The sequence below is a fragment of the Chionomys nivalis genome, chromosome 23, assembly GCF_950005125.1.
Source record: "Chionomys nivalis chromosome 23, mChiNiv1.1, whole genome shotgun sequence".
NCBI classification, from domain to species: domain Eukaryota; kingdom Metazoa; phylum Chordata; class Mammalia; order Rodentia; family Cricetidae; genus Chionomys; species Chionomys nivalis.
Window position 1 is genome coordinate 6403683 of NC_080108.1, and position 51407 is coordinate 6455089.

At 46.1% G+C, this 51407-nt stretch overlaps 1 protein-coding gene across 1 annotated transcript; it reads right to left on the minus strand.

Annotated features, from left to right (window-relative positions):
- Positions 1-284: 284 nt before the first annotated feature.
- Ccdc83 (coiled-coil domain containing 83) lies at positions 285-31868 on the minus strand. The gene is made up of 10 exons (XM_057756567.1): positions 31774-31868; positions 25600-25684; positions 22886-23048; positions 19425-19592; positions 17546-17637; positions 14151-14219; positions 4917-5038; positions 3827-3906; positions 3121-3305; positions 285-446 (listed from the first exon to the last, which is right to left on the minus strand). The coding sequence occupies exons 1-10, from the start codon at positions 31866-31868 to the stop codon at positions 285-287; spliced, it is 1221 nt and encodes a 406-aa protein (XP_057612550.1).
- Positions 31869-51407: the final 19539 nt, after the last annotated feature.

The window sequence follows — 51407 nt, forward strand, 5'->3', positions numbered from 1 at the left end:
ACCCACTGCATATTGAGACCATGGGTGAATCTGTGAACTTTCAAATGAGAAGGACTTGAACCCTCGGCCTTCTAAGTGTTTCAGTGCAGAAAGCTGTGTGCTTCCTGTCACGCATGCTGGGCAGGTAAATCAATAGCCCGGAACCTGGGTTTTAAAGGTAATGACGGAACATTAGAAACACCGGCTTTGAAGATGGACCCCTGTGGGGGAAGCGAGCCGCTTGGGCACTTTAATCCACAGAGAATGGGTATGGAAAGGTGGTTCCCACCATGCAGCTTTCAGGTCTAGAGCAACGTCTTCACCATCTTGTGCGTGATGTGGCTCTCGGGACTCTGGATGTCATCGTACGACTTGAGCGGACTCTCCTTCTCTTGGAAGTGGATGGGCATCCTCTTGCCCTCTACACTCAGGAGCTTCAAAGCCACGGGGCCCAAGTTCACAAACTCCTGGGGGAGAGACACAGACGAGAGGTCACTGGCAGTGAAGCCTGATGAAGAGACTTTGCTTTCCCTGGGTGGCCCTGCTGACGGTGTGAATATGAAAGCCCCTGCGAAAGTTTAAAAGTCTAACTTGTAAGTTTATACTCCCCGTGAGTCACAGTAGACAGACCTCCCGGCGAGCGGGAGGGAAGGCTGGTGCTCTCAAAGGGAGCTGGGTTGGGTCTGAATCTGGCTAGTGAAAATGTTTCCCCTCCGGGCTGCTTTGTTGGTGAAGGAGTACCAGCAGACTTCTGTATGATTCAAAAATGGAGCAGGGTGGAGATTCTGCAGGTGTTGCTTGGACTAGATAATGTAGCACCAAGGAACTTGCCCGGGAATTCGGATCTTTCCACAGGTGCTTCGGCTAGTGTCCAACGTAGCCCCTTTTGCCAAAATACAGATTCTCAAGATGTCAGTCACCAAGAAGAACTGGAAAGTTCCTCTCTATGAAATCCTCTAGCCAGATCCAAACAGCTCAGGCCCTACGTGGGAAGACTGCTAAGCCATGATTCACGTGTTGTGTTCCTTCACCACACACATCAGCAAATCTTTCTAGAATGCTCCCCGTGCCCATGGAGTGTTGGGGTGCCATGATAAACACCAGTGAGGGACAGGATAGTGTAGCTCCTCCTACATGGTAATTGTTGATTCTTTTTCTATAATCCCATAAGCACTTGCACCTTTGAGCCTTTATGTCCCAGTTGTCTGGAAATTCCCAAGTGTAAGGGACCTGGAGTGTTGCAGGGCGTTTAGTATTTGTGTGAGTTTGGTGAGTTTGAGGTGGGGGGGGAGGCAGTGTTTTCAAAACGCCAGTCGTTGAATGTAGTTTTCAAACCACAGCAAAACAGAGGGACGTCACCCTGGGCACCGCAGCTCCTCCATCACAGCTCACAGGAATCCATTTCATCAAACTGGGGGCACACGGCCCTGTAGCCTGCTGTCCACACTGCCAGGCATCAGCATGACGCAGCAGGGGTCAGGGTTACAGGCTGTGAGTGGTGGTGCTTGGGACTCAAGCCACGAGCCTCTGCACACTTAGCAAGCAGGCTACCTTTGAGCCATATTGTCACCCCCCGAGACTTATTTTTCAAACGGTCCCTTGAGGGGATACAGCTCAGTGGTGGGGCACTTGGGTAGCTTGTGAGAGGCTTTGGGTTCAGACCTCAATACTACAAAAAAAGAGATGGGGTAAAATTGGAGTTGTTTTTCCTCATATTTGACTCTTAAACCTACCAGAATCGGAAATACAGTAAAACTTCAAAAAATTCTGGAAATTCCCATCACTCAGGAGGCAAAGGCAGACAGGTAGCCATGAGTTTGAGACCAGTCTGGCAGGAACCTCTCAAATTTGAGACTAGTCTGGGCTACATAGGGAAATTCTATCTTAAGTAAATACTCATTTGATGGCAGTTGGGATAAACTATTAGTTAATATGGTGACTGACTTCATTTCTTCCGCTTTCTTTTGGGCCCTTCATCTTCTACCAGACTTTAAAATGTAGAACTTTTACGGTTTTGGCAGTGCCAGAAAGGGGAAGAGAAATGTACAAATGAGAACTTTCTAGATTGCAGATCCGCTCCTCCAGACATCCGCTAGTGGTATATATTTTACAAAGATGGTTGGATAGATCACGTATCCCACAGCTTTGTTGGGAGCCTTCTGTTTGTACACAATCTTCCACCGAGATGGGGGAGCTGTATTCTTCCCTCTTGGTGAGTGTGACCAGTGGAGTGTGACTCAAGTGGTAGTGTGTGACCTCCAAACATTAGAGCTCCTCTCTCTTGTCACGGGGATCCTTGCTCTAAGAAGTTAGACACCGTACCTTAACAGAGTGACACTCAAGGCCCCTCTGGAGAGGCTCACAAGAGAAACTGAGGCCCAGAGGCAGTCATCCTCATCTTGCTATACGGCATGTCCTGCTTTTGCGGAGGCTCTTCTGCCCCCATCCAAGCTTCAGACGGAGGTGGCCCTAGCTAGCTTACAACTGCCCAACTGAGAACCCAGTGGAACCATTGCTCAACTTCCAGCTAATGGAGGCCTGAAAAGGAATTGCCAAGTACTATTTCAGCTGTGTGGTGGTGGCCCAGGCCTTTAATCCCAGGACTTGGAAGAGGCAGGCAGATCTCTGAGCTTGAGGCCAGCCTAGTCTACAAAGTGAGTTCCAGGTCAGCCAGGGCTGTTACACAGAGAACCCCTGTCTTGAACTTCCACCCACCCAAAGTATTGTTTTAAACTGCTAGGGCTAATGGCTACTCCGTTACAGAGCAACAGCCCCCTTACACTTCCTCTTGGTAATGGAGGTCTATAAGGGAACCGCTGAGCTAACTGGCTCAAAGAGGGAGTAAAAGTATCCCACAAGACATCCATGGCAAGCCGCTCTTACTAGAATCACAAAGTGAATTTTCAGTGTTTGCATCCTAGGTCTCCTTCTGCCAGCATGGTGGTCATTGCCATTCTCGTCAGAACTGTGCAGAACTCGCGATGCTCAGTCGGGCGGTGGTGGCGCACGCCTTTAATCCCAGCACTTGGGAGGCAGAGGCAGGCGGATCTCTGTGAGTTCGAGACCAGCCTGGTCTACAAGAGTTAGTTCCAGGACAGGCTCCAAAGCCACAGAGAAACCCAAAGAACTCGCGATGCTCACCTTGAAGTCCTGCTCGTCCTCGTGCAGTAAATAGTGGGTGACGGAGTCTTCCGTCTCGGCGGAGGAGCCGCCCTCTCGCTCTGTGTTCCTGACCTGGACGACCGGACTGCTAGCCTTGTGACTCCCCAGCAAGAGGCTCAGCGCTTCTCCACTCTCTGTTTCAGCGGGCGATTTCAAATTCTCCTCTGAGATTAAAGCAAGGGAATAAGTAGGTAGCGTTTGAGCAGATTACAAATATGATGCCATCGTTGGTTACATTTTTTTTGAAAGAACTCTGAACTTAGAAATCTAAAACTTAGGGAGAGAGGAATGACTTAGCTTAATGAAAACCATGAGAGACAAGCCTTCATGACGCCCCAAGTTCAATCACTAGGGCTGCCACCACCAAACCCAAAATGCTTTTAGAGAAATCAGTATGGAATAAATAAATAAATGATAATAAAATGAAAGTAATATAAATTATATAAAAATAAGAGGTGGCCCCATTTTAGGAAACGATTCTATAGCCTGATAGCTAAAACATTAACCACATAGTCTTTTGGGAACTAATGGGTATACTGACACCCCAGCCCTCCATGTGGGGTGCAGAGCTCCTGTGTGTGGGGTGCAGAGGTTCTCCGTGTGGGGTGCAGAGCTCCCGCGTGTGGGGCGCCTGCTCGGGCTGCTGTGTTGAGGCGAGGAAAACGTCATCACGAGGAAATTGTACCGTTGTCTGTCTCTGGCAACATCAAAGACGCATCTTCAAGTGGCACTTGCTGCCCAGCGGCTTGAGTGAGATACAGTTTCCTAAAAGAACCAATAGCAAGACTGTCGGCCAATGGCTGCCGTGATACCATCACCAGCATCTATTTCTCTCTGCGGAGACGAAGCATAAGGCACGCTTTGGGAGCATAAGGCTTGCTGGACCGATAAACTACTATAGTATCCTAAGGTGGTGATTTCTAGTGAGAAGCCAGATGAGTGGTGGCTCAGAAAAAGGCACCCCTTGAATTACCCTTGGAGACAAGGGAGGTTTCCTGAGGAGAAATCTGCATGGAGTCTTGTAGAACCAGAAGTCCACCGTGGGAAGAGAACGAAGGGAGGGTGAGAATGATATCCGTTGAGTACCAATGGATTTTCAGTAAGAAGACCAGTGAGAAATGCTGGGGCATATAAGAAATGCTGGGCGAGTCTAAGGTCCTGGGTTCAGTGGTCGGGAACGGGGAGAGAGGGGGAGGTAAAGCATGTCAGTTATTTAAAGTACATGCATGGTGCAGCCTATACTACTGTTAGGTTAATGCTAATGAATTCTTTATTTGTATTTTACATGTGAGAGATTTTGCCTGCATGCATTGGATTCCCCTGGCACTGGAGTTACAGATGGTTGTGAGCCACCATGTGGTTGCTGGGACTTGAAGCCCTGTCCTCTGGAAGAGCAGCCTGTGCTCTTAACCACTGGGCCATCTCTCCAGCCATGGTTCCCTTCCATTTGCCTCCTGTCATTTAGGAAGCACTGGAGAACTAAATCTTTCTTTGTTAAACAGAGCATGTTACTCTGTAGCCCAGGCTGGCCTAGAATTATGTAACCCAGGCTGGCCTTGGATTTATGGTAATCCTCTTGTGTTAGCCTCCTGGGTGCTGGGATTACAGGTAACACTGGCTAAATTATCTTAAAAACCCCACCAACTTTTTATAGGTATAAAGTCTACAAAACCCTTTCTAGAAATGTTCATGACTTTGCCCTGGGTATTCTGAGAGCACCAAATGCCAGCTGCTGTGGCCCTAGGGTGAGCATCTCACCAGGGCGAGCATCTTACCTGGGTATTTTGAGGTCCACAAGTCTACAGTTAAAGAGCTGGTCGATAAGCACCAGATTTTCCTCTTCTAGTTGATGAATACAGCGTTCCAGTTTTTCGACTTCCTTCCTGTGAATCGAAATCTGTTTGCAGAAGAGGGGATGGGGTGTTGGTACTTACTGGCTTCATTCAGTGACACAGATTTGACTCTGGAAAGGACACGGGCCTGAGGGAAGAGCTCGCATTCATGATTTATACTGGGTTCTCCTGGTCCTTCTGTGGTTAAGGGAAAGAGTGGGGCGGTTCTCTAGGCCATAAGCAGACCTGGTGGGTAGTTACTACAGAGCAGAACCTGCCCTTTACGCCCTCCATAAGCATGGCTGAACTTGAATATGAGCTAGAGGCAGAGCTAGGAAGACAAAATTCATTTAGCAATATGATGCATTGGTTAGTGAGCGGGACTTTCTCTAACAGCGATTATAAATAAGACAATGAAAACACGCTGAAATAAGTGATATATATGGTGGTATTTTTTAAAAATGCCTAAAAAGTCCTTTCTATTGACCTCTCTATTAGGATTATGGTCTCTTTGGTGCCAGTTCTGAGAAATGTGTATATATGAAATATTTGCCAATTCATTTGTTGTACTAAAACCCTTACATGTACCAGCAAACATATTACAAATGATCAAGATACGAAATTCTGCAATGGGATCTCTTAGCCTTGTGGGCAATGGTGCCGACTGAAGATGGGGTGCTAGAAACCTGGATGGAAGCGGGGAAGCCAGCTCCTCTGGGATGGGGAAGACACAGATGTCGGGATAACGAGAAACTGACAGGAAGGATAACATCTGACCCACATCGTGAGGATGGAGCGGGGCTTAATGTAGATGCAAGTCGTGTCTCCTGGGGAGCAGGAACCAAGTCTACCAGGGCACAATTAAGGGAGGAGTGGGGGACCGAATGAGCAAGTAAGAAAGAGACAAACACTGCCCAAGAATCTGTTTTTCAAATATGAACAGAATTTGCCAGTTTGGTTGATGGAGTTCCCGTAAGTGTTTGGGACCTTCTGCCTAGGAAGGCTGGCAGCCATGCGCATGCTCCATGCTCCGGCTTTAGAAGCTGCGTTCCTTTGTTTCCTACGCTGTGACGTAAAGATCTGGCTCGACCTCAGAGGAACCGATGAAATCACCAGTGACTCTCCATTCATTCGGTAGATCCAGAGGCTGGTGAAAGGTGGACTGGTCTCCTGTAAGCCTCTTCTGGGCTTGGTAGCCAAAAAGTGTCTGCCATATGGACGGGCAGGCATGTAGCTTTAGGTAAGTGGAAGGCCCTACACAGCTTGAATGTCATCGAAGAAGGGGCGGAGGCTGAGGATCCTGCCTGGACTGCTTAGGAGATACTGTGAATCCGAGAAGAAGAACGGCCAGCTTATGTATCGCAGCCTGTACCGGAAGGCGGAGAGGAATATGTTCAAAACCAAGAACGCTCCCATGGAACACATCTGCAGGCCAAAGGCTGGTCGGGCCCACAAGAAGCTCTTGCAGACCCAAGAGCAGGTCTGAGATCGAGGAAATGTTTCCGGGCCAAGAAAAGCAAAAGACGAAGACATGAAGCTCTGTCTCTGGTCCACATAGTGCCCCGACTTTGCCTTGTTAACTCATCACACAGATCAGTCATTAGCATAAGCAACCCTTTACCAATACAAAGAAAAATGTCAGAAAAAAAGGCTCATTCGAGAGAAGAACTCCCACAGGTTACTTGGCTGGGCCCTGAAGTCACTTCTCTGCCACCCTAGCAGTGTGAGTTTTATTATACAGGCACCAACATCTGCAGATACTTGTGGAAGCAATCAGGGCATGGGAGTTAGAACTAAATATAAAATCAAGAGTGGTTGACTGGTGGGAATCACAGAGAAACCGAGTGGAAACAAACAAAAAGCGCAGAAGCTGAAACTCGCTCCTTCGGGCCAGGAGAAGCTGGCTTCTGCTTTGTCACCGAGAGTCAGCGAGAGCTGGGAATCTTGAAGCATCTGTATTTATGAAATATGTGGGTTCTGATCTGGGCAAGCTTCTGAGATGTCCTGGCGAGTTTTATGTCAACTTGACGCAAGCTCGAGTCATCAAAAAGAAGAAAGAGCCTAAACTGAGAAAACGCCTTCCTACGATCAGACTGCAAGCCTGTGGTGCATTTTCTTAATCAGTGATTAATGTGGGTAGAACCACTCCTGGGCTGGGGGTCCTGGCTTCTATAAGAAAACAAGAAGAGCGAGCTATGAGGAGCAAGCCAGTAAGCAGCACTCCATGGCCTCTGCATCAGCTCCTGCCTCCTCCAGGTTCCTGTCCTGATGTCCTTTGACAATGAACAGCAATGTGGAAGTGTAAGCCAAACCAACCCGTCCCTCACAGACTTGCTTTGGTTGTGGGGTTTCATCATAGCCACCATAACACTAAGTAGGACAGAAATTGGTACTGGGATCTTAGGGTACTGCTGTGACAGCCCTGACCATGTTGTTTGGGGAAGGACTGTGGAAGGACTTGGGGACTCTGAGCTGGAAAGTCGTTGAATGTTCAGAGCTTGCTGAGCTGTTCTAAGGGAGCCTGGAAGATAAGAACGCTGAGCACAATGCGGGCGATGGACGCCTGGCTTGTGAAGTTCGGGAGGGAAATGTACCAGCCATTTAAAGACTCTCCTGCAGCTGTTGTGTATGCTGAGAATCTGGGCTCTGGTCAGCTGGAGTTGAAGAATCAGTTGTGATTAGCAAGAGACCAGAACCATAAAGTTAAAAGCCTTTGCTTTACTGGGACAGTTGATGCTGGTCAGCTGGAGTTATGAATTTAGTGGTGATTGAGACCAGGATCATTGAGATGAAATCTGGGAAGCCAGCACAATATAGGACACAAAGGTGACCAAGACTCAACCCTCCCCCCAAAGACAGCTTCTAACCCAGTCAACACGCCGCCACCGCTTTTTATCACGGCTCAGACTGCTGGCGGCTTAGAGTTGGGAAGGAAGACAAATGGTACTTACTGTCTCAAACATTTAAGTTCAAAGTAAGCTGGTGGTCGGTGTTTAGGGTCTTAGATGTTCAGAGCTGATTAACTTGATTACAAGTTCAAATGCCTTAAGTAAAGGTTTGTTTTTAAAGGATGAGAAGGACATTGTAGAGGCTGTACACGGAGGAAGATATAGAACATTGGGAAGATGCCTGGCCGTGGGCTGGACATGCATGGGAGGCAGCACACAGTTCTCCAGCGCTTTTCAGTTGGTACCAAGATAGCTTTGCAGGGGTTTAGGATAGTTTATGACATCACTTCCCTCTTCAGAGTATGCAGTGATGTTCACATCTATTGCTAACTCCCTGGGCTTTTGAAATACTAGGGAAACGAATAATCACATTAATTCTCAGATTTCTGGGGTAAGAAACATGAAAGGGTAGAAGAGGCGGAAAACCGCGCTTCCCCAGATACCTAAGAAGTGTAGAGATCAGGACAGACAGTTCAAACTATTTAAACCAGGGATCCAGGGGCCTGATTCAAATGTCTACACTTGACCTTTTCTTCCTCAAGGTCTGTGTGAACCCTATGCCCCTTTGAGATCGTGAGCCTCTGACTCCCTTTGTCTTGTTTCTTTGTGTTAGGGTGGTTAATCATTTGGGAATTTCAATTGTCTTCATTTTCCTAGTAAGTACATGGAATGAAAACGCAGAACAGAAACACTGCACCAAGATGCCCTGCACCCTTCTGATGCATCTGTGCTCTGACTTTTTTTTACAGAGAGAGAATGAAGTGGGAAATTCTCAGAGGTCCCATCCCTAGCAATGCTTTTCAAGTCCTTATTAGCCTTCTCCAAAGAAATAAATCACCTTAATTGCTCTGTTTCTGGCAACTCTTGAATGCAGTGATGAACTTATAATAAGAAATAGTTTTCATTAATTTTTGAGTAAACTTAATCATGTCAAAATTAATATTTATCATAATGGAGAAATTAAACCTATTGGATTTCCTTGAAATGCTTTGCCCTTTATTTCTAAGCTCTGTGATTCAATTAAACTTGGCGTTTTCCCTTTTATTTCTGGTGAATTATAAGAAGAAACATGGAATGAACCCAAATATAGTGTGAGGGTTCAGCAGAAAGAGTCAGGTCATCAATACAGCCTTTTTTTATCAGCCAGATAAGAAATTTTTTAAAAAGTCATTTCCCTTAAATCTAAGATCTGTGACATCGTATGAAATCAAGAGTTGAATAGTTATTATAATATCATGCTGTTGTATTTCACAAAAGTATAATAAACATTCCCAAACACTCTATAATTATTAACCCACTTGAGTTGTAAATTATTGATACCTTGCTTTTTTTTTTTAGTTTTTTATTTTTGAGATAAGGTCTCATATAGAGATCTGGCCTTGAACTTGCTATATAAGCAAGAATGATCTTTAACTTCTAGATCCTCCTACTTCCATCTCAAAGTCTTTTTTAAAATGGGAAATTCATTGTAATTATTTGGGAGTAATAGTATAACCTCATATTAACATGACTTTACATAGGTAACTTGGCTGCTGTTGTCAGGGTGGCCCTGACATTACAAGCCTCTGCTCCTAGCTCCTCCAGAGGCTGAGGTAGGGAGATGCAAATTGAAGCGATATGTAGACTACAGAACAAGTTCAAGGGTAGCCTGGGCAATGTTGAGAAACCTTGTCTCAAACATAAAAAGGGCTGGGGCGCAGTTCGGTGGGAGTGCTTGCCTAGCATGCACAAGGCTGTGGGTTCAGTCTCCAACACTGCATAAAAAAAATAAATAAAAGGAAAAGGGGTTAAGGTGGAGCTAAGTGGTCAGATCCTTGCCCAGTGCACACAGGTCCTCAGTTCAGTCCCTAGTGCCCTCTCACACACAGCACATCTAGTCCACAGCATCACAGAAACGGTCTGCCATTTGTCTCCTAGTGCTCTAGAACCGCGAACTACTCAGACGGGACACCCGGGAAGGGAGAAGAGACAAAACCTTAAAAGTCACGTTTCTATTAGTGTTTCTGGACAGTGAGGAACAAGGAGAAACTGGAATGAGGAATTTACCATCCCACAGTAGGAATGTCAAGTCGAGTGCCTTTCCAGCTCCACGACTGTCTTCACAGGCAACTGAAGATGGAGGCTCAGAGCTCGGGACCCACGCGGGGCCCACACCAGGTAATGAGAAAGATGTGTGTCAGAGAAGCACAGTGGCTAACGTGCCAGCACGTGTTCAGTTCCCAGCACCCACACGAAGGCTCCTAACTACTTGTAACTTCAATCCCATGGGATCTGCTGCCCTCTTCTGGCCTATCTATAAGCGTCAGGCACACATGTCATCCACATTAAAAAAAAAAAATTAAAATAGATTTATTTTTTAAATAGTGAGTTTTGTTTCATATATAACATGTAAGCACAGGATGGATAACTGGCTATGTCTAAATGTAAAGAGAGTTTTTAGGAGCAGGAGAGTGCTTGAACTAGAGACACCTAGAGTATTGGTCAGAATTCAGAAACACTCGGGCCTGTTAATAAAGTGTCCAGTGACTCTATGACCGCGAGGAAGAGTCCCATATGGTTAATAGTTACTTTTGCTGTTGCTCTGAGACCTGAGGAAAGCAACTTTAAGAAGGAAAAGGGCTGATTTGGGTTATTGCTTGAAGAAACGAGTGGCTCGTGTAAAGGTCACCTGGCCAGGAAAGCATGGTCGCAGGTGCTGGAAGCAGCTGGTGACGTTCAGCTCGCTTCCAGTAGAGGCCCCAGCCATGAAACTGTGCTGCCCACATTCAAGATGGATCTTCCCACCTCACTTAGTCCAGTCTAGAAACTAACTCCTGGATGCCCAGGCTTGTGCTGCTAGATGATTCTAGATCATGCCACGGTTACTGTATTAGCCATCATGGTTCCAAGCCTGTCAACATGATACACAATGTGTGCCCAGCCTACGACTCCGGAAGATCATCTATCGCATCCCTTTGAACATCCGAACTCATTGCCAAAGGACAGAGTCTGGGTTACGTTTCAGAAGAAAGACTCTGAGTTTGTGTGGAGGAGAAAGGGGGAAGAGTCTGGCTTAAGGGAAGCAAAACCTGGTAAGGCATCCCTGCCGGATGGGGTGTGGTTGCTGAGGGCCTGGAGGAGGGCGTTGCAGAGAAGCGATTGGTCAGGATTTGTGGGACGAGGAGGCCTTCTGGAAGTGGATACTGAAAAACACATTCGGGACTTCCAAAGTTCTGATTTGGGTGATGGCATAACCGTGGGGTCCTTCACGGGGACAGACGCAGCGAGGGACCAGAAGCAGTTTTCAGGGAAACAGGCAGCTGTTGTCAATTCAAGAGTCGGAGATGCCTGTGGTGAGCGTACCCGGAGTCGCAGCTGGCTGATGAGTGCGTGGGTTTGGAGCCTGGAAATGACGTCATTTCTAATCGGCCTGCCTTTTAAGCCTGAAACACAATTATCCTCGGGCGAGTCTTCCCTGGAGTTTGGGGAAGCCAGCGTTTCCTGTTTCTGTCTGTCTTGGTATGCTAGCTTGTGCTGTGAAGTGTACAGTTCAGTAAATTCCTGAGGATAACTGAGACGTAAATATCACAGCCCTTGAAATTCTGGGAATAGGGTTTGTTTTGTTTTGTTTCCTTTAATCTAGTTGAGTGGAGACTAGAATTCAAAGTTCAAAAACGTTCTCCACCTGAACTTCATTATCGCCCCCGGTGCTGGTTTACTGCTCCCCGGTACTGCCGCCTTTGGTTTGTTCTCAGCAACCAGGGATTTCTTCTACTGCTTCGCTGGTGACTCCGTCTGCTTTATCTTTCTAGAATTCATGTTTCTGGGATACTGTGCCTCTTACATTGGTGATGTGTCTCTCCCTGACCTGAGAGAATGTTTTATATTTGATTATTTTGGTCTTGAAGGATCCTGTTTTATAAATAAGATGGCCCTCAGATTTTTTCGATCACATATATAAAAGCCCCTTTTCAATTCTGAAATTCCCTCAGACATCTTTTAGGGACAGCTTTTATTACTAGTTCTTGCTTCTGCTCTCCTTGGTTTCGCCTGGTTTTTCTCTTCCACTGCCCAGTTCTTAGTGATCCTTCAGTCATATTAAGAAGGTCTAAGGCAGCGGTTCTCGGCCTGTGGATTGCGACCGCTTCGAGGCTTGCCTGAGACCATCTGAAAACACATTCCCCATGGCCTTAGGAACTGAGACACTGCTTTTTTATCCATCTCAGGTGGGTCTGCCTGCCTGAATATCCTCCAGTCCCTGGATCTATATTAAAGGGTTGTAGCCTCAGGAAGGTTGAGAACCATTGGTCTAAGGGAGGTGGCGTTTTCTCCACCACTGCATGAACAGGATTGTTTTCATCCCAAGTTTCTCCTCACAAAGAGAGAGTAGATTCAAGGCTGAAAATAAAGGCAAGCTAGGGCAGGAGGACTATTGTGGATTGAGAAGTCAGGAGTAGCATATTTAGATTGTGTCCTCATGAATGTCACAATTGGAAACATAGAATCTTTGCATATAAACGCCTCATATCTGTGCTAGAAACTGTGCATCGTTAAGTATTTTAGCTCTGTTGTTTACATCTGTCTTTCATTGCTTTACTCATCAACAAGATAAAATACATTGAAAAATTAAGACGAAAAGAAACTGTATCAGGTGATTTCAGTGTTCTTGGGGGAGAGCCTGCAGGACAACTGCTTTGTTCTGTGGGAAGGAAATGGCACCGAGTCCCAGGGATGCTGGCGCTTCTTGTTCTCTGCTCCCTTTCCTCTCTCTACCACCTGCAGCTCTTAAGACTTCCCAACTTCTCCTACTTCCCAAACAGACTGAGCTTTGCACTTCCCACGGAGCACACTCACAACATCTGCACCAAATGTTAGCTGCCGCTTAACAGCTTACTTTCATGCCCGTGTGTGTGTGTGTGTGTGTGTGTGTGTTTGTGTAAATCTCACCTGCTAGTTCACTACACCTGGTGTCTCTGCAGATGGATTCTTTATGGTATCTCTGCAATTTTATTGCAGAGGTACCTTAAGAGAAGCAAGAGACATCTTGAGCCACAATATAATTCAGTTTTGTATAACTGCTTCTAAACTAAAAGTGTAGATGAGTCTGTTTATGACTCACCCCCTCAATGAGTAAGCATATCTATATTCATAGACTTTCCTTAGCATTCATTCATTTAATAGCTATTTTTGATAAGCAAAGGTTATTTTTCAAGTACGGTAGACATAGAGTTAAAAAGGTATAGCCTGCTCTGTGTATTAGGGACACAGGTCATGAATAGAGTTTCAGTGTGTTTTAGCACGAATTCAGCAATGCAAGAAAACCCTGGGGAAACTGGAGCTCTCAGGATGTCCTGGGAACAATATGAAATGACTCACAAGGAAATTGGTCATCAAAGTCTGCATCTAAAGGAAGAGTTAGGTTTCCAGGCAGTGAAGGGACAGATGTCCTAGAGATTGGGACAGAGTGACTTGCATGTACAACGTGAGGAGAATGGGGCAGTTCCAAATAACAAGGACTCCTCACATCAAAGCAGTGTCAGTGTAGAGCCTGCTGTAGAAGTCCTTACTGACTGTCAGCACGCAGCAAACTGCCACACAGCCTGGCCCAGGGAGCAGGTCCCCACTCAGCAGACAGGTTGGAGAGGGACAGGTCCTTCAAGGACATCTTGATCACAGGTAAATGGGTTTGCGTTGGACCACAACACAATGTCCTACATATCAGAGCCCCTGGTATAGGGAAAAGACCAGAGCACCTCCTCCAGGGCTGAAGGGCAGAGGGAACCACTGGGGTCTAAGTGCGAGCTGGCCACCGGCTTACCAAAGGTAATGTAAACCATTCTGCCCTGTGCATCAGGTCAAGGGGAGGAAAGGAGATCTCAAAGGCTGGACACACTTCCGAAGGATGATGTGTTACCCAGGGGTGACTTAAACTAGGAGCCGGGATAATCCTTTAGCTTTGCCCACAACCCAGCAGGAGGCAGGCTCACAAGAAACACTAACCTGGATTTAGGACACAGTGAAGCTGTGGGTGTACAGTGTTGATTAAGTCTCCAAATTATTGCTGGTTATTATTGAGATTGTTTATGACATTTGTTGAGTAACAACATAATAGGATTAGGGTTTACTTGGACATTCCTTTATGCCAGTAAAAAGTCCATGCTTGTCTTAATGACTTCAACCTTATAATTAAAGGTCATTGCCAGTTCAAGAAAAAAAAATAGGGAGAATTATTTAGACGCGTTCTACTTACTTCCTTTTTTAGCCAGTCATTCTCCCAGATCTCTAGATAGTTGCTCTTGTCAATGAACCTCACAGCATTCTACAAGGAAAGTTTGCATGAAAGAAGAGTTGTCATAGGTGACACACAACGTCAGCTCTGGTGGGACAGGGTTTGTCTCCACCTTCATTCTAATTTCGTCTTGAACCACATCCCCAGCCTGATATTCACAGTCCTACCCACAGGACTGTTATAGCAGATGACAGTGTTTCTTGGTGAGATGGTTTCATCTAAATATCATGTTTCAAATCCAACACTCAGCTACTAAAGGACAAACGCTCTTTTTTAAATATATTAATTTTTAACTTTTTAAAGATTTATTTATTCTATGATTTTAGGTGTATGAGTGTTTCGCCTTCATGCATGAATGTGTGCCAGGTGCCTTCTGGTGCCCACAGAGGTCAGAAGAGGGCACCAGATACCGAAGTCACAGGTAGCTTCAAGATGTCATGAGGTTTCTGGGAATCGAACCTGGGTCCTCTGGGAGACCAACAAGTGCACCCAACCATGGAGCCAACTCTCTAACCTAAGATGAAACTTTTTAAAAGGAGAAACACAAAAAGAACAGAGCAAAAACGAAACAAGAGAAACGGGCTGGAGAAAGAGCACATTTGGCAAGTGTGTGCAATACAGGCATGAAGGTCTGGGTTCAGTTCTCAGCACTCAAGACAAAATCGTCAGATGGTTTTGCAAGATGGCTCAGTGGGTAAAAGCACAAACTGCATCGTCCTCAGAACCAGCAGTGGGATAGAGCCGAATCCCAAAGGTTGTCTTTTGACTTCTACATGGGTGCCATGGCATGTATGCACTCATAACACACATAACGTAAAAACAAGCAAACAAACACACTTGGACATGGCGGTGTGCTGGGGAGACAGACAAGTGAAGGACCCTGGGGCCCACTGGCCACACTGCCCAACATCATCAGTGAGCTGTAGGCCAGCGAAAGCGTGGTGGAAGCTGCTAAGGAACACCACCCTGGGCTGGGCTTTGATTCCACGTGTGTATATGCGCACACATAAATAAGGAAAAAAGTCCTAGGTTGTAAACATGGACAGAAATAATAGTATGTTAAAGATAAATTGATTTGTTAAGTCTTTAAAAAGTAGAAGATTTTCTTTTTTTTTTTTTTTTTTTGGTTTTTTCGAGACAGGGTTTCTCTGTGGTTTTGGAGCCTGTCCTGGAACTAGCTCTGTAGACCAGGCTGGTCTCGAACTCACAGAGATCCGCCTGCCTCTGCCTCCCAAGTGCTGGGATTAAAGGCGTGCGCCACCACCGCCCGGCTAGAAGATTTTCAATGAAAGATCATATTTATTAAATTCAGAGACAATATATACTTCCTAGCAATGTTTATATTCAAGCTAAAAACAATACCTTACATTTATACTAGCCTAAGATATCATTAAATTTTTAGATTATTTTATGTGTGCAGATGTTTTGTCTATGTGGGTATGTGTACCATGTGTGTGCCTGGTGCCCAAGGAGGTCAGAAGAGGGCACAGGATCCCTTGGAATTGGGGTTGTGTATGGTTGTGAGCTACCATGTGGGTGCTGGGAATCAAACCCAGGTCCCCTGTAAGAGCAACGAGTGTTTTTAACAGTCCATCCATTTCTCTAGACCCTTCTGGGTTTTTCCCCCCTCTAAAATATCATCTGAACAGAATCTGAAGGAGGTCCTGACTGAGATTAGCTGGCTTGTTGCTTAATTCACTAACAGTGGGGCAGTGTTTTCTAACTTTGGCTATATATCAGAACCTAATTAAAACTGGAAAATCCACAAGCCAGGACAATATTTCAGAGCAATTGTATTAGCATTTCTGTGGGTAGGACCAAGTCCCCATGGGGTGAACACATGAATTGCTTGTCTAGTTAAGGCTGCACAACACGGAACACAGGAAGGCGCAGAAGCCAGTGACTAGGCTGAAAAGTCACCGAAGCCCTCGGGTGACTGAGCCATGCTCTGAAAGAGCTCTGAACTGAGTCTGGATCCTTCCATGTGTTCTGTGCGGGTCCCTGTTCTCTACGGCACCATCCTGATAGCAAGTCTCTACAGCTTTAAGGATTGCTGGGGGATTTAGATGTCAGATGAAAGCTTGGGGCCATCCTCGAGATGAGCATTTGATACAAGTATGCTCTGTTTTATTTTGTCATGTGATGTCCACATAGGCATTTTAAGTCACTTAAACTGTAGTCAGAACACTTCAAGATGGATTTCACCATTTCATCAGAACAGACCAACCACTGATCGGTTCCCCATAACCCCTGTCTCTGTAAATCTGCGGCTGTCAGGCAGACAGAATGACACGGAAAAGCAGGGAGACCAGCGGGGATTCATGAGCGTCGCAGCTGAACTGCTGACAGGACTTCTGAAAACATCAGAGGCTTCGGATTCTGAAGAGAGGGTGGGGTTTAAACAGGAATTCCTTTTACTGATCTAGGAAATAGTTGAAAAACAAGGAACACTGTGTGTGTGTGTGTGTGTGTGTATGTGTTGGGGGGAAGTTAGACATTCTCTGGAAAACACAGTCACGAGAAGACAGATGCTTGGAAATTTCATCTTGAAACATGATTTGTAGCCCAACTTCTTTCTTTTGTGAGACACCCCCCCCCCCCATAACCCCAGTTGTCAAAGAACTTGGTCTGTAGAACCAGACTGGCTTCGAACTCAAAGATTCATCTGTTCCTCCCTCCTTTACCGGGACTAAAGACGTGACACCGTGCCCAACTTTATAGTCAAAATTTTTAAAAGACCAATGTAGAGTGTACTTTCCCAGGTTCAGATGTGTAAAGAATCACTTTTAGACAAGTTATATTTCCCTCAAAACATGTATTCTTAGTATTTCACTATAACCATATGCTACTTTTAACATAACTGACCAGTGAGTCACTTGCTCCTACCTAAATAAGCTTGTTTCACCCTTACACGGGTGTCTACTCTATGCATTAGAAGACAGAGGTCTGGGGAAATGGAGTAATGGATCCTGTCCTGCCGTTCCTAAGTGCTGGGACAGCACAGCTAACTGCCAACTGTGCGAACCAAGGCTTTTCTTTGTTTGGTGGAGGTGATGGTGTTTTCATGTTTGTACTGTTGTGAGTCAAACCCCGGGCTGTGCACACACAAGGCAAGTGCTCCATCGCCAGGCTGCACCCTAATCCCCATGCTTTCCTTCTGAGTCAGGGTCTGGCTGTTTAGATCATGGTCCTCCTGCCTCGGCCTTCAGCATGCTGGGCTTACAAGCATGTACCACCATGACCTCAAGCAGGTGTGTACCTCCCATGACCCTCAAACAGGCGTATATGCCATGGTTTTCGGTGATAAACCACATGAATGAGAAGGTTTGTTTTGTTCTAAGAGAACTAGCACTTACCTGTGTGGCCCATTCCTTCCTCTGGTCCAGCTGTATCAGAGTTTCTGCGATTATTCGCTTTCTGGCATCTTCTAGAGTGATTTTATACTGTTCTTTAAAAAGAGATTGCAAGCTTTAGTGGGGCAGACTGGAGCGAAAACTGTGGTGTTCAGAGATTTTACTTTCCACGACCCCCCTCCCTCTCCACACACATCTCACCCCAACCCCAAATTCCCACGAATGGATTTTTCCTGAAACATTTACTTGCTCTGATTGGAACACATGCTCCAACAATTTGCTAACACCTTAGTCTGAATTGTCTAAGGTCGCCAAGGTTTGTATTTCAAAGGATTCCCTGTGCAGAGGGGGAGCTTGAAACAGCAACTTGTACAGCCTCTGTCCCTTGGGTCACCCGGGATTGGATGATGCTAACTTCACAGAAGGCACAGAGACTTAATCATCTGGCTGAGTCTCGTGGTGTACATCCGACTCTAACTAGATTACCAGTGTTCTGGGCATGTGGTTCCCTGTGCGAGGAAGACACAGTGAGGAGCAGGAGGGGGCTGAAGGCTGAAGGCCTGTGCTGAGCATCCTACAGGGCAGGGGCGGAGGGGGGGCAGGGGCAGGGGCGGAGGTGGGCAGGGGCAGGACTCCTATCCTCTGGGCTGTTCTCTCTCTCTCTCTCTCTCTCCCTCTCCCTCTCCCTCTCCCTCCCTCCCTCCCTTTCCTTTTTTTTTTTTTTAAATAAAAGATTTGTTTGTGACCAGGTCTACATGTTACAGCACACGTGTGGAAGTCAGAGGATAGCTCTGGGAGTCAGGGGACCAGGTCTACATGTGTCAGCATGCCTGTGGAGATCGGTACCCTCCCACCTTGTTTTTGAAGCCGGGTCTCTTGTTCTCCCACTATGCATAAGAGGCAATTCTCCTGTCTCAGCCTCTCTCCCAGGAAGAATGCTAGGATTAGAACTTCAGCTGTAATCTAGTTTTCATGCTTAGCATCGGAAGGACATCGTAAAACCTGGAATTGGATAACATAGTCGTTCTTTGCTATGAATTATCCAAAGTGGATAACCGAATATATTCTGAAGGTCAAGTTCCATTGCCGTATTAATGCTGAAAAAGCAACACTAACATGTTATCTTGTTTAAACTCCAAATAGCATCCTATGGATTGCTTTTCCTTAAAAACAGAGTGGAGAGTTCAGCCCAAGGGCTACGGTGAAAACCTTGTGGCTGCCTTTTGTGGTTCAGTTGATACTTTCTGTAGTGGCTACCCTTACTAACCACTCCCTGTTGAAGGCAGGGGTGTGCAGGAGTGTCCTTGGAGGAGTTTGAGACACCACAGGTAGGTTCTTGAGAGACTGTGTTTGTGCTTCAAGACATATTGTCCAAGAAGCTAACCCCAAGCCAGGCTGATGCTGGTTGGCCAACACTACGCCTTCCTGTTGTCTCTGACTCTCTTTATTTCCTTGTCCACCGCCTATGGGAGTCTGGGGTGTGATCATTTACTCGTTTGACTGATCCTATCTCAATCTCACGTCCAACCCTGGTCCTCATCGGCAGTCAAGGCCGATTCTCCTGTCCTGGGAGTGTTTGTCTAGGGTCTCTGAAAGACTGCCGTCCCTGTTTCCTGCAATACTGCATCTCTAGTCCTTTGATGCAGGGACACAGAGTCCATTGAAACTGCTAACTTTTCCTTTAGCCCTTGGTCCTCACTCAGTACCCACCCACCCCTGCAGCACCCAACTCAAGCGCCATCTCCGGTTTCTGCGGGCTCACAGCTGGATTTTCTGTTTTGATAATGAACTTATCAAATGCACTTGGGGAGCACCCTGACTTTCCGTCTGCTAAACACGGGTCTTCTATTGGATTTGAACAAACTCAGTCGTCGCGACTGACCTGACATTTTCTCGGCGTTTTCTTTGACCGTGTTGATGTCGTTCTGTAAGGAAGCGATGAGCTGAGCGTGCTGTGCGCTTCCTACGTTCTTGTACTCCTCCCAATACTCCTTCTCACCAAGCTTCTCAAGAAACAGTTTCTCTGCATCATTTATTTGTATGCGCATCTCTGTTGGAAAGTAAAGCAAGGCACATGCCATTTCCGTCATCCCTGGAACCGGTACACAGCACAGTCTGTGTCCACAAAGTTAGGGGCTGATGCGAAAATGCAATCAGAAATACTATTTGTGCAACTTCGGGATAGCTAAATGATCAAAATGATTAGATATCCTTTATGACAAATCTAAGTAAAATTAAACTTCCAGCTCTAAAGGGGATGCGTGGTTTAGGACTATGTAAACGAATAATTATATATGCCTAGGAACCACAAACTTAAATCTACGCCTGTTTCATAAGGATCCCTGTTCGTTCACATCTTCACATCTTATGATGGCTTTGTGAAATGAGTTTAATTTTCTATTTTGTGCTGTATGGGTATTTGCCTGCATGTATGCCTGGTACCCAAGGAGGCCAGATGGCATCAGACCCTGTAGTTATGGATGGTTGTGGGCCGCCATGTGGGTGCTGGGAACTGAATCTGGGTTCTCTGAGAAACACAGGCAGTGCTCTTAACTGCCGAGCCAACTCTCTGCCCCCCCAACCTACAATTTCATGTGTAGAGTGGCGATTTCCAGTCATCGATGCCTCTGGGCAAAAATGATTTCAGGTCCTTTGCAGAGTATGACCCTGAACTTCTAATCCCCTGCCCCGAGTAGATTACAGGAATCCACCATGCTCAACTTTGACAGTCACTTTTATCAGTCAACTGTCTGATTCAGTCATCGAAATTTCAGTTTTTAGCTTTTCTTTTGGGAAATGCTAGCATCCGGCAGTCAGAGACACATCTTCTCCCATTCTCTCACACCGTAAGACTGTGGAGTGAAAGATGAGGCCTCCGATTAAACACGCACAAACACTGAACGAGTCAAACATAATCTTCTGGTCCTGCCCAGATATGCCTGCTAGCGTGATGCTTTATTCAGTTCGGAGGCCCGAGTATAATACTGTGAGGGTCTGTATGTAGAACGTAGTGCCCAGAGCCACGCAGAGTGAACCTCACAATGACTTAGCTTGCTCCTCACACTACCCAATTGGAAAGTCTCTTGAAGGCAACACTGTCCTAATCACCCCTGCAAATCCGGTCTTCTTACACCTGGCAGTCAGCTGATATGATCATAAGTCACCAAAATGGTGCCTGTTAATGTCACTGAACAGCTATGAAAACCAGATGGGCAATTGTCCTCCCATTTGACAGACTGCTTCTGTCTGAATCCCTGCTACATTGACTCTTAAGGGGAGGATTGGTAGGTGCTATTGAAGCTTTACAGAGAGATGAATATACCAGTTGGCTCACTTTGACTCCCGTTTCTTTCTAGTAACACACACACACACACACACATACACACACACACACACACACACAAGCATATACACAGAGATTTTTTTTTTCAAAGGGAAACCTGAGACCTGGTAGGCAAGAGGTCCTGGATACAGCCAGGCAGCCTTTGCCCTTTCTGTGGCTTGCGGCCATGAGGCACGCCCAGCTCAAGCTGGGTTTTCATCCTCTTGAACGCGGTCTAGTTAAGAGCTGGGGGGCAAAGGCTCCTGCAGTGCTTCCCAGATCTTCCTATGCACCCACCATCCCCAGGAACTCGTAAACAATTCAGGTTCTGCCATCCAAGTACTAACCGGGTCCAGCTCTGCTTAGCTTCCAAGATCAGACTCGACTGGGTGCATCCAGGGTGGGACGGCCGTAGTTCTCCACTGCTGATAGCTTCTGGCAGGGGCGGGCAAAGACTCGGTTTTCTTTAAGGGCTAGCCCCTGGGAGTTTGACCATGCTCTAGTGAGTATAGGGGCAACACAGGTTGAACTTGTTTTTCTTTCCTTTGTCTTCTGTTTTAGGAGGGAAAGTCACAAGGGTGTGTGGAGTGACAAACCTGGGAGGACCGGGAAATGAGTGTGACTGGGGTGCATGATGTGAAATTCCCAAAGAATCAATAAAAATATTATGTTGGAAAAAAATGCAGGCGATGATTCAGCAGGCCTGGGCAGGGCCTGAGAGTCTTCGATTCTAAGAAGTTCCATCATGAGCTACTGAGCCTGTTCCACCTCAAAACAAGGTTCTTGCAAGGGACTGCCTGGCGTGCCGGTGGCTGTCACAGACGATCTTCATGAGACAGCTGCTGTGTCCCCTTCCCTCTCTCCCTTCGTCTCTGTGGCATTCCCTCTTTGGAAGCCCCACACGTCTGGCCTCCTCCCTGTAACTAGTACGTCATCCAACTTGGCCCTCTTTAGTATGTATCCTGATTGCCTTTTATATCAACTCGACACAAACCAGAGTCATTTTGGAAGTGGGAACCTCAGCTGAGAAAACTCCCCCACCAGACTGATCTGCGGGAAAAGTCTGTGGTAAGTTTTCTTGGCCGATGATTGAGGTGCCCAGCCCACTGTGGGTGGTGTCATCACTGGGGTAGTGGTCCTGAGGCAGCCATGAGGGGCAGGTCAGTGAGCAGCACCCTGTCATGGCCTCTACTTCAGTTCCTGCCTGAGCTGTTGTCCTGACGTCCTTCACTAATGGACCTGAGAGCTGTCAGCGGTAGTGAATGCTTTCCTCCCCAAGTGACAGCCATAGAAACCCGAAGACAGCATGGCACCCCTGTGCTTCGTCCCTCTGTACTAACAGGCACACCTCAACTGGGTCCATTGCCAGAAAGTAATTTATCCACCTGGGCAGTCGTCGTGGGACCATTGTCAAAGTGGTTTTGGAAATGTCAGCGAGAAGCGTAGGATGAGAGAACAGGAATAAGAAATGTGCACATCAAAACTACACGTGTGATTTACCAGACGGGTCACGTGTTTCCAGTAGTAAGAGCATGTCTTGTGTCGTCTACTGCTTTACCTAGAATCGCTTGTCGAATCCCCCTTTCCCAATTCCAAGCTCTGGTTCTCCAATCCAACCTGGGAGCTTCATTCCATTAGATTGGGGGAGGGGCGTCCGTAATTATATTCTCTTTATGGTGCCCAAATCTAAAGCAAAGGCAAGGTCAATGGAGCCCTTCAGCAACAGAACTGCATAGAAAGGGAACAACCCCCTGAGAGATCAGGACTCAGGACACCGTCGGGGTTGAGGAGCAGCTGGATTTCACTCCAGGCCTTGCTCGTTGCCCTAGTCCCCTCCTCTCAAGGCCCCGGCAGGCTTCATTCCCTCCTTCTCCTGTTTCTACCCCTGGAGGGACTGGGACTGTGGTCCAGATGATGCAATTGGAAATGCAGTCACATTCTTTCCACACGTGGAAGACAAAGGCATCAAGTCCCGAGCGCGAATACAGCATTCACTGGCCTTTTCCAAGTTGCTAACTCACCTTTCAGGTTTTGCTCCTGGTCTCTTTCAAACTTCCACTTTTCCTTCATGGCCTCTTCCACGTCCTCCCTCGTCACGGGCGGCACTCCCTCCGACTTCTCCTCGCTCAGTTCTTTCAGGAGGTTCTTGATGTGCCACGTCTGCTCTTCTTTCAGGCGTCTGTTCTGCCGGAGAAACCATCAGTGGCTAAAGACACCTGCCCGTTCTCCCAGCACACAAGTGTGCCCTGAGACTTGCAGAGCTGAAGAAGCATTTAATCAACCGAAGTATACAGCGCTGCCTCTAAGAGCTTACAGGACGTGTAACATTCCGAATCAAACAGACTCTATCAGTGCAATAGCTTGCTGTAATTTTAAGAATATGCTGCCAATTTACCAAATTACTTGCACGCAGGCTCCTTGAACATTTAAACCAACTCTTGGAGCTAATGTTTCTGAACTTCCCATCAACCCTGCTCTCTCTAGTCTCTCTACCATGTGAGAGGCTGTGTGCTGGGCACTCACGTGATCACTAACGAAGCAGAAAGAAGTTCTGCTTTTGTGGGAGCTCCATCTTTCCTCGCTTTCATCACAGATGACCCTGTTTCATCCTCTTATTGTAGGATGATGGTGGATTCAACACATGGAACTTTACATTTGAAATAAAAATCATGGTCTTCTTGTGGGCGTCTGGTCCATGCTGAGATGGATCTCAAACTGACTTAAAGTTTATTCTTGTCATGGTTGTCTTACTGTGTGCATTGAGGAATCAAATGAGCGAAGGAATCCCATTCCAACCTGCCCTAATTATTATTATCAATAATTATCAGTAATTATCAATGTGAGTTGTTCACGATGAAGTCAGTGGCACCAGAAAACGGCTTGACTTCACGAGAGAACACAGGAACAGCAATATAAACAACTGCACAGGTAAATCTGAAACTTACGTAATAATACTTTTAAAAATTATTTTATTTGAAAAACTATGTAGAGCAATAAATATAGACCTACATTTCATTACCTACTAATCAATCCCAATTTATACATAGAGCAACCTCTTTGTATGTTATTGATTTAAATTAGGGTGTTAAGTAGAATCCTCAAGAAAGTCACTAAGAAAATAACTAAAATGTAACAACACAATAATAGTTAGAAGGGTGCCCTAGAAAGCATGTAACACAAAGACAGTAATGGAAGAAGAAAAGTAAAAGGCACATGAGGCAGAAAACAATAGCCAAAGGTGGGTGTGGGGGTACACGCCTGTAATCCCAGTGCTGGGAAGGGAGAGGGAGGAAAGAGATGTTTCAATCCTGACCAGCTAAGCTTCCCTACCCATGCCTGATGTAGGAGCGCAGGTTCCAGCTAGCGGAGAATGCGCGCTAGCCACGGAGAAAGTGCACTAGCCAGCGGAGATTGCCAACTAGCCATGGAGAATGCAGAGAATGCGCACTAGCCAGCGGAGATTGCTCACTAGCTAGCGGAGAATGCGCACTAGCCGCTTTGCAGGCAACTCACTCTTGGTTCAGGCCTTGGGTCACACCGTGTGGGCTCAAACATATTGACAAGGTTCTTGTCACTCTCACTGTCTGCCTGTGCCTGTTCTAATCTTGTTACAAGTACTGACTATTGTAACAACACCAGAGTCACTGTCATATCTCCAGAAGTTTGCCGAGTTCCGCAGAGCAGTGTGGAGTGGATAAGAGCTCTCATTTTACACGCAGGAAACTGAGGCTGATGCCAGCACTAGAGAGTTGTACAGTTAGGATGCAAACTCGGGACTCCGACTCCAGATCCCTTAAAATGTAAAGATACAGCCTTTACAAACAAAACTTAAGCCGGCTTTGGTGCACACGGATAATGTCGGCATTCAGGAAACTGGGGCAGGGGAATCTTGAATGGGTTAAAGGCTAGACTGGGTAGTATAGTGAGATTTTGTATGGGGAGGGCGGATAAACAAACAGTCAAATAAAACCTTAACTGTGGAAGTTTCCAGACCATTCGAAGTCAATTGGTGAAGGAAGGACTGTTTTGGTTCTCCTTGTGGCTGCGATGTCTGAGGGCAGAGCTTCAGTTTGCTACTGTTTTCCGATTGTAGATATTATTTCTGTTGTGATGGGCATAGCCAGCATCCCTGTGCTATTCATATTGATTTTATTTATAAACATTTGAATTACCATGTATGTATGTATGAATGAATGATTGTGTATGGCAAATGCCACAGGGCACATGTAGAGGTCAGAGGATCATTTGTAGGAGTTGGGCTCTCCATCCACTGTGTGGCTTCTGTGGATCAAACTTGGGTTGCCAAGCTTGGTGGCAGGTACCTTGACCTTCTGACTGAGCTGGTGACCTTTAACCCAACTTTTACAGAACGATCTTTAAGTATGCCCTTAGTAATTTTAACGATTGAGATTATACTGTTCTAAATGCATTGGCATATGTACACTTTGGGAAAAGCTAAAACTAAGATTCAGAGACGGAAAAGTGAGAAGCAGTGTTTTGCAGTTTGGATGAATAAGAAGTCCAACGGTAAACGTGATTTCTAGGGTGTCTGTCCTCATAATCTAAGCAATGCCCAGTGCCATGGGAATGGCCATGCCTGCTTGCCTCGCGTGCATGAAGAAAGCTAGTAAGTGGTAAGTCAGTCAGCTCCAGCACTGAAGCTACGTTTTGTCACGAACGGCCGCTGTCCGGCCCACATGCTCAGTGACTGCCGACTGCTCCAAGTCGTACTCACCCTGTCTTGGTACCTTTGGTTCTTGTCCCTCAGCTTCCTGATCTGAAACATGAATCGCTCCACTGCATTCTCCTTTATTTCACGTCTGAGAAGAAGCAGAGACGTGTGGGTTAGTACCTCAGGGAAGGGTGATGAGGCTACACTTTAATTTTAAACTAAATTATCAAATACCTTCAAAAGCCGGATTAGGATTAGAATCTCCACTATGAGATACATTTTGTCAGGTTGGTTTTTCTTTTCTTTTTTCTTCTTTTGTTTTTCAAGACAAGGTTTCTCTTTGTACCTGGAACATAGCTTGCCACTCACTCTGCAGACCAGGTTGGCCTTGAACTCACATAGATCCGCCTGTCTCTGCCTCCCAAGTGCCTGCTGGTTTGTTTGGTTTTGAGACTGGGTGTAGCCCTGGCTGACCTGGGATTGCTGTGCAAACCACATTGGCCTTGAACTCAGAGAGATCCTGCTTCGCCAGATCCTGAGTGCGAGGATCTAAGGAGAGCTAGTGTTTTCTACCTGTTTCATTCATTAATATATATTTCGGTTGAATGTTAAGCCTTTAAAAGAAACATTCTTGTTTTTATTTCATAGATATAATTTATATTTTAATTCTCTCTAATCCAGCTTAAAGAAAATCTAGGAAAGAGGACACGGAACACATGCTTTCTCTATGTTCGCTTTCTTGACATTCGCATCTAGATGCATGCAGAATTCTAAAAGCATTCAGACAAAACAGAAACAAAAACAAAGATCAAACAAGATTGCCCGAGGCAAGCGTGTCTCGGACCGCTGGGGTAACCCAGGCGTGCCCACCAACTTAGTGTTTGTTAGTGCGTGTTCTTTTCTAAGGGTCACAGCTTCCCTGTCACGAACCATCTCTTCAGCACCCACTAAGTATTTGTGGACCATCTGTGCATGTGAAAAACAGAGCAGGAAGGCTCAGGTACAGGGAATTGATGGCCATTAGAAGTGCTTGTGCGTTTCATATTTCTGGATGAGAGTAAATCTTGGACCTCTAAGTCTGAGATTGAAGTAAGACTATAAAAATCACTTCACCCAAAATTCCTGCCTTAGTTCAAAATAAAGCACACAGTTTTAAATCTTGCTTCTTAACCATTTCTTGCTTCCTTGGTCATAGGCAAGTCAAATCTCAGGACCTAAAATCTCAAGCTGTCAGATAAAGAAAGTCATACCCAGCTCTCTCTCTCTCTCTCTCTCTCTCTCTCTCTCTCTCTCTCTATATATATATATATATATATATATATATATATATATATATATATTTTTTTTTTTTTTGGTTTTTCGAGACAGGGTTTCTCTGTGGTTTTGGAGCCTGTCCTGGAACTAGCTCTGTAGACCAGACTGGTCTCGAACTCACAGAGATCCACCTGCCTCTGCCTCCCAAGTGCTGGGATTAAAGGCGTGCGCCACCACCGCCCGGCCTCTATATATTATTATAAGGAAAAATTAAGAAACTGCACACAAAGGGTATGCTCAGAGAGTGCTCATAAATTCTCATTGAATCTCACATGCTATCAGCACTTTCTCCAAAATCTATTTATATTTATGACCTCGTATACTTTAGGAGAGAGAAAGCTAAGACTCCTTCCTTCCAGATGATGAGAAAATATGAAATAAAGTTAAGAATCACAAAGCGGCCTCCACAAAAGACGACAATTTGAATACCAAGAATGCTGATTTAGCCCTGCTTTCCTATTGCCTGCTCAGAGCACATAACGACTTTTGCCTTAGCTCACTCTTCTATAAAATAAAAGAGATTAGGAGTGGTAAGATGCCTGACTGACATGATTGATGCCAAGACTGACAGCCTCAGTTTGATCCAAAGACCACACTCATATGCACACACACACACACACGCACACGCACACACACAGGCTAAATGGATGTCTAAAAAAGGTCAAAGGAGTTGAGCGCCACAGCTCATCAGTTTCAAACCCCACCATTTCTGCTGTCTTGCATTCCCTTTCAGAGACTCAATGGCTGCCACTAGGCCCCACGCTGCCTTGGGAATCACAGAGATGGTTTAGAACGAGACCTTCATGATCCTTGTCTTCAAGGAGTGCAACTTAGCAGATTTGGAACAAATACATGCACAAACAATGTTTGCCCGTTGTGATGGATACTTTGTAGGACCAGGAGACGGAGAGTAAACAGAAGGGCTTCCGTTCTACCTGACAGTTAAAAGAGCCTCTGACTAAGTAAGGCTTTTACTTCTGATAAGAAAAGAATTTCTGTGGGGAGATGGTGGCACACACCTTTAATCCCAGCACTCAGGAGGCAGAGGCAGGTGGATCTCTGTGAGTTCGAGGCCAGTCTGGTCTACAAGAGCTAGTTCCAGGATAGCCCCCAACGCTACAGAGAAACCCTGTCTCAAACAGAGAAACCCCATCTCAAAAAAACAAAACAAAACAAAAAACCACCACCACCACCACCAACAACAACAAAAAAAACAAAACAACAAAAAAGAATTTCTTTCCATCCCATCTCTTGGTGTACGTGTGTGTATGGAGGGGGAGTGGGTGTTAGCACCAGAAACCAAGGCCTCAATTGGGTGGTAGCAGTGCTGACCTTCAATCCCAGCACTCGGGAAGCAGAGGCAGCTGGATCTCTGTGAGTTCAAGGCTAACCTGGTCTACAGAGCTAGTCCAGGACAGTCAGGGCTGCACAGAAAAACCCTGTATCAAACAACAACAACAAAAACCAAAAAAGAAAGAAAAAAGAAAAAGAAAAGGAAAGAGAGAAACCAGGACCTCATTCATATTACACAAATATTGTACGAGTGGACTCTACTCCCAGCTTTCTAGTTCTCATTTTTATGGATTAAACCACCCAACCCAGGTCCTGCGTAAGATACAGATACACTAAAAGTATTCTTTGTTCCTCTGAAATTCTAATTTAATTACTCAGCTTGTGTTTTTACTTGTGACATCTGAAAAAAGCCTACAGTCTTTACCCTCTGAGCATTTAGGAGCAAATGCCTGAGGGGCTTCGCGTCCTGCTGATCTGCGCTGATGACTGAGGCCTAGCTGCAGTTCTTAGAGAATTCCCAACTCTTTTCCCTCATCCCTGCCCCCTTGTGGAAGTCACGGCAATTGCAGGTCTAACTTGGACTTGGCTTTGCTTTCTGTATGCGCCACCATGTCTGGCTTTTACAGCGATCTTTAAAGGGTCCAGGGCTGTTACAAAGCACAGTGGCATTATGTGCCAGCTCCCTCCATATTGTTAAATGTTACTGGCGTGCAGATTTCCCCTTCCATGCAATATCATTGGAAATTTTATGTCGAGGACAAACTTATGTATGGGTATTTTGCCAGCATGCATGTCTGTGTATCACTTGCGAGCCTGATGCTCATGGAGATCAGAAGGGGTCAGATATCCTGGAACTGGAGTTACAGATGGCTGTAAACCACCATATAGGTGCAGGGACTAAAACCCGGGTTCTCTGGAAGAGCAGCCAATGTTCTTAACCTCCAGAGCCATCTCTCCAGCCCTAAGAAGAATAAATCTTTAAAGCACAAGTAGCTTTATTATATGCTTCATCCAGGGTGTTTTAAAAAATTAGTGTCCAGAAATGAACAGTTTGAAACTAAGTAAATACATCATTTTATTAATCTAACAAATCAGAAGACAAATTTGAATTGTAGGACATTCTATACTTTTCTATATTGTTTTAAATGGATAATCATGCCCAAGCCTATATCAGCTACTTTCCTTGTAGAAGGCTAAGGGAAGAGCATAGGGAGAAAATGAATACTGTCACTAGAAGCCACCACTTTGTGGCATCTCCAGGATCGGCTTTTCGCAGAGTAACATTCCCGGGAAGCTCTTGGCCTTATTGTTTAGCGGTAGAGTCCCTGTGTGCATGGGACTCCTGATCAAAAGGCAGGGCTGTGGCGCAGCTGCCTTCCGCGTGTACTCACCCCTGGGAGAGAGAGAGAGAGCACTTGGTTCACGGCAGCCATTTCAACGCTCCGTTGAGAGCTTTAATGTTTCATTTCCTGTACTGACGTGAACGGCAGTGTCTTCGTTTTCCCTCCGCGAGTGTGATTTTGCACCCAGATAAGACTCAATTGTGATCATTACTCAAGAAAGAAGCTCCAAATTTACACTTATGTCATACTGGCCATTGAAAGTATGACATAGTGTAACACATGAAATTCAGAGTTCAGTATTTGTTGAAGAAGAACCAAGCAGGAATCACCTTCCGGTGTTTTCCTTCATCTCAGCTCTGTTTTAACTATCTGCTCCATACAGAGACAAACCCACAAACGACCTAGTCAAATAAATTTTGGTTTCAAAATCTTGATTGATATTTCCTATTTTTTAAAAATTTCTGTCTATATCTATACCCAATGTAGAAAATCTAGGTCTAGAGGAGAAAATAAGAACCATTCCTCAAGATGATAGCTACATAGATATAGACTGCAGAATCTCATAGTCTTGTTTTTCTTGGATACCATTTTTGAGGTTCAGCTGCTCAGAAACCACGAATCGCTGTCTCCTGAGTGCTCACTGCTCTGTTACGACAGAGGACAGAATGAGAAATACAAGATGCTGCCAGGGCAGGCCCTGTCTCAGGTGGTCGAAGCAGGTGATGTGGACACTTGCCATGTGACAGAAGTTCTGTTTCAGGGAACACCCAGAATAAGTACTCGGTCACCAGCAGAGCGTGGGCCAGCAAGCTTTTGGCAGTTCTAGTCCATGGGGTTATTTATTTCATTTTTAACCAATTACAGAGAACGCAGGCAGGGGAATAGTCACTTTATGTCTATGGTTAGCATTTCTCTCCGTGTAAACCTCTGCCAACGAGGGAGAGACTGGCCTCTGTCCACCCCAACGAGAGTGAGATATAACTGGGTGTCATCCCAAACCAGAGAGCATGTGCGAGATCAGGTTGTGTTCACAGAGCCTGACTCTTCTACGCTGCTTACGGGAGAAGGAAGATCTCAGCTACAGCGAGAAATGCATGAGGACCATGCCTCGTCGTTACTTAAGGGTCCCTCATGTCAGGAGTCTGACAGCTCGTCCCAGGGGCTGCTTCTTTGTTAGAATTCTGACCCTGTACTCTCTGCCTTCTACACAGAATGAGAACCCAAGAGAGTGTTTCTGTAGAAGAGGGCTTTTCCCTGATTGCGGGTAAGACAATTCTCTTCATCCGCTCGGGTCACCAGCATCACAGCCCCCACCTTCAACCGTGGATCCCTCCAGTGAATGGTGCCCTTTCCTGATCTCACTGCTGCTGGCACTGGCCCTTACACCACCAGAGCCTGCCCTCTGTCCTTCGTTCTGGCGTCTGCCATTTCCTGAAAGCCACCGGCCTTTTCACACCTGGATCTTTGCATCAGCCGTATCTTCCACTCTCTTCATAGCTGTCTTCTTCCAGAGGGAAACTCGCATGTCTTTTACAAATCATGTGACTAGGTCAAGTCCTTCTCTCCCTCTCTACAGGCTCTTCCCCACTTCTTCACAGCAGGGAGCGTGTGCGCCTGCTCACTGCTGTGCTCTGGGCCCGGCATTTGTCGTACATGTTTGTTGAGTGAAAGCACAAATGATTTCATTCTTATTTGGAAATTTACTGACAGTTTTCCATGAGTTCCCTAAAAATTACACATCAGAACACCTACCCAGTGCCAGAACTCAGCATTTGCGAGCTCTCAAGAGGCTGTTTGTTGAAAAAAACATTTCCAGCTCCTGGGAGCGAGACATGATGAAAGGTTCTCATTCTTCAAAATAATTCGTAAGCCAGGAGTTAAGGCACACGTCTGTAATTCCAGAACTTAAGAGACCGAGGCAGGAAAGGTGTCACCAGTTCAAAGACAGAGACTTTGTCTCAAAAAACAAACAAACAAACAAACAAACACAAAAAACTCATAGCCAGGAGGAATGATAGTCAAGGTTGTCATCTTGCTAACACACACACACACACACAACCACACACTTCTCTAAATTGCAACGCAATGGAGGAGCCAAAACCACATGAAGAGAGCCATTCCATAGATACTGCTGGTCTGTGCGCACAACCCAGCAGTCTAACGTCTCTAATCCATCCCCATTTCCTAGGCTTAGCTGCGTGGCACCCATGCGCAGTTACTTGAGCCTTACCAGCGACCGTGTCTGCATGGGGCCCTTTTCAGATTCAAGCTCAGAATACAGACTCACTGATAGTCCAGAAGTGCCTCGCTCATCGGCAGCTTCGCATCTTTTGGGTGTCCATCTTGCGCCTCCTTTTTGTTTCCTTTCGCCGAGCTGTCCATGGCTCCGGTTGACCACTACGAATATACCTGAATAGCAAATAGACACAAGGAAAGTGAACCAGCTCCATCTTGGCCCCTCTACCCGCGCTGACTCTTGGAAACCACCACCGGGGCTATCCTGTCCTGGCCGCTGCTTGTCCCCAGATCTAGCATCATCCACAAGGCTGGGGCACCATCAAGCAGCATTGCCCATCATTTTTCTTAACGACCAAAGGCCTAAGTTTCCTGTGGTCTTCATTTCTCCACAGTGTTCAGCCATGTGTGCTGTGTGTAGCAGCAACTCAATAAATGTCAATTTTTTAAAAAAATATCCCACAGAAGAGTTGAAAGATTGTACGAGTCAGGGGTCAGGGGGACTGAACAAGATGTCATCTCTTCTTGACATGACAGGCTCACTGTGGCCACCACAGCAGATGGGGTTGTCTGCAAAGGTCAAACTAGTCAACACTCTAGCGTGGGCAGTGGAGAGACTCATGACTGCTCACCCCGGCTTAGGAGAGAGCACATTAAAGTTGGGGGCAGGTAGTGAGAGGTCAGGGGTGGGTCAGGGAGAAGACGTGAGTAAAATATGGTCAAAGCACATTGCATGTATTATATGCAAAGAATAGAAAAGAAAATATATTTTTTAGAAGGTTTTTTTATAGAATTAAGGTGCAAGGACTTGAAAGAGTTGTATTTGGCCAAGGTTGTCGCTAAACAAATCATAAATAAAAGCATATTTGAAATAATTTTTAAACACCTAAGAGATTTACAAATGCAAATAGCTATAATGATGCTGCTTCGTTAACTTTTCATAAGCTATAAACTGCCTTTCTATGAAATATTTAAATTATTAATAATATATTGTTCTTTATTCTTCTCTCATATATTACACCCTGACCATAGTTCCTCCTCTCTCCTCTCCTCTCTCCTCTCCTCTCTTCTCCTCTCCTCCCCTCCCCTCCCTTCCCCTCCCCTCCCCTCCTCTCCCCTCCCCTCTCCATCCCTCCCCCCACCTCCCTTCTCCCCCCAGATCTATTCCTCCTTCATTTCCCTTCAGAAAAGAGCAGGCCTCCCAGGGCTATCAACCAAACACAGCATAGCAAGTTACAATAGGACCAGGCACATCCCCTCATATGAGGCTGGCAAGGCAACCCAGTAGGAAAAAAAGGGTCTCAAAAGCAGGCAAAAGAATCAGAGACAGTCCCCACTCCCTCTTTGTATGAAATCATTAAATTATTGATAATATTTTTTTAAAAAGGAAAACCAAGACCCATTACTGGCTGATACTGGAATGAAGCAGGATACTTCATGGGTTTGACTTAGGTCTCGAAGCACTCTTTTCAGAATGTAGCTTTCCCTAGAAGATTTTCATCTGATTTCCACTGTTCTCCTAAGATCAAGGGCCCATCCTTGTTACCAAGGCTTCTGTACTTTGCCCTGGTGGGAAACACCGTGAGAATCAAGTGGTTGGAAACTCTTTACGATGAGCCTGTGATACTTCTTGGGCATTGCTCTTTCTCTCCCTATGACAGACACGACTCTTGTTGAATACATGCTTGGGCGGGGGGAGCGATTGCGCAGATGTATGTTTTAACCCTAGACCTCATTCATCACCTACTTCTTGTGGGATCTTCAGAAGGTTACTGTTTTGGCTCTGCAGATCCCTCAGCCCGCACACAGTTGAGAGTGCTAGGGACCTCGTTCAAAGGACTCTGGTGAGCTAGATAAACATCTGTATAGATAAACACATCTGGACTTGCGTAGTGTCTCACATGCAGGAGCCTTAACAAGCTACACGTCTCTCTTCAGGTACAGATACACATTATACATCACATTGTCTTCCTTTTAAATGGCAGGCAACTGTGCAGCAGTAAAGGTCTGGGGGCAGATTTAGGCCGCCGGGCTCACTACGGCCTGGCTTCTCCACTGATCTGGACCATCGGATTGGCAGTCCATGTAGATCTATGGGTCATCAAGCTCCACAGTGGGAAACTCTCTGGAATGGAAACATGCCTTTCTTTATAGCCTTGCTGCTGGTGTACCCAGACTTCTCACAATGCTTTCTTTGTATTTCAGAGCTTTCTAGACAAGTACACATCCGGGTTAAAAAAAAATTCATTAACACTGCTAGTGTCTTTTTTTTTTTTTTCTTTTGAGACTCTGTATACTTAGCTAGTCTGGAACCTGTGGGAATCCTCCTGCCTCAGCCCCTTGGGTGCTGAGATGGCAAGTGTGAGCAACCTATCACACCTGCCTTCTTTAATATGACAACCATTTGCAACAATTCAGTAAACTTTCACGTCATGGTTCACAGAAAACCATCAGCTAAGAAAAATCTATTCTCTTTGTTTCCAATGCTATCCTGAATTTTTATATCATTTTCTACTTTAGAATACAATTTTTTATCTTTATACAAAAAAGCATGCCAATGTTTTATTTTAAAACAGTGATTTACTATTCAATTCTTTTCTTACTCTATCTTATTTAAAAGTTGAAACAAGCATCAAGACTGATCTCTTTCTTCACGAGTCATATGGAGAAGATCAAGTGTTCGAGTCCCCTCCAGCATTTCCCATCTGGTACCAGAGAAAGCGCGACCTCATCTTGTTCAATTACCTCAGTTACATGGCTGTTATGTTTTTAACTCTCTGAATGCGTAATTAGTTATTTAGCTGCAGCTTACCACAGAGCAGTTTAATAAAATATGAGGGAAAATGTCAAGCCACTAAAGCATGAATGATTCATGCCTAAACAGTACTGTACGTTGTCATTGTTTTGAGGGCTTTCAAGAGAATTAGAGACACAATTGGGCCGCTAATGACAGTGCCTCACAAGGGACTTCTGCATCTGGTGATGTCCCGCAAGCCGTAGAAGTTTTCATAAACACGGTCGCTGACCTTTTGCAGATTGCTGCCACCGCAAAGGGAGACAGACTAGTCACATGGTCAATGTTATCTCCAGGAAGGCTTCACCCAGTGTAATTCCTCACAAAATGGACATCTGATCTGTTGCGGTAACTGCACATGTGTATTTAATGCCTGCTTTGTGGATAGAGCGTTACCTGGTCATTAAGTGTGCAACACAGAAGAAGCAAGTCAGAAACTCAGAGCTAAGGGGGGAACCACACACTGCAGCAGACCTTACACAAAACGAGGAGCTTTCTGAGAGACACTCCCAGGTTATTCAGGGGCTGCTCTTGATGGTCATCCAGGAAGTGATGCCTCTTACGCATTCATGTGTGTGTGCTCTTGCTTGCCTGGTGGGGTTTGGGCCATCTGGATCATAAAGACTTGGGTCTCTAGACTCTCCCGAGCCTGGGATTTCCTCTGTGGCTATTGCTTTTCTTGTCAGGCAGCATTTCAAAACAGCATTCTCCCAGGTGTTTCTCAGTGAAAAATGAAGCTTATGTAGTAAAAGCAGACACGTGATTAGCTTTGGCTTTGTAGAATCACCCCTAGACACAGAACATATTCCTTTCTGCACAGTCTCAGGGTGGGGCTGAACCCCTGGGGACCCTTCCTTTTATCATCTTGTTTCTGCCCTGACACCTTTCTGGACATGTGAAATGGCTCCTGATCTTGCTCGGCTAGTTTTCCATCAACATGGATTGAAATGAAAGATACGGACCTAACATTGTTAGCAATGACCAAGCCCTGAGTGGCAGTCCACTGGGGAGAAAACATGTGATTGAAAGATATTGGTTAAATATGACAATTGTCCATAATGTTTAATTTGCAAGGAAAGAGACGGGTGAGCAGAAATGACAGGGTTTTCTTTGTCGTTGCTGTAACTTTCTTACACGGTTTCTTCTCCCATTTCCACAGCTAAATCTTACTGGTCTCCCTCCTTCGGCTCTTTCCCTTCCAATGGTAAACTTGCTAACAAGAATGAAAATGTATATTTCATCATCACCCCTTTCAAATCTCTAAGCTTCTGTCAACTCAAAAGTAGCAACACTAACAGTAGCAAGAAACGCAGTACTTCCTTCCGGGAGCCTGTTTACAGAAAGAGCAGTCGAGAAGGCACAGAACTCATTGTAACACTGGCTGCGAGGCAATACACACATTTAAAAATATTCATGGTACTCCTATAACTAAAGTCCTTGGGAATTCAAAAATGCATGGAGGTCCAGAAGCCAGCTGCGTCCCGGAAGTTCAGTAAACGCTGGTGTGAATGAGTGGCCTACAATCATCTTCCTTCACTGATAGCAGTGTGTGTGCTCTAAGTCTGTAAAGTAAACTTGCTTAAGTATCTTTTAAAAAAATTAGTATTTTGCATGGGTATGTGTGTGTGGGGTGCATGTGTCTGCGTGTATGGGAGCTTGTGCATGTGTACACGTGTGGGGGCTGGAGTCTGACGGTGGATGTCTTGTTCAGTTCCTCTCTGAACACACAGCTCGCTAATCCAGCTAGTCACCTAGCTAGGGTGTTCTGGGATCTGCCTGGGCCTCCCAGACACTAGGAGCAGAGGCAAGTCACCATGCCTGCCTGCCCAGCATTTATCTGGGTGCTGGGGACCTGAACCCTAGTCTTCATGCTCACACTGCACATTTCACCCGCTGAGCCATCTCTCCATCCCAGCAAAAGTTCTTGCAGTGCAAATGTTCACTTATGCCAGAGATATGTTTTGACATAAAAAGCTTTATTCTCTCTCATCAGAATGCATCACGCATCGTGCGCTCCAGCATTATAAAAAAAAAAAAAGGAACTACTTAAATCCTGTTAGAAGTGGTAATACCACCTAAAAGTTGCTTTATAAAACTTGATGCGTCTTTTCAAGTAGACTATCTGGGCATAGTTACAACTATCATGAAAATGCCAAGTCTACCCGTGTTAGAAAAGTATCATTAAAACCGTTCAGATCCAAGTAAGACATCTGGATGACTGACTGGATGACGGACCTTTTGGTGGCTGCTTCCGTGTGTAGTCTTTTCTTTCTTACCTTGCAGGTAATACAAGTCAGGACCTCACCTGTGCTAAGCAAGGTCCCAGGCCCCACCCCCACCAGCATCTATTTTCCTTAGGGCTAATATTTAGTCGCTGGCACACTTTTGAACCGAAGTTCCCAGATTCTTCTCGATCTTAAACTTCAGCATGATATGATCCAGGACTCCTGAAAACAGACTGAGAGAAGCAGGCTACCCTGACCTCTCTACAAGGCTTTCTGTCCCTCGATTTTAATGTCCCCAGAGAAAAAGAATATCATTTTATAAACATGAAAACATAACCAGAAAGAGAATTCTATGAGGATAATGGAAACGCACACACTACTTTTACGGTAGCCAAAATAAGGGACTTAAGCTGGGGTCAGGCCTTGGAGTGGCATGCAAGGAGACCTGTGGGCAAGCATCGTGTATTCTGGTGAATGTCCAGGCTGAGCAGATTCTTTTTTTTCCTTCACAGAAATCTTTCCCCTCCCTTCTTTCCCCCTCCCTTTTCTCCTCCTCCTCCTCCTCCCCCTCCTCCTCCTCTTCTTCCTTCTTTCTTCTCCCTTCTCCCTCCCTCCCTCCTTCCCTCTTCCTCTTCCTTCTCCTCTTCTTTTTCTTCTTTCTTAGACGGGGGTATCCTTCCCTATCCTCACTACTTCAACTCAAATCAGAACGAGATTGTGGGGTAAAGAAGACATTGAAGAAACAAACAAAATACTCGTCTTAGTTGAAGCTGTCAACTTGATACAGCCCTGAGCTACCCAAGAGGGGAGTTTCCTTGAGGGATTATACAGGTCATATTGGTCTGTGGAGGGTTATCTTGATGTAGGAGGGCCCAGCTCACTATGGGTAGCATCATTCTCTTTGCAGGTAGCCCCATAAGGGCTATACAAAACAAAACAAAACAAAGCAAAGCAAAACAAAAAACTAGGTAACATAACCCCGTGAGCCAAGCAAGTAGCCTTTCTCCATGGTTCCCGCCGTGACCCCCTCTATGATGGACAGTAACCTGTAAACTGAAACACACCCTTTGCTCCCCTAATGAAACCAGAACAGTGACATTAAAATCCAGGACGTTCATTAAATGAAGAAATCACGTGTTCTCTTTTGAAGGCTGTGGTAGCCTCAGAGAAAAGAACTAAAATCTCTGGATTACCTGCGAGGGTTACAACGCAAGCACACTGACCACAGGGCACGGTCCTATTGTGCTGGATCAGGCACCGTTTTTTTGGGGAAGGATCCCAAGGGTGTGTAACGTCACTCAATAGCACTCTGCACTGTGGGAACACTAGGAGAAGGAAGGTGAAGTGGAAACCCCATCTCTCCACTAAGTTTTTCAACTTCAGCCCAGTTTCTGGTCCTCTCTGACCCCCAGCGTCTTTCTCCATCTTTCAATCTCTTTTCAGAATTGAGAGGTCTCAGATGTTTCGAGGAAAATGTGATAAACTGCCACACAAAAGGGGGGCATGGCCACAGTCGTTTTATTCCGTGAGGTTAAGATTCTAAGACATCGAGGGGATGCCTAATTCTCGGGATAGTGCTGGTTCCTATGATGCTGTTTAACCCTGACCCGTCCCCATCCCCCACCCCGTACCCACATACCAGAAACAAAACTTAGTATAAATTAGTCAAAGAAGGGACGAACAACAATACTGGAATAGAACAATTGTCACACGTGACTAACATTATTTAAAATGTACACATTACTTATTTCTGGCTTTTGCCATTTAATATTTTCCCACCCGGAACTGCCCCTACTGGGATAAAGGGGGACCACTGTATCAGAGGGCTAAGCATCTACTGAGTTAGCGACTGCGTGAAGACCTGGAGGTTACAAACCTTGAAGTTTAGGATGGCCCAAACCAGGCTGGTCTCCCTGTCTTCAGGCTGGTGAAAGAGGGGGAGCCTAGGAGAATCAATCCCTCTCAACAGTTCCTAACCGCCTAGGAACAACGTCCGGAGGGAAAAACCAGAGGGCGCGACCCCCAAGCCCATCTCGTGTCACCGCAAACCAACAGGAGGGGTATCGGGTGTGGTGGGGGAGGATTCCTAGGGAGTCTTTGCGGACAGAGGAAGAAGCCCGAGGTCACGCAAGGATGTCAGCTTTCTCCCGACATTCTCTCCACCGCTTTTGGGTGTGACTCCCGGGCTCCCGGCTGGTGGCTTGAACGGCTGGCGGTTCTCACTCAAGTTCAAACAGCTCAAAGCACTTTCCAGTCCTCCTCCCCGACCTCTCCCGGCCGCTGGTGCGTTCCCAGTTTCCATAGCAACTGGCATCCTCACCCGCTCGCCCACGCCAGGCTCCGCACCAGCGGTGGCTCGCGCGCGCCACCTGGCTGCCAAGTGAGGAAGAGCACGGGCGAGGGGCTGCAGAGATGTCACTTCTGTGATTTCCAAACCACTCCGGAGTGTGGGAAGGGGCAGAGCTCCGGCAATGCTTTTCTGTCTGCTTTTGTCAGGTTAGGTTTAACTCCAGGTAGAATGGCTGACACCTGGAGCAAGTACCCACTGGGTAACGTGAGGTACTGAAGTCTTTGATTCTGTCTTCCTTCTCAGTTTCCTTATAGCTTTCATAACGCAATATAGATCTATCCGTAAAGCAGTTTTCAAGGTAGGAACCGAACCAAACGAACGTTGTACCCGCAGTACAACATTTTAAGTTCCACTTGCGCAAACCTGTCTCTCTCATCCTGAAGGCAATCTCTGCGGGCGCCCTAATTTTTCTACCATTACATTCCAGTAATTGTCTTTCTGGCCTGGGAAGTCGGAAGCCAGGCTCCTTTAGGCTTCCTACTCTCTTCCAAGTGATCTAGTTGACCTAAAGAAATAGGTTAAAACATCGGTTATCATTTTTAAAAGTTAATGCTGTGTTATTATGTTAGGGGCCCATTGAAGGACCGGATCTGAGGGTGTTAGTGAAAAATAACTGTTGGTTAAGTGGGGTTTTCTCATCACTAAAAATATAGAATTATCCAAGGCAGGCGTGGGGGCATGTACCTGGAATTGCATCACTCTGAAAGGCTGAGTCAGGAGGATGGGGCGTTCAAGGGCAGCCTGGGCTACAAAGGAAGATCTTGTTGTAACAACAAAACAAATCCAAAAATACCAAAGGTCATCCAAAATTAAATAGTTTGAAATAACTAGAATTTTCCTTTCCTTCTGCCAGTTATACACATTTTCTGAGATTTGCATATCTGATAAAGGTATTTTATTTATTTGTTCATTTATTTTCTTTTTCTTTTTTCCTTTTTTGAGACAGGATTTCTCTGTAGCTTTTGGAGCCTGTCCTGGAACTAGCTCTTGTAGACCAGGCTGACCTTGAACTCAAAGAGATCCGCTTGCCTCTGCCTCCCGAGTGCTGGGATTAAAGGCCTGAGCCACCACTGCCCAGCTCATTTATTTTCTTGAGATAGGGTCTCACTGTACAGTTCTGCCTAGCCTGGAATTCTCTATGCAGGTCAGGCTGGCCTGGCACTCGCAGAGATCTGCTTGCCTCTTAGCCTCCGGGTTAAAGGCCTCACCACCAGGCCAGGCTGATAAGTATTTTCGTTAGCCATTTTCCCCTAAGCAGACAGCAGGTAGCCGCAGAGGGTAAACTTATTAAATAGACCGCAGCTGTAGCCAACAAAGAGCTACCCTGCAAAGGGCTCCAAACACGGAGCCTCTCTCCGTTTCTGGGCTCAGTCTGGACTTCTCCAGCGCGTTGACTTCCTTCCCTCTATAACTTTGAGGCCTGCTTCTTGTGCGAGAGCCTGGGCCCGTCATCAAAAATGTACTCCACCCTGTCATTTATCCTCCGCTCAGTTTTCCGAACAGTGCTTGCCAGTTGGTGGTCAGATAGAGAAGCCAGATAAAAACCATTTGCCCAGTTCCTCATTTGACCTTGTTTTTGTTGCTGGACTTGCCATGTTGAAAGCTGAGGCGGGAAAAGGATGTGTGGGAGAAAAAGCCAGAGAAGCAGGTTTTCGTAAGACCACAGGGATCCTATTTTGGATGAACAATTATTAAACATCTTAATACAGTAAAAAAAAAAAATCAGTCTTTTGACAACTTAAGTTTTTAAGAACCGAGAGTATCTTTGCTGTTGCATCCTTTCTCGGGATTTATTTTTATTTTATGGACGTGGATGTTTTGGCCTGCCCGTATGTCTGTGCACACCTGGTGCCCACATCATCCGGAAGAGGGCACTGGGTTCCCTGGAACTAGAGTTTAAGACTGTTAGCTTCCACAGGGTTCTGGAGGTTGAATCTGGGTCCTCTGCAAGGGCAGCCAGTGCTCTTAATCATGAACCTTCTCTCCAGCCCCTGGCTGTCTGTCTTAACATACTTTCTGGAAGTTTGTCTTTCCTCTCTCAGCGGGCAGCCATGATGGGGCAAGTCTGGGGCAGGATTTATTATGTCTTTTGGAGCTGCTTTCTGTCTTTCCTGCTTCATTCTCAGGCAATATACACATTAATAAAAATGGGTTAAATTAATAGAAGAGTTAGCCAATAAGAAACTAGAGTTAATGGGCCAAGCAGTGTTTTAATTAATACAGTTTCTGTGTGGTTATTTTGGTTCTGGGAGGCCGGGACAAACAAGCAGGCCCCACTTCTACACTCAGACATTGCGTTACTATCTCTCTGAGTGAATTATGAAGCTCTTCCTTTGGAATAGAGTCCACTTTTGTTTTTTCCTCAAGATTTTTTTCTTTTTCTTTTTTCTTTCTTTCTTTTCTTTTCTTTTTTTCTTTTTTCTTTTTGTTTTTTGAGAGACAGGGTTTCTCTGTGTATCCCCAGCTGTCCTGGAACTTGCTCTGTAGACCAGGCTGATCGCTACCTCCCGGCTATCAAGAATCTTTTTTATATTTTTTTAAATGTTTAAATACTTTATTTAGCCTTACTTTATGTGCATTGGTGCAGGGTGTCAGACCCCCTGGAACTGGAGTTACAGACAGGCATGAGCTGCCATGTGGATGCTGGGAGTTGAACCTGGGTCCTCTGGAAGAGCCCAGAGTGCTGATAACCGCTGAGCCATCTCTCCAGCCCCATCGAGTTTCTTTCACTTCCCTTCATCGTGTGGCATTAGCTTCTAATCTACCACTTTCCAACAAGCGTCCCGCTATGACCGCTTTGCAAAGCAATATGGTAGTCCCTCTGTAATGACAAACACAGTGTCTGGAACAGAGACACTGCTACTACACAGGTTCTTAGGAAAAATAAAATACGTATTCTTAGCAGCATCCTTTCTAATACCCCAAATCGAAGAGCTCACACATCCCCTGCAGGTAGCCATGTAAAGCCACAGTGCACAGCCACACAATAGAATACCACGCAGCCGTGGAAACGGAGCAGACTAAACTAGCCATACTGGCAAAACCACGAACAGCCCTGAGGAAGCATTCATCTAAGTGAAGAGTCCAAGCAGGATGGAAAGGATCGTAGGGAAGTCTAGGAAAGCCTGAAAGTCACCCAGGTTGCCTAGCTCTGATGGGTGGATGCATTAGCTACCTTTCCATGGCTGTGACAAAAGACAGGCAACAAGTTTCTGCACACTTAGAGAACTCTAGAAGACTGAGAGACAAGCAGGCTGTGGTGGAAAACCTGTCTCAAGTGCTGGGAGTAAGCCGGGAGCAAATGATTCATTCAGTTTGGGGCTCTGGTTGGGGTGTCTGGAGCAGAGAGTGTGATGGACACAAAGGCCCAGAGGTAAGAAGGCTCAGCCCTTAGTGGAGCTCTTTCAGGTAGCCGGAAGAAGGAGGTTTATTTGGGCTTACAGTTCTGGAGGTTTGGAGACCACGAGGGTGGAATGAAGGCATCGCAGCAGGAACAGGAAGCTGGGGGCTCACATCTTGAACCACGAGAATAAATCAGAGAGCGCAAACTTGAAATGATAACTCTCACCTCCAGTGGCACACTTCTTTAACAGGGTCACCCCTCCTAAGCCTCCCCAAGAGCCTGAGGACCAGGTATTCAGATGCCCGAGACTACGAGGGACATTTTTTTCAGTGGGTGAGGGGACTAATCACGGCAGGGGATCAGGTAATGAAACTAAGGGATGAAAATAGGGATGAGAACAATTATCTGCATTTTGATTGTGATGCTTTTGTTAACACCAATTGATGTGTGTGTGTGAGTGTGTGTGTGCGTGTCTTACTATATATAAACTATACTTTAGTATGGTTAATTTTTACAAACCAGTGTCAAATTCTTTGACCCATCATATTAGGAGATGGACCTTTTTTTCATTTTTTAATTGACTTTATTGAGCTCTACATTTTTATCTGCTCCCCTCCCTGCCTCTCCTCTCCCCCCTTCAACCCTCCCCCAAGGTCCCTATGCTCCCTATTTACTCAGGAGATTTTGTCTTTTTCTACTTTCTACTTCCCATGTAGATTAGATCTATGTAAGTCTCTCTTACTGTCCTCATTGTTGTCTAAGTTCTCTGAGCTTGTGGTTTGTAGGCTGGTTTTCTTTGCTTTATGTTTAAAAACCACCTATGAGTGAGTACATGTGATAATGTCTTTCTGTGTCTGGGTTACCTCACTCAAAATGATGTTTTCTAGCTCCATCCATTTTCCTGCAAAATTCAAGATATCATTATTTTTTTTTCTGCTGTGTAGTACTCCATTGTGTAAATGTACCACATTTTCCTTATCCATTCTTCAGTCGAGGGGCATTAAGGTTGTTTTCAGGTTCTGGCTATGACAAACAATGCTGCTATGAACATAGTTGAGCACAAGTCCTTGTGGCACGATTGAGCATCCTTTGGATGTATACCCAAAAGTGGTATTGCTGGGTCTTGAGGGAGGTTGTTTCCTAATTTTCTGAGAAATTGCCACATTGACACCCAAAGAGGTTGTACCAGCTTGCATTCCCACCAGCAATGTAGAAGTGTTCCCTTTTCCCCCACAACCTCTCCAGCATAAGTTGTCATCAATGTTTTTGATCTTGGCCATTCTTACAGGTGTAAGATGGAATCTCAGAGTTATTTTGGTTTGCATTTCTCTGATGACTAAGGATGTTGAACATTTCCTTAAGTGCCTTTCAGACGTTTTAGATTCTTCTGTTGAGAGTTCTCTGTTTAGGTCTGTACTCCATTTTTTAAATTGGATTATGTGTTCTTTTGGTGTCCAATTTCTTGAGTTCTTTGTATATTTTGGTGATCAGACCTCTGTCTGATGTGGGGTTAGAGGATTCTGGTTGGTTTACGATTTATGGTTGCTTCTACTGTGAGTGTGCAGCAGAATGATTCTCCATCAGTTCTGAGACCTGGTCCTGGAGGATGATGCAGAGTGTTCTGGTTCTCTTGGGATTCTTGCTCTGGAGGGAGAAAACTTTCACACGCTCCCGTCTCTTATGGGATAGTCTTGCCAGTCCAATCATAGGCACTGTGGATAATCACTTGGTGATCACTCTGTGGGCTAGAAGCCACTTTCTAGCCCACAGAATGCCAGACACATGAGCGAAGTCACGCTGGACCCTCCCCTCCAGCCTACTCATCAGCCAGGTAGTGCTGAAGTGATCTCAGTTTGTGCCATCGGGAAGACGAGCTCACCAGCTAGGAACTATGGGATCAAGGAGACATAGTAAGTCATTGTTTTAAACCATTTAGTTTTAATAGTGTATTAGTTACCTATTATTGTAGAAAACCACTCTGAGCACTGACTCATTTATTACCTCACGGTTTCTGTGGATGAGGAGTCTGGGAGTAGTTCGAGCTTAGCTTAGTCCTGACCTCATGGGGTCAGATAGTGGGCAGGTTCTGCTTTTGTCTGGAGAACTTTGGGTCTAGGTGGAAAATACAAGAATCAAGTTTCTGCACACTTGGAGAACTCTAGAAGAGAGAGGGGCAAGCAGGCTGCTGTGGAAAACCCATCTCAAGGGCTGGGAGTAAGCCTAGAGAAAATGATTCATCAGTTTGGGGTTCTGGTTGGAGGGTCTGGGGCAGAGTTTGGTGGATACAAAGCCTGAGAGAGAAGGCTGAACCTCTAGTGGAGCTAAAGGTGTTCACTGTGGTGGGACAATAGGATTCCAGAGAGGAGAAGGGATCGAGATGGAATGGTGGAGAGGCAAGCAGGGACCATCACACCCGGCCCTGTAAGCCATGAGAGCGAGCTTGCTGTGATGGCAGAACGCTGGCTGGCTTAGAGGACGAACTTCACTAACCTCAGTTCCGATCTCTGTTTGCCAAAGGGACTGTCCGTTGGATCCAGTTTCTGGTCCAAGGAGCACGTGTCGCTCAGGCGCTGTTCCTTGAAAGGTTGCAGTGCCTGGAAAACCATGGCATCATCTCTCTGGCTCCACCTGGGAACTTGCCTAATATCTTGAGGTTTCTGCGGCTCAGGTGAGATGCCTACTCCCACACGGGGGCGTAGCCTGTGAAACCGCTGTCATCATAACATCAGCACACATATGAGAGGAATTAGGACGTATTAATAGCTGCTCTACCTCACATCTGGGGAATGAAGCAGGCACAATTATAACTCATCTTTCAAGTAGCGAATTGGTTTGCAGACAGGAGCATAAAAAGGCATTTTTAGAAACGTCTGCCCGTATTAGCAAACCCGATGTAGTGCAGTACATTTTGAAATGAGGGAAAGGGAGGTTGTGGATTGCTCCTTCCACTTCGCGTGGATTTGAGTCCATATTTTACCTTTCACCTAAGGGTCTAGCTGAGACCACAGCCAAAGATCCAGAGTATATGTGATGCCATTGAAATGAGATGCCCAGAAAGGCAACTCTCTGTAGACTTCAACTGCGGAGCCTCCAGCAGGGCCACTACATGGAGAGGAGCCACCCAGGCACATCCAAGAGCTGCCGCTCGGTGGGGAAGAGCAAAGGCTTATGGGTCCCGAGGTCGGAGGTCCTTCTTTTTGCTCAACTCCTCTATCAGCAGGAATAACCTTTATTGTTGAGCAACCATGTTGAGGCGATGCCCCCATATCCGCGTGGTCCACAATACAAAGAACGGTTCATCTTCACGTGTAAAGTGAGTTCGCTAAGGGTTTGCTGACTGAATTTCTCCGAAGTTGCAGCCCTCCTTGCCCCCACTCACCAAGTTCTCATTTTATACAGTTCCAAGTCGCAGAAGTTGGGATGCAAACCTGAGTCTGGGTCACCACCTGGCGTTAAAACAGTAACGGTAGCTACAGACAGAGATGGTGTAAGCTATTGACAAAACCGTCGAGGAAAGCTATGCTCACTCCATCCTTGCCCTATGCTAGGACTCTGTTGGCCTTGCCAAACCTGAGAGGCGTGGCTTATTGTATAGCGTGTTTTAGAGAACAGCCAAAACGGCCGCTTGCTGCAAGCTAGAGTTACTCTGGCTAGGATATGGAGAACACTTTAATAGGTACGCTTCGTCTTTTTGCCTCCTCCTTAGGACAGTTTCCAGCATCTGATTTGACTGACCAAAGCCGGGAGCCTCTCACTTATTCTTCATTTCTCATGTCTCTTCCTGGTGGCAGACTAGAGTCAAGCTCAACAGGGTCCTCTACCCCGCCTATGCCAAGCCCGTTCCCTACTATCGCTGGATAGTAGATAGGGACAGTGGGAACCTCGTTTATCCGTTCATGCACGTCACTAACTAGATGAGGAGGAATTTGGCTGCCTTAAGAGAGTCCCGCCATTTACCCGCGCTTCATGGAATTTCTTCACTTCGACATTCCGAAATCACACGGCCTCAACACCCACCGCAGGCCTTCCCGAACCACTTGGTTTTTTTGAATCCAGTTCTTTCTGCACGATGTGCCAGAGACTCCTTCCTTTTTTAAGTCCTAAGGTGGCTTCCCAGTCAGCCTGTAGCAAAGGGTTCTCATGTTGGTCAGCTCTCAGGTCAGGCATCAGGCCCACTCAGGGCAGTGGAAAGTCACCCTGACTGGCTTTCCCTAGAGGCATATCCTCAAATTGGAATTCGTGGGCAAGTAGGCTTTTAGTTGGAAGAATGAGGAAATGAGAAAGACAGAGACATGAGAGTCTGTGGATGAACAAGTTATCTAGAGATGGGATAACGGGCTTGGTTTCTCTGGGGCTCAGTAGTCATTGGCTGGGGCTGCTCCTCAGGGCTCTGACAGGGCAACACTCGGAGCTTGCAGGGGTCAGCTATATCCTCGGTGCCCTGTGGGCCAGGGAGATCTGAACGGAGTACTATCACAAGTAGTTGCTAGAAGAAGCCCTTGGCTTGTACGGTGAATGCTGAGAAAATTTGTGCAGGGCACCAGGGAGCCCACCACACCTCCCAGAATGCACTTCACCTCCTCTCTGCAGCTCTCCTTGCCTAAAACAAACAAAAACAAAACAAAGAGACATTTATGTGTAAAGTTAGCTCATTTTTAGGTAGCATATTAAAATAATGGGTTTCTTTATGCTATTTCGTACGCACACACACACAATGTATACACATGTACACTGCACCTTTCTCGTATCTGCACCCTTCAATGTTCTCCTTGTTCCTATTCTCAATTCTTGCTGGTTCCCTTTCTCCCTTCATATAAGAACTATTTTTGTTTGTTTCTTCGATTTTTGGAACAAGGTCTCAAGTAACATAGGTTATTTCTGCACTTATCATGGAGCTGGGAGTGATGTTGAACTCTTAATCATCCTGCCTCTACCTCCCAGGTGCTGAGATTATAGAACGAGAGAGTGTCACCGTGCCCAGCACTGCCTTTGGGTCCCACAGTGTCCGGTGCCACCATGAACCCAAATCCAGGCGGAAATAGGTTGGTAAAGACCCCTCATCCTGAATGACTCCAAATGTACCTGGTGCCCAGTTGCTGAGCAACCCCTGCATCCTGAGTAGCAGTGGGCGACCCCGCCCACGTATTACATCTCAAAACGAACCCCTGGTCTTCCTAGCAGCAGCCACGAAGTTGTGGAAGAGATCAGAGAGCGGCCTGCCTGGTGCCAGAAAGAGGTGCTGGACAGTTTGAGAGCGGCCAGGGCACAAGGGTAGTGAAATTACAGGGACATCACAATGAGGGAGAACCGAGAAAAGGCTGTAAGGAGCCAGAGAACGGAGCATGAAAAATCCCACAAGTGCCGTCAAGTCTTCCAGGCACAGGGTGGGGGAGGGTGGGGGCGCAGACATCCTGCTGAGCCCGTAAAGAGACTAGCGTTAGAGGGCGCTACTCGCCGCCGCTCCCCACAGCCTGCTGCTGCTACTCACTGCTGTCAAGCCCCCAGGTAAATGAAAACTCTTGGAGAAAAGCGTTGCAAGTCTCCTTGTCTGCAGGTGATTTCTATCACTCAGAACAAAACAGAGCAAACCCTCCCAGCGAGCCTTCCCTCCCGCCCCACCCCGCGTTGCCCGAGCTACCAGGCAAGGAAGACCACACAAGGTTAAGTTTTTTTGGGAAGAGACAGTCGAGGACAGACAGCTGCCTGAATGAGTTCGAGCGGCCTTTTTAATATCAGTGTTTTTCTAGTCCAAGAACAATCACCATGTCGTGCTTGAGCCAGAGACAATGAAATCTCTAACAGCAAGCTGGCTCAACTTGGCGTCATTAGGGAAGGCTTTCAGCTGTCTCTGGATAACCACGGACGACAGGTGGGGTGCGTGAGGATGGCGTCATGGAGATGAGACCTTGTTCTGTGAGCACCAGGGCTTTCCTGGCATGCCAAAGCAAGAGCAAGAAACACGAAGGAAGCAAGAGGGGTTGGGGGTGGGGACTCTGGCCGGGAGGCAGGAGTTCAGAGACAATGTGGGTAACAAACTTCTGACGTGTGTGGCAGTTTTGGTAAGGGGCCACTAGACTGTTGGGGGGGGGGCAGGATCCACTTTGTTGAGTGAATTATAGAAGAAACTGTTCTTTTGTTTGGTTTTGCTTTCTTTTCATATTTTTAAAAATTTATTTATTAAAGATTTCTGCCTCCTCCCCACCACCACCTCCCATTTCCCTCCCCCTCCCCCAATCAAGTCTCCCTCCCTCGTCAGCCCGAAGAGCAATCAGGGTTCCCTGCCCTGTGGGAAGTCCAAGGACCACCCACCTCCTTCCAGGTCTAGTAAGGTGAGCATCCAAACTGCCTAGGCTCCCATAAAGCCAGTACGTGCAGTAGGATCAAAAACCCATTGCCATTGTTCTTGAGTTCTCAGTAGTCCTCATTGTCCGCTATGTTCAGCGAGTCTGGTTTTATCCCATGCTTTTTCAGACCCAAGCCAGCTGGCCTTGGTGAGTTCCGGATAGAACATCCCCATTGTCTCAGTGTGTGGGTGCACCCCTCGAGGTGGGGATCTCTCTTTCTAGCCCCGGCTGTCCCAGAACACCCTATGTAGACCAGGGTGGCTTCTTACTCACAGAGATCCATCTGCCTCTGTCTCCCGAATGCAGTTACTAAAGGCGTGCACCACCTCACCCCACTAATGTATAATGTTATTAGCTTCGTGTTAATGAGATCATACATGAATGACCCCTGTGACCATCACAGGGCTTTGCTGAAGTTAGCAATGGTTGTGCTTCCTTTTAAACTGTGCATTGAAACACCTCCTTTCAAACATTTCATCTTTTCAAATCATATTTTTAATTTGTGTGTGTATTGGCTGTGCATGTGGAGGTCAGAGGGACAACATTTGGTCATTGGTTCTCCTGGGGCTCAAATTCAGGCCACTAGGGTTGGAGGTAAGTATTGTTACCCACCGAATCATCTTACTAGCCCATGAATATTCTAGATCTTTATTGTAGTGTTAGATTTCATAGTTTTTACATGTGTCAAGACACATGTGATTATTACATGTGTGAAGGAAACTGTTGTGGGACATTTGTGCACTGTATGAAGATGTGTTGCTGTGATTGGTGTAAGAAAGAGCTGCATGGCCAATAGCGAGGCAGGAGAGGATAGGCAGGACTTCCAGCAGAGGGAGAGGAAGTCAGAGGGATGAATCTAGGCATTCGTGAGACGCCAAGGGGATGCGGAACAAGTCAGACATACAGGACAGAGGAAAGGTAACTGACGCACACAATAGCATGTAGATTAACAGAAACAGGTTAATTAAGTTATACTAGCTAGTTAGAAAAAGCCTAAGCTAAGGTCAAGCTTTCATAATTATAATAAGTCTCCATGTTGCTCTTTGGGGCCTGGCAACCCAAAGAGAATCCGACAAGAAAGCTTGCTACAGGAAACTTGGTCATATATCTTTCTCCCTGGCATAGCAGGTCCACCTTTCTTCACAAACCCTGTCCTCGTCTGCATTTGAGTAGAAATCTACCATCACTTTTCGTTATCTTTTTTCCCCTTCTCCAGATGGCTGGTTCACAGGCTTCTATAAACGTGGGGCACCATCTCTGAAGGCTTAAATCCTTGCTTCTCAACTAGGGTGACTTTTGTCTCTTTGTGCACACTTGGCAATATCTGAAGACATCTAACATCGGCAGTGGGTAGGTACGGTGTAGAAGCCAGGGATGCTCTTACAGAGCCCACAATGTGTGTGTGGGGGGGGAGGGAGGGGGACCATTCCCCCCCCCCCAGCTCTCGACCTCAGGTGTGCTGAGCATAAGCCCCTGGTTTAGAACAGACCAGTTATGCAAATGTCTCAATTTCTATGAGCTAGCAGAAGCAAAAAAATGAAGGAAAAAGAAACACTAGGCATCATTTACCCATCCCCCACGTGATCAAACAAATCACCCTGGGACTTTGCTCAGAGGGAGGGGGGAGGGCTGGTCGTATGACTGTGGATTCCACCACGGTACAAACTGGGCTTGGAACCATTTTGGTAGCCGGAGGCCCTGACATCACCTGCATTGTACTTGCAAGCCAGTACAGGAATAGTTCCGACGCATGATCCGTCATCTTTTTTCTCTTAAAACAGCAGAAAGATAAAGTTTCCCAGTGCTGGAGGCGGGGTGTCCTGGGTCTGGCTTCGCGCAGGCTTAGGCTTTCTGAGGGCTCTGGTCCTGGAGTGACCTGCTTCACCATATGTCCTCGCACGACCTTCCTTTTCTGCAGGCGAGGGCCTGCCTACAAATCACGTTTGCAGTGGGGGCGGGCGCGCGGGACTGCGTGCAAACAATTATGGGACACAAAGATGACTAACTTTGCTGCTTGTTCCTCGAGATGCAAAGACAGAAAAGTTGTTTGTGGAACAGTCGAGAAGATCATTTCTAATTTACTCCGTCAGTCATTCTTGTTGATAATTATAGCAAAGCGCGGACAGGAAAATCCAGAGTATGAACCGGTTTTGCGACAGTGAACCTACCGGTGGAGGAAAGTCAGTTCTGGGGGGTTAAAGCGTTTATGTGTCTGTATTTCCATCCATCATTTACGAATTCGTGATACACGCGCTTTCGAAGGGCTCTAAAGCCACACCATCACTTTAGCGGCGAAAACAAAAAAGTATTACGTAAAACTGGGTTTGCCTTAAATCTAGTATGCAATGCGTATTATATTTATTAGCTGGAAAGGTTTTCTTTTCCTGAAGATTTGCTTTCATTGTATGTTTTTATCTTTATTGCCCGTGTGTGTGTGTGTATATGCTTGTCAGCAGTGCCCTTGGATGCTGATAAGGGAGTCTGAGATCCAGCAAATGGAGTTGCAGACAGTTGTGAGCTGTCTGGCTGCAGGGGATCAAACGGGGTCCTCTGCACGAGCATGGGGGGCAGGATCTGAATCACTAAGCCACCTCTCTCCAGCCCCGATGGGTTTTCTTTTCCTTCTTAAG

Coding starts and splice junctions, on each gene's coding strand:
- Ccdc83 (XM_057756567.1), bottom strand. CDS start 31,868: ATGGACAGCTCGGCGAAAGGAAACAAAAAGGAGGCGCAAGATGGACAC. Junction 25,685..31,773: donor GAGGCACTTCTGGACTATCA/GTGAGTCTGTAT, acceptor GCTTCTTCTCAG/ACGTGAAATAAAGGAGAATG. Junction 3,306..3,826: donor GTTGCCAGAGACAGACAACG/GTACAATTTCCT, acceptor CTTTAATCTCAG/AGGAGAATTTGAAATCGCCC.